The sequence below is a fragment of the Dermacentor variabilis genome, chromosome 2 (genome assembly GCF_050947875.1).
Source record: "Dermacentor variabilis isolate Ectoservices chromosome 2, ASM5094787v1, whole genome shotgun sequence".
In the NCBI taxonomy this organism is placed as follows: domain Eukaryota; kingdom Metazoa; phylum Arthropoda; class Arachnida; order Ixodida; family Ixodidae; genus Dermacentor; species Dermacentor variabilis.
This window is the reverse complement of record NC_134569.1, coordinates 32,720,198-32,792,286: the sequence shown is the minus strand read 5'-3', so window position 1 is coordinate 32,792,286 and position 72,089 is coordinate 32,720,198. Positions and strand designations below refer to the sequence as shown.

The 72,089-nt window shown below is 43.9% G+C and overlaps 3 protein-coding genes across 3 annotated transcripts in view; 2 read left to right on the top strand and 1 right to left on the bottom strand.

Moving 5' to 3' along the window:
• LOC142570287 (neprilysin-1-like) overlaps window positions 1-374 on the top strand; it is a 12,696-nt gene extending 12,322 nt beyond the window's left edge. Inside the window, exon 4 of the mRNA XM_075678681.1 lies at window positions 1-374. This exon is cut by the window's left edge and continues 1,615 nt beyond it. Coding sequence (XP_075534796.1) covers window positions 1-374 — 374 coding nt within the window.
• Window positions 375-17,633: 17,259 nt separating this feature from the next.
• temp (protein prenyltransferase alpha subunit repeat-containing protein tempura) lies at window positions 17,634-42,461 on the bottom strand. Its single transcript, XM_075680130.1, has 7 exons — window positions 42,149-42,461; window positions 41,739-41,822; window positions 41,414-41,574; window positions 37,334-37,409; window positions 37,143-37,247; window positions 27,899-28,070; window positions 17,634-22,596 (listed from the first exon to the last, which is right to left on the bottom strand). Exons 2-7 carry the CDS (start codon window positions 41,816-41,818, stop codon window positions 22,204-22,206), a joined length of 987 nt encoding a protein of 328 aa, XP_075536245.1. The 5' UTR covers window positions 41,819-41,822; window positions 42,149-42,461; the 3' UTR covers window positions 17,634-22,203.
• Window positions 42,462-42,857: 396 nt separating this feature from the next.
• On the top strand, window positions 42,858-66,388 carry LOC142571621 (uncharacterized). The gene is made up of 9 exons (XM_075680129.1): window positions 42,858-43,026; window positions 43,719-44,268; window positions 45,536-45,670; window positions 47,965-48,054; window positions 49,498-49,629; window positions 53,754-53,892; window positions 54,726-54,932; window positions 60,892-60,970; window positions 66,214-66,388. Exons 2-9 carry the CDS (start codon window positions 43,723-43,725, stop codon window positions 66,332-66,334), a joined length of 1,449 nt encoding a protein of 482 aa, XP_075536244.1. The 5' UTR covers window positions 42,858-43,026; window positions 43,719-43,722; the 3' UTR covers window positions 66,335-66,388.
• The last annotated feature ends 5,701 nt before the right edge of the window (window positions 66,389-72,089 follow it).

Below are 72,089 nucleotides of genomic sequence, written 5' to 3'. Positions count from 1 at the left end.
TCAACCATATTGAGCAACAGTCCTCCGCGCAGTTCGAACTGAGCCTGTCACGCCAGTGCGTCAAGCAGGCGTTCGAGAAGCACGCCAAATTGCCCAGCAACGCGATTGTGGAGCTGGCGTCCTTGTCAGAGATAATGGATGCGTTCGCCAAATCCGGCGATGATGACCTGCGCATTTCGGGTCTCGTCGACTACACGGCGCTGCAGACCTTCTTCATCGCCTGGTGCTTAATGCGCTGTAGTGCTACCGATCTCTACCGCGACGAGGATGACCCGTGCTCGCCTGTCCTCCGGCTGTTCGAGGCATTTGCAGACGCCTTTCAATGCTCGCCGGAAACGTATATGAACGCCCAGTCGAAATGCACTGTGCTTTGAGTTGCCCAATCTGGCAATTTAGCATACTAAACGAAACTGTTAGGTATACTAAGTTTGATGTTTCTGACTAGCAACGTCTCCGATGTCCTAAATCTAGAGGAGAGTTTCGTCATGTTTTTTTTCTTGCTTGGATTGTGCTCTGATGCTCTGAATTGGTTTGTTTCCTGAACATAATATATATTATATATACAGGGTGTTCAAAATTGGACTTTCCGAATTTTAAAAAAAGTGCGAAGAGGAGTAGACAGAGGAGCCATTTGTCTACCTATAGGTTATGCGACCAGGCGGTCGCAATTGTGAGGATAATTGTCGTCGTAATGTCAGTATTTAATTCGATAATTACACTTTATTTACTGCAATTAGCCTGTATTTTTATATTGAAAACTCAGAGACGGCGCGATTTGATGACTGTTCCACTTTGTACAATTTTACTAACGCGCCTGTGTGCTGAGATGTGCACGTCTCCAATTCCAGCCCACGCCGTCTAATTACGCACGTGAGGCCCCTCCCTAATGTGACGAAGCTGTTGCGTATGGCGCTCCGTCTGACAAGAATGTTGGGTGATAGGCGACGGTGATTACTTTTCGTTCTCGGCCCGCGTTTCCGTTCTTGGCCAGCGAAACGGAAGAATGACTGTGCGGGCGACGTGAGATGAGCCCTGTTTCTTTGAGCAATTGCTAGAGTGGGTGACAAGACGCCATGCCGCTTAAGACTTCTTATGCGCTCAGGTGCAGCGATACTGCTCTGCTTCTTTATATAAAATTATGGACGCTTTGCAGAATGATTTAAATTAATGCCATCTCACAACATAAAGCGACCAGCATCCACTGCCATACATCACATTATTAACCAGTTTCAAGGGCACCTTGCAGATGCGTAAAGAAAATTTGCGACCCTGCATTGTCAGTGCTTAGGAAACGCAGGTTAATGCCCCGTATTCTCCGTCACCTTTGTAAAGTTAGAACGCATCTACCAGCCCTCATAACAGAGCATGAAATTGTGTCAACGTAGTCAAATTCATATTTAGTTACACTCAGCTTCGATTCCGGCATTACTTCGAAAGAAGTGGGAATAAAAGAACAAAAAAACCAGTACAGTGTAAATCCATGGCCTACATACAAACAAAACATACAAACATTTTAGAAATTTGCCTGAAATATATCATTGCTTACACAATATTTTCGAGTGATATGAAATCTTGCTCAACTTAGAATTATGACAATCGCCAGGAAACCTACGGTTTAAAGATGTTCGAAATGCTTGCCTTCCGCTGTAACACACCGCATGAACCGCTTTCGCGTTGAGTTGACAACTCTGCGCAGCATTTCCGGGTCGATGCTTCTACAAGCAGTAACTATTGTCATCTTCATGTTGTTGACATCGGTGGGCTCAAGTGCGTAAACGCGATCTTTAACGTAGCCCCACAAAAAGAAGTCCAGTGGAGAGAGATCAGGGGACCCCACCGGCCAAAAGATGTCTCCTTCGCGTCCATTTCACTGCCGTGGAAAGTTAGTTTAACCAGTTCTTTGCAGTGGAGGAGAAATATGGTGGGACCCCGTCATGCTGGAACCAAACTTGCCGCAGTTCGTTGAGAGGGAGACTCCGGGCAAATTTATCGACGACACCAGCAAGAATTTCCTACGCATAATTCTTTCCATCGAGGTTCCCTTCGAATAAGTGAGGGCAAATGATTCTGTCCCCAAGTATGCCACACCATACATCTAAACCACAGCGAATTTGGTGGTTGTGCTGCCGCAGCCAGGGAGGATTTCCTTGCGACCACTAGCGAGCATTGTGAATGTTCACTGTGCCGTTCCTGCAAATCGAGCCTCATCAGTCTAGATCACTTTTTGTACGAAATCCTTATCCTGGTCAATTTTTATTAGGGCCCAATTACAAAAGTCTGCTCGTTTTTCAAAGTCTGCCTCACTTAGGTCTGATGAAGACTCCTATGGTATGGACGAAATTCGTGCTTTTTTAGAGCGTTGTGCCCTGTTCCCACGCTTTTCCCGCATTGTTTAGAAATCTCTCTGATGCTTACATTTGGCATTGCATGCACGCAGGCAAGGACGTCAATTTCTAAGTTCTCATCAATGATGCTCTTCTTGGGCTTCCTTTTTTTGTGAACTGAGCCTGTTGTACGAAAACGTCTGGAAACGCTAACAAATGATGCTTTGGTTGGAACTCGCCAATCCGGATGGTGAGACGCGTACAGACTCATTGCTAATGAGGCATTGCCGTTCATCTCCGCCATTGATAGCACTACATCAATTTTTTCTGCCGTAGAATAGTACCTCGACCCAGACGAAGCAGCCATTTTTCAACGCAAAAGGTCCCAACGCAGGGCGTGCTTCTTCCAACGGCCCAGCTTAGTGGAGGCAATAAATGGCAAAGAGAAAGGCACATAATGGAAGTTCAGGGGGTTCACTCGATGCCCTTGCAAGGCGATGCCTCATCTGTTTGGCACTTTCACGAAGCCGCGAAGAACAAAAAAAATCGCTAGGCATACAACAGTGAAGTGCACTACTCAGGCCAGCTCACAGTCGTCCTTCTATTTAACAGCAGTTTTTCAGGCGTAGGCAATGCAGGACCCACAAATAACACACTTCGGACAGGTTCGTCCCTGGAACACCACTGGCAACTAAGGCCCAGGGGTGAAGCTCCGCATGGCTGGCATTGGCTGTATTTAAGCAGACGCTCTTTCGACGCTAGCGCCAAGGTCCCCTTCAGTTACGGCCCTAGCAGGAGGGCGATAATTTGGCAAAATGGCGGCGCACAGGACTGTTTACGCTGTCATGGCAACAGGAACAGCAGCCGCGCGGCGCCTTCTCACCCTAGCGCTCTTTGTTTTTTTTTTGTTTTTTTTTATTATGACGACCTGCTCCATTCCCTCTACACCCTTCCCCATTCACCACGCACCTTCACTGCTTTCTTTTTGCCTGTCCGCGGCACAAAGGCGAGTTTTTTTGTATTTTTTTTTATCCCGCGCGCGCTGCCGCAGGCATGGTTTGCGAAGTGGCGCGTGGTGCGCCGTGGGTTCATTATGCGTTAGCACGCGCGCAGTCTTGTCCATACTTTGAGTATACCAGCATATGTCAGACCGTATATAAATTCCACTTCCAACACACCAGATCTTTGGCCTCGTTTTATTGACTTCCGTTTCCGCAAACAAATATTTTCTCATAACTTGGTATGATACACGCTCAGAAAAAAAAAAGTGAAATATGCATGACATGTGCATGACTACTAAACAACGCAAAAGTTCACATACAGTGGGAAAAAAAGCTCAGGAAAACGCGGAAGGCCGTTTCATGTACACACATAAGATATTGTTATATAATGCCCTAAAGAGCAAAGTGTAGAAGAGCTTCTGGTATGCGCACTGAGAGCTTCTGATATACTCACTGAGATATTGCACAAAACAGGACGACGTGTATGACATATTCATGACAACTAGTGAAAGGGAAAATTCACTAGTAATGGCAAAAACAATGACACGCAAAATACCTAAATATAGAATAAAATGCTAAGATTGTTTTATTGAAAGCCATACAAAAAAATCAAGAGCTTATTTTAAACCTGCACAAATGTATATGAAATGCATGACATGTTCATTACTACTGAACAAAATGAGAAAGACAGGGCAGAACAAAAGCAACACTGTGCTAAAAAATTGAAGGACGCTTAAGCTTCGCCTTCAAGAGTGGAACGCGATAGCGTTATCGCACCCCTTTCGCACCGCCCACTCATTCGCTCGGCATGCTCTTGACGAGACGAAGGGGAGAAGCGGGCGAGTGGCACGCCACCTGTCGGGGCAGCGCCGTACATTGCGAGGAGGGGGTCTTCTGTGTTTGCCGCAAGATGGCTCTGCATGTGCGCCAAGCGCCGAAGAAATGTAGCGGAAACGTACTTCGCTACTCGTTTAACTGCGACTTCTGTAGTTCACATGCTCATAATTACCGATATACACCGCAGTATAACTTTCTACGGCACGTTTCTAATGCAACACCGCATTCACTAGAGACACTTTTGTACTGCTTTGAACCATTGAACTCATGGCTGAGTTCGAAGGTTCAAAGCGCGACAAAGAACCATGGGAAAAATACCGTCCCATCAGTCTAACAAATGTCGACTATAAATATTCATGAAGATTTTAGCTCGACGTCTTCAAAGTGTTATTAAGTCAATTGTAGGGCCACATTAGACACGCGGCATAAAAGGCAGGACAATCGTTACCAATGTTCACACAGCTAGAACTGTCCTTGAATGCTGTGACGGAATGTATGGGCGCGTGGCCTTGTTGCAATAAGATCTGCACAAGGCGTTCGATAAAGTCGTACACGAAGTTTTGTTCTCGATGCTAGACCATATCAATGTTGGAACCGTTATTACAGAAGGTGTCAAAATGATGTACAATGATTGTATAGCGAAGCTGATAATTAATAGGCAATTAAGTGGTGGTATTCCTGTGCAGTCGTCTGTGAGACAAGGCTGCCCTTTATCTCCCCTGCTTTTCGCTCTCTATCTACCTCGAGCCCTTTTGTTTGCGGCTGCTGACGAGCCCAAACATCCGGGGTTACACTTTTTTTCAAGTTCGAGTTTTAGCATATGCTGATGATATAGCTGTGTTTTGTACGGACCATGACAGTGGTAAAGCAGTTGTACAACAGGCTGTAAAATTTTGTACAGCAAGTGGAAGTGCTATTAATTGGAACAAGTGTCTTGGTTTTTGGCATGGGAATTGGCAATACAAGCCTGAGACTTTTTGTAACATGCAATGGGCGGTAACACCAGACACCTACCTAGGTGTGCCCCTCGAACATTATCGTGATAGCAAAGAATATTGGGACAATGAAGTAGTGCGAGTGGAAACCCAGACCGGCAAATGGGGAGGGCATAAATTTTCAATGTTTGCAAGAGCCACCGTGTGTAATTTATTTTTAGTCGCTAAAATCTTTTACGTGATGCAAGCTTTGTGTCTGACGAGGATGTCTGCGCAAAAGCTGCATGTAGTATTTGCGACGTTTATTTGGGCTTCAACATGGGAACGTACAAGTCGTAGTAATCTTTTCCAGAGTGTTGAATGGTGGGCTGGGGTTGTCACATTTGTTCCTTAAACAGATTGTAAGCAGGTTTTTTTTTGCGTGATCAAAAGGATGCTTTTCTGAGAACAACGATTCAAGCTCGACTGCGCGATTCATTGCCTGATTATGTAGTGTCGTCCATGTATACGGTGCCAGTGCCTTTAAGTGCTTTCTTGCATGAAGTGGTCGCGTCTTTCCAAATACAAAAAGCAAGATTTTCTATTGAATATCTGGCAGCTGTTACTAGTAAGAAGTTGTATAAAGATCTTGATGTATTCTTGCCTGTACCGTTGTATAGTACAGTATTTGTTTTAGGTTCAGAACGAGATGCCCTTAAGAGAGTTAAACGAATGCCGGTAAGAGCTTCTGTTAAATCTTTCTTTTTTCAACTACATACAGGCACTCTCCCAGTGAAAACGTGGTTGCAAAGCAAAGGCATTCTTGTACTTTGGTCTGTGAATTTCTTTATATGCAAAAAACCGGAGACGATCTAGCATTTCTTTCTGGACTGCCATGACGCAGTGTTTTTGTGGGATATTCAAAAACGCAGCTTTAAAAAGGAATTTCCGTTAAGTGCTCTCGGGATACGCTTCCTGCCATGCGCGGAACCAGAGGGAGTGCCTGTCGATCTGTTAATGCTTCTGTGCATGCATAGCGTGTGGCGAACGTGTATGTATATTAGACATGAGCGCATTGTTCAGGCCCCAGCACATGAATACTTCATTGAAAGTGTGCGATATATACGCGAATTTTTCTGTGCACAGAGTGATCATCCTAGACTTTCAAGCTGCTGATGACGTCGGTGCACTTGACTTCTTAGAACAGTCCCTCGACAAGTTTTTAATGCATTATCGTTCCGGAGCCAGTACAGACCTGCTGTGGAACACTTTTTCAAACATTGTACGACAGTGCATCGAACGTTTTGTCCCCAAACGCCGCAAAATTGTCAGGAAGAAAACTCCTTGAATGACGACGGAAATTATACATATTAAAAGGAAACTGAAAACGAAACGACAAGCCCGTTTGCAAAACTCCACCTCACAATATAAGGAACGCATTCGACAACTAAGTAAACAGTTAAAACAACTTGTTCGGGAGAGCATAGACAGGTTTTATAGCATCACACTTTAAAAAATTCTTGCAGAAGACCCCGGAAAATTTTGGCTCTACATTAATCTTAAGGATAAGCGACCACACGTGGATGCGAGCCAAAATAACGATAAACAGGTTGACAGCTTTAGTGATTTTTTCTCGTCTGTTTTTGCGCGAGATAACGGTATGGTTCCGCACTTTGTAGACACCTCAGATAGGGTCCCAATAGAGGATATAGTAATTAGTGAAGAAGGAATTCTTAACTTGCTCCTCAACATTAATATAAAGAAATCGCCTGGACCAGATGAAATACCCAACGAATTTTTATACAGGTATGCAGCGTGGGTTTCAAAATATCTTGCCATTATATTTCGCTCATCTATTACTACCGGCTGTTTCCCCAGTCCTTGGAAGCGTGCCAAAATCGTACCTTTACACAAAGGCGGCGCAACAGCAGACGTCAACAACTACCGCCCAATTTCCCTTAGCAGCGCGTGTTCTAAATTACTGCAGCACACTGTATCAAAACATTTAATTAAATATCTGGATTACCATAAGGCACTATACGGCTGTCAACATGGGTTCAGAAGAAAACTCTCCACGACAACTCAACTTATATAATTTGTACATGACCTCTCCCAAACCATTAATTCACGTGGCCAAACCGACATAGTGTACCTAGACTTTGCAAAGGCGTTTGATAAAGTTTCTCATCCTAAGTTATTACATAATATAGACGCCATATTTAGGAATCCCGCAATCACGAAATGGTTCGCGTCTTACCTTCATTGCAGAGAACAGTATGTTCAGATTGGAAACTGCCAGTCTGTAGCCTCACTTGTACAGTCTGGTGTACCTCAGGGCACGGTACAAGGACCACTCTTATTTCTCATATTTATTAATGATATGCCTAATGACATCGCTGTACTGTTGCGCTTGTTTGCGGACGACTGCGTCATTTACAACAAAATTCAATCGAGACAAGACCAAGAAGAACTTAACTCAAATCTACAAAAAAATAAAAAATGGTGCGACGACTGGCAAATGGTCATAAACCCTCAAAAATCAGTGTCTATGTCTATTTGACGTGAAAAGTGTACCCTTAGTTACTCGTACTACATTGATGACAACAAACTCGAGAACGTTGAAAAACACAAATACTTGGATTTAATGTTTACATCAGATTTACGCTGGAATACACACACAGAAAATGTGTGCATCAAATCGCTTAGAGCCCTATGGTCTTTGAGGCGGAACCTCAATCGGGCAACCCCTGAAATTAAATGTCTTGCTTACAAAACTCTAGTTAGACCAATTATTGAAAATGCTAAAATAGTTTGGGACCCACACACCATAGCTAACTGTTCTAAACTTGACCGAATACAGAGGCTAGCCGCCAGGTTTATATTTAATAAATATCGTCGCATCCATTCTCCAACAGAGTTATGTCAATTAGCTGGTCTAGCACCACTTGAGCTCAGAACTAAATACGACAGATTGAAATTTCTCTTCGAAGTTATTTAAAATCAAGTAGACATTAAACCAGATGATTATTCTGAGCTTCCTATGAACGCGTCAATGAGGCATCGTCATAGTATGTACATTCCTCCTCCACTCGCCCGCAATGATTGTTTCAAGTTCAGTTTCTTTCCTAGGGCGATAAGAGACTTGAATTTGTTACCCGAGTCTCTTGTAACCTCGATGTCCTTAACTACCTTTTTGGAAAGTCTTAAAAGCACCATTTTTTGTAATAACACATAGTGAATTACCCAATATGTATGCATTTACTTTTACATGTGTGACTCCTATTGTGTCTATGACGATGCGGTGCCTAATTGTGAATGGTTCTTTATTACTTTCCCTTGTATGTTGTAGTTCATACTTTTCGATTTTAAGACAAGCTTTGTGAGCCAAAGCTTGTAGCTCGGTCGCATTCTATGTATCTTTTTGTTGTTTTTATTCTCCATTCCTGTAATAGCCCGATGAGGGCTGACAGTATCAATAAATGAATGAATGAATGAAAATCCTCCTGATTGGCTAAGTGCTTTGGACAAAGTGACTAGCCTACATTGTTCTTATCACAACACACTGGTCCAGCATTGACTAGTTGTTTTTTATGGCCATGTAATACTCACATTGTACTTTCTTTTGCCAAACCGATAACAAAAAAAATACTCATGGCTGAGTGGTAGCGTCTCCGTCTCACACTCCGGAGATCATGGTTCGATTCCCACCCAGCCCATCTTGCAAGTTGTTTTTATTTATGAATTGCCTTCCGGGATCTTTTCGCTCACGGCCAACGCCGACGACGACACCGGCTTTTCTGCAACACGAGCTCCTTAACGCTGTCGAGTTAACACGGAAATACACATTGTCACATTATCTTGCACTTGGCCGCAACTTGAGTAACAGTGGCAAGGGGCAGCCGAAGGTAGTCAGCTTTTGCAGCAGCACATAGAAAACATTCAGAGAAAGGCCTATTCTTCAAACAAAGACCGAGTGAAATAGGCCAACAACATGACTTTTCTTTCACTACGAAGGAAAATTACGTCACTTAAGGCACTAAGTCATACTTACCGGACACTGCTTTGTGTTATAAACACGAACTGCAAAAATCTGTATATAGGACACTTGCAATGTTCATGCTTTCCAGAAAAAAAGCCTATCATGCCTACACATGAAGGTCGTTCGCGCGGTTTTCCCATCGGCAATTACTGAGATAATACATAACACGAACATCCAAAATCAAGAAAGCGGCTGACAGATGGAATAGCACACTGTGTATAAAGGTTATAAACAGGGATGAGGTGCCTCAGAAAGGCTGGCCAACGTTTCGATAGGAACGTTGCCTCCCTCCCTTTACAACCAGCCGCCACCGACAACTGCACGTGACGTCACTATACTAAGCCTTTAAAACTAACATACCGAGGATGACGAGGCCGCTTTTGACGAAACTAGGTCCTCCTATCGAAACGCTGTGCAGCCTTTCTGAGGCACCTTATCCCTGTTTAAAACCTTTATGAACACGAGCAGTAATTTTTTAGCTGTTAGTACGTTTGTACTACGGTGACACACAGAAAAAGCACTGAAGGCGGAATGGAAAGCTGGGCACGGTCTCCTGGATCGGCGCGTAACCTCACGCGCCGATCTAGGAGGCCGTGCAAGGAAGAGAGAGAGAATAAACTATTTTATTAGGTAACTGAAGCTTTAGAGAGGTGTCCTCATTTCAGAATGCCTTGAGCTCGGGCCGCGTCCTGGGCCCTCGCAATCAGCCGTTGCTGATCCTCGAGCTCGGAGCTGGCCAAGGCTCTCTCTCAAAGCTCGTTGGTGTGGTAAGGGTTCGGAGGATTTAATGGTGCTGCTCTGTAACCCCCTGCTATGTACCTGGGGGACCCGGGCTCTGCGCAGGAGCGGCATTGCGGAGAGATAGAGAGAGAAAATGAAGAAAAAAGGCAGGGAGGTTAACCAGATATGAGTCTCCGGTTTTCTACCCTACACTGGGGATAGGGGATAGGGGTTAGAAAGATGACAGAGAGGAAAACGCTAAAAAAAGGGGGAAGAAAAGGAACTCGCATACATGGAGACACACACACAAAAGCGTTCCAGTTAAAGTCGTTCACACAGGCCGGTAGATCGCAAAAAGCGCAAAAGTGCTTGCACGGCCTTCTTCTGTGACGGTAGGTCCATTCGATGTTGTAGAATTCTTTTTTCGGATAGCGGTTGGTCGTCCAGTTGGTCAAGTTCGTGGCGAAGGCATGCCCTCTGTAGACTGTACTGCGGGCAGACGCACAAGGCTGCGAGCAAAATTGCTTTCCCGCGCTCCTGATGGATGGCTCCAATTACCTCTGCCACCAAAGCGGCATAGTGACGGAGTTTCCGAGGCAAGACTAAGGTGCTGCCCGGTAGCTGTCACCTTTGCTTCATGCTTAGCGCTTATGTGACTTTGAGCCTCCGAAATGCAAAAAAAAAGATAAATAAATAAAACCAAAGCAGGTATCGTAATCCTGCACTTGATTGCATCGACAGTACTTGTACGGTGGCACCGCGCCTTGTCGCCAACTCTGCAAGTCATTGCTTCAAAAAAGAGCTCGGCCAAGCCACCACGCAAGGTCATCTTTCGTTTCCACTGGCCACGAACGGAAACGGTGACCAAGAACGAAAAGTAATCACTGTCACCTGTCACCCCGCATTCTTGTCAGACGGAGCGTCACACGCAACAGCTGCGTCACACTAGTGAGGGGCCTCATAGCGGCTGCCGCCATCTTGCATGCGTAATTAGACGGCTTGGGGTGAAATTTCAGACGTGCATATCTCGGGACACAGGCGCGTTACTAAAATTGTACAACGTAGAATAGTCACCAAATGGCATGGTCTCTGAGTTTTCAATATAAACATACCTGCTAACTGTAGTAAATAAAAATTTAATTATCAAATTTAAATAAATACTGACATTACGACGACAATTATCCTCACAGTTTGCGACCGCGTGGCCGCATAACCTAGAAGAAAAATGGCTTCGGCGTACTCATACTCGCGTTCTATTAAAAAACCCGGAAAGTTAAACACACACTCACTCTATACATATATATATAACCTGAACAACTGAATAAAGGGAAAATCAGACATCCACCTGTTCGTAGCAATTGCTACAAAGGAAACCCATACGGGTTCCTCGAAAGAAAGGCCTCATAGTTGAAGAAAAATTCGTCCTGGTCCGGGACTCAAATCCGGGACCACCGCCTTTCCGGGGCAGCCGCTCTACCATCTGAGCTAACAAGGCGGCTAGCAGATGACAGGGCGAAGTCGAATTTGTCGACAACACGAAGCAAAGGCAAGAGTTTGACGTAGTAGTTCTGCGGAAACCCGCAAGGTGGAGAGAAAGAAACTCTTGCCTTTGCTTCGTGTTGTCGACAAATTCGACTTCGCCCTGCCATCTGCTAGCCGCCTGGTTAGCTCAGATGGTAAAGCGGCTGCCCCGGAAAGGCGGTGGTCCCGGGTTCGAGTCCCGGACCAGGACCATTTTTTCTTCAACTATGAGGCCTTTCATATTGAAAAGATTTTGCGCCAAAAAAACAACACACACCAGAAAGACGACAACACCACGGGCGTCTTTCGTCGTCTTTCTGGTGTGTGTGTTGTTTTTTTTTGGCGCAAAATCTTTTCAATATGCAAGATCACCAACTAGCCCAGCAGTTAACTCTTCTAAAGTATATGAGGCCTTTCTTTCGAGGAACCCGTATGGGTTTCCTTTGTAGCAATTGCTACGAACGGGTGGATATCTGATTTTGCCTTTATTCATTACTTCTCTCCACCTTGCGTGTTTCCGCAGAAGTACTACGTCAAACTCTTGCCTTTGCTTCATGTTGTCCACAAATTCACTTCGCCCTGCCATCTACTAGCGGCCTGGTTAGCTCAGATGGTAGAGCGGCTGCCCCGGAAAGGCGGTGGTCCCGGGTTCTAGTCCCGGACCAGGACGAATTTTTCTTCAATTATGAGGCCTTTCTTTCGAGGAACCCGTATGGGTTTCCTTTGTAGCAATTGCTACGAACGGGTGGATGTCTGATTTTCCCTTTATTCATTACTTCTCTCCACCTTGCGGGTTTCCGCAGAACTACTACGTCAAGCTGAACAACTGTAGCTCGCAGCCAGCAGCAGTGTGATGAAATTTGTGAATAATGTGTCCGTATTTGATTAACACATTAAAAGTGCGATATTTTGATATTGCAATTTCCTTTATTTCTGTTTTTATTACATGTGTTACGCTCCCAAGACATTCCCCAATTATGAACTGAATGGAAGAAGAAATTCGTAGTTTAGTGCCATTGCAAGCTTGCCGTATTCCATGAACGGTGACATACTCTGTGCAAATCATATAATTTTTCAAAGTACAATGCCGGAGGGTAAAGATTTTAAAGCAGTGCGACTCGGTTATATTTATGCAGTTTGATGCCTTTACGAAATGGTCCCAACTTAAGGTCATCACATGCATTTAAGATTGACGAACAGGGCGATAACTTGACCTAAGGAATTCATGCGTTTAAGGTAGCAAGAAAACAAAGCCATCGGGAAGTATGAAGAGAGGTGCTGTAGGTTCTCTCTTGCATACAGATTATTGGTGTATTTTCTAGCTCTTCACGAGGACATAACTGTCAGTTGGAAATACTTATGTAGATGCTTCGATGTACTACTACTAAGCCAAAAAGAATATTATAGCAACACTCCTTTCAAACCAAATGTCTTCACCACAGTGCTACAACCCAGGTAGCGGTGCACGCTTTACAGGAGTACACGCCTGCCAGACGTGCAGCAGGATAACTATAAATGAGTTCTAAGTAAATAAATTTGTTTGGTTGGTGAACCTTTCCATTGACCAGGTAATGTTCATGCTGGGAAAATTATGAAGATTTTTTCAAGTATCTAGAAGGGCCGTAGCATACACCCTCAAGGGCAGTGATGACTGCGGTGATGCTACACAATTTTCACACCACTCTTGCAAATATTTTGCTTCATCCAGAAAATGTAACATTGCTAATAGCGATGTAAATTTATTGGGAAAGACATCATTATCCAATAAATGTTATTTTACAGTTAACGTTATAATGCTAATACCAACAAAACAATAAGCAAAGTAACGTTTATTGAAGAAGGCAAAATACAATGTGTCCAAGCTAAGGCCGGTCAAGCTGTTTAAAAGTGGGGCTCCGATATGTGTCGAAGTGACCAACGGTGTTTTGTTAGTAGTCACCTTGCACACACTGTTGAATTTTATTGCGATAGCAATTGTATGGACACTCTAGGTGCATTTCTGACGTCGTCGTCGTCGTGAGGTTTCGTATAACGTCCAACGGCGACAAACTCGTCGCCGCGCGCCGTATGCTGTATGTGCGAGCGAAAGCGTACGAGCGCGAGCCAGCGATCGCGGCTCAGTCTTGCGCACGGAAGATAGGAAAGCCGGAAGGAAGCGTGCGTTTTCCGTCACGCGCAAGGATCCGGGGGGAGGGTGGTGAAAGGAGGCGCGTTCTACTCGGGGCCGCTGCATGTTGAAAGCTATCCGCGACGGGGACTCCACCGCGCCCTGTGTTTTCGCGACTTAGTTCGCGTTGATGTGAGGCGCAGCAGGAAGGTCAATTCGCTCGCTGCTGCTGCCGCGCTTCCTCACCCCAGCGTTTGAACAGAGAGTTTCCGCGGTCATCGAGTTAGATGTGTTCGTGTTTGCTTGTGCGCGCGTGACATCATGCTTGTTAACTTAGTTAGTATGCCTATATTTAACAGTTCATACGGCTGATAAAACTACTATCCTTCGTATAGCTAGCTGTCCACTAATTTGCTATCGCGATCGATGCTTCGCCTTTGGGGCGAAACAGCGATTTTTTTTTAGATGTAGCCTTGTCGGTCGGGCTCCCGGCGTATTCTTGCGTTACTTCTGCACTTCGACGCGGCACCACTGCACTATTGGACTACGGCAAGATGAGACATTTTGTTTGACAGTTTGCGGCTCATTTCAAGGACTTTCGGCCTACGGCACGTATCGAGTCTTGCGACGCAGTTGGCGAAAAACAGCTCGGCCTACCTGGCGCAGTTGAGTTAATGACTCGTACTGGGAAATGTTTGCGACGCTTTCCATGGGCCCCAATATTATTGTAACTTTGCATGGCAGTCCACTAATTTGCTATCGCAATCGTTGCTTCGCCTTTCGGGGGAAACTGGCACTTTTTTCTGCTATCATTCAATAGCGAATTAGTCAAAATTATTTGCTTAATTTATACTTGCTTGGATAATTGCGTAACCTCGTATGTCAAATTGTACATCGCATTCGAAAACATCATATTCAACTGTTTTAAACTCTTTATTTTTCTCACTTATTTCTTCCATATTTCAAAAGTTGTGTCGCAAAACGTCGGAATGAGTACAAAGTGAAGATGGGCCCACGCACTTGGCACGCCGATAGCAACGCTCTTAAAATGGGGTTTCAATGAACCAATACTGTTCTATGGCATTCTTAGTGACCGCGAAAAAGTGACAAGGCAAGGGAGTAGCTGTTCTGCCACTGCTAGAAAAATGCTGCGGTTTGCTCTCTCAATTTTTTTTTTCTTCGCTTCAGTCGTATATTTAATCGACGCCTTAAGCCGACGCGCAATGCTCAAGCAAGCAGCATGACCCGCCTGCTAGCTCGCAGTAGTAGCCGACAGCTAGATCGTCACCACGTCACTTTTTCGCGGCCACCAAGTCGGCAATTGAGCGATTCTTTGAAACCTCTTCGCATACGCATTCTCTTTCGCGTTTTGCGCTACAACCTTAAAGCGCGGATAACATAACTAGGGAAACCGTAGCGAGCTGCATTTTTTTAACGCGTCGCACAATTTGGCATCCGAGCTTACGCAATTATGCAGGTAATTATAAATTTAGGCAATTCCTTTTGACTAATTAGCTAATCAATAATAACAGAAAAAATTCACCAGTTCGCCCAAGGCGATTGCTAACGAAACACCGTTGGTCCCATCGTCCTGTAGCCGCTGGCTTTCTTTTTTTCACAGCTTGGCCCGCGTTAGCTAAGACACGTGGTATACGTAAAGCAGGTGCTCGTCGCAGCTCACGTAGCCTTTTGTGTCGCGATGACAGTTATTCGCACGCACGAGCCGCGCTGTCGCCGTCACGCTGTGCAGGGCGAGGTACCACATGCACGGAGAAAAGCGCGGCCCGTGCGCCGTGCTTGCTGGAGGTCACGTGATCTGCGTCGTTTGCCTGAGCAGACTTGCGAGGGCGAGCCGAGAAGGTTCGCGGCTTCCCGCGTGCTCTGTATTGCAGGTCACGTGATCTGCTGACTTTCGGAGACACGATGACGGCGCGAAACCACCTCTTTGGTACAAACACACGCGCTCATCGCCAGGCCAGCGTCGGGACGGTCGCGTCGCGGTCGCGGTGAACTCTGTCCTTGCGTGTCCTTGGGCGCGCGACACACCCGTTTGGATAAACTGTTTATATTGTCTATGAAATGACGAGGTATCGCTGGCAATGCTTCACCCTCCAAACGAAATCACGTATTTCTTCAATTAGGAATTACACTACAAAGGTAACACCCCATACACGCCCTGCGTTATGTATTTCGTATTTTCAGAGCGGAAAACAAGGCTTTCATGTTTACTTAACAGCCAACACCCTTGTCCTTTCTTGGTCTGATAACTTCTGCTCAGAACTAGACATTGTTGACGGTACAAATGATAGCAGATAAAAGTTACTTACCAATATCTCATGCGGTGCCGAAAACAGCACAAAGATGTGGTCGACAGATTTGATAGTTGCGTCTCGTGTTGTTTGGTAAGTGTGCATTACAAGAGCATTTTCTAAATGTTCCTTATTTAAAAAATAACGTTATGGGGTTTTAAGTGTCAAAACGACGTTCTGATCATGTGGCACGCCGTAGTGGGGCACTCCAGATTAGTTTTGATCACCTAGGATTCTTTAAAGGGACACTAAAGCGAAACAATAAATCAGTTTAGACTAATAAAGCATTGCTTGAGAACCCTGCAGGCAGTCATTTCAAAAAAATAGTTTGATTATTAAATGAGAAAATGAAGGTCCAAGTATCAGTATTTGAATTTCGAGCAAAAACCCCAGCGCCAGTACGTCATCGTGACGTCAGGGATTCCAAAGTATGTTTCCGCATTTGGGCCGCGTTGGCAGAATAAAGGTTCCCGAAACTTGCCACGTTGAATATTTTGTTCCTTTAGAACACAATGTAGTCAATCTGTACCGCTATATATAATTAGTAGGCCCTAGAATATGCCATCAAAATCCAAGACGTCACAGCCTCCAGGTGCAAGAACTTGGGTAGGCGTCGCCACCCGTATTTCGTTCTTGCGCTTGTTCTGGCTTACCAAACGTATCGTTGTAAGAGTGGTGTTTTTGGTGTTGTCGAACGGTAATTTACTGATGCAGAAGAAATCATTTTTTACTTTAGTGTCCCTTTAACGTGCACCTAAATCAAAGTACACGGGTGTTTTTGCATTTCGCCCCCATAGAAATGCGGCCGCCATGGCCGGGATTTCATCCCGCGACCTCGTGCTTTGCAGGTGCCTTATTTGAAATGGAAAAGCATTAGGCAGCTTAAACGCTTGACCACACAAAATGGCGACTTCGTTAGCTTAAATCAGAGGGTTTATAGGAGCAGTAAAAATTTTGAAACCTTGATTGTACTGGAAATGAATATGAATATATATATATATATTGCAAGCTTTCTTTGCTCCCAGAAATGTGCGGGCCAACCAGTCATACGCGACTTCTTATGTCCATCAGCTGGAAGCAATGGCAGATCCAGGTGAGGGGCCCTGCCACCCCACTTCACACATCAGCTACTACAAGAAAAGTGGCACAAAGAAAGTGGATTTCTCATGGTTATGCAAAATGTGAAACCTTGACATGCGAGACCTTTACATGTTAAACCTTTGGACTATAAATCAGAGAAGGGATGTCCACTCCTTGAATAAATTAGTGCAGCTTGCATAATCTTGTGAAACGACCTAGTCTACCCGATGAGTGAAATGTCATACAGTGAAAGCACTCAGTGGTGAGTCTTATTAAACCAGGTAAACCTACATAAAATGCTGTCAGCAATTTGAGACTTGTGTTATTGACCTCAACACATTGTAGTCTTCTCGAACCGAAAAGGACAATACTTTTACTCGAGCCAGACTGGATTCCAACCAGGTCTTGAACTTATGAAAGTTACTTGTTTGCTTTCCCAAAGACTCGCAAGTCCAAGGGATCTGGCAAGTGAAATCACATTACCATGTCAGTTTATTAGCTGCAAATCCTTACTGATATGAGCCTCATGATCCTTGTTATTGCTGATTGTGTGGGTTTACCATACTTGCCTGTGTATCATAACAACTATAACAATCTCTCTTGCCCACCTTAAACCTGCCTGCAGGCATCTTTGTGCTTGTGAAATGAGGTTGGTGTGCTTCTTGGCCTAAAAGTTCAGTGGTAGAGCAAGTGGCAATTGGCCACTTGCTCTACCACTGAACACTCACATCCTAACAAAATATAAGCATGCATGAAGGACGCAACACAGGTACAAGTAAAACACTGTTAAAAACACTCTCTTCTTTATTTTAACAAAACTGATAGGCTCTTCTGTCATGGTGTCAAGTAAAAATATACAACTAGGTCAACAACAGATAAGTACAACCAGTTTGTACTGTGCACACATGGTAAATAGAGCTTTCTGTCTGCAAGTTTACCTATCAATCTACCGTGTATTGCTTGAATGAAATTTTTGTATCAGATAGATAACAATGCATGCATTCAAACATGGTGTACACAGGCCACAGTTGCTAGAAGCAAGAGCAAAATGTATTCAATGCAGGTAATCAGAATGTTCCAATTGACATCTTTTTTCCCTCATATACAAATGTAATATCTACAGCTTTTTCACACTCCCCTTGCGCCTATGGCTCACAGTTTCATTGGCAATTAAAAAGTTGATTTTGTTACTGCAAACTAGTACGAGTCTGTACTACACACTACTATTACTCTCACTGCAGTCCAGGAGCTGCACTAAATGTTGGCATTAGTGAGTCGATATACATACTATCAAGAAATATATCTCTGGCGAAACTATTAATGCAAAAAAAGAAAGAAAGAAGGTTCAGGTAAGAAGCAATAAGCATGCACCAGGTCTCTCGCACACTGCTTAACTTGAAATAGAAAAATCACACAATCAATCACCAAATGGGTACACAAAAAGGAAACGATACACTTCTGAATAGGCAGTGCACACCCTTTTGCCACAGCATCTCTGCTAGGATGCCACTTGAAGGAACATTGTCTTTGACCAATCTCTAAAGAAACATTCGTGTGGAGGCTAAAACCCCCTTCGTTTATGCAAGTAAAATGACTAAAAAAATAAAGGCGACCCTTACAGGTGAGAAGGTCTCGTCACAAAAAAAAAAGCTGTGAGATTTGTGCACGACTCTGACAAACTAAACCTCAGAGCAACGAAAATGCCACAAACCATTGATCACTAAAATACACTAGGGCAACTACACCAAACAACACCTGTGGCTGACAGAGGTACTATGAGCCATCTGTTGTAAGAAGATGCGAAAAAAGTTAACACAATTTCTCACTACATTTGCAGGGCATCCAGAACACTAAATAACCACAAGTTCTAGACAACTATGAGCAGTATATAAGTGCTGTTTCAGAAATACTAAGGTAGTGAACAATTGCTGCCGCAATTACACAAAGGAAAGCACCAAAGGGCAACCGGAGACCTTGGTAAAGACAAATGGACGGTGAAGCTGTACAAATTACATTGGCAAGTACAGACCTTCCAGCTTGGTAAAAAATAATAAATCCATGCTACAGGTCCAGTGACTCGTCTGCAGCTTTTCAGCCTTTCATCATAGCTTTAATGCTTCCTTGAGGAACATTTTACACATCATCACCTCACTCCCACGTCAGCCACATTTAGTGCCAACTAGGCCGAAGCAGACACTGCGAGAGCTATGCTTATGTCAACTGATAAAAGGATATGCAAGTTTACTTCTGTCCCTCACCGACATGTCAGCCACATTTAAGGCAAGCTAGGACAAAGCAGACACTCTGAGGGCTATGCTTACATCAACAGATAAAAGGATATGCAAGCTTACATAACTGCAGAAAAGAATTAACATGGGCATTTTTAAAGTGTCCTGCAACACTTATTGAACAAGGCAAACTATTTAGACCAGCCCACTCACCATATAATGTCATCGACAGCCAGCTCAACTACTTAGCATCCACATGCTGCAGAAAACACACAATGATGCCGAAAAGGTAGCTTGTTCTCTCTCATGGCTGTTTGAAATTCCCTGCCATAATTCAGGTCAAACGGTGAGATAAACTGGTACAAAATAGTTATTAGTTAGATCCCTCCAGACAACAGAAGAAACAGTTGGGACAGATACTTCAAACACTTGAAAAAGGGTCAAAGCAGCAAATGAAAGAACAAAGTGCGCACCTATAGCTAATTGTAAGTGAATGAGGCATGCAAGATAGAAAAGGAACTAAGAGCACACCATGATGAATGACGTGTCACTGGGCAAAGCATTGCTCTCACTAGCAGAGATTTGCAGCATCTAACATTCTGGAAGGCTTAGAAGGAGAAGAAAAGCCCTGAAGCCATGGTGAGCAGAGACATTATGCAACTCATTCCTTTGCTGATACAAAACACAGGGGAAAAAATTATTTCCAGAGGAAGTCTGCAAGACGACCGCCCTTTCATACCAAAGACATTGCATAATGAAGTTAAAATGTATTGCAGAGCCCTTTTCTGACTAAAATTCCCATAAAGTGCATTCATGATATTGCAGAGCCTGAATTAAAGGTATAGTAAAAATCCAAAGTATTTGCAATCAATGAAACATGAAGGATTACATCCTAGATTACAGAGAACAGCAATGGCATCCTAGTTCGTAATTCCAAAAGCAGATCAACAGAAATAACAAGGAGCTTTGTGACAGACCTAAAAGAACATACTCCAAATAACTGAATAAGTGCAAGATGCTACACCGCAGGTAAGGATATTCTCTAAAATGAGTATTTGCTATGCTCTTAATGATAGGATAACACAGTGCTGTAGTGGTGAAATGAAATGCGAATGGGAAAGCACAAGTTGAAAAGCAGAACACCTCTTATGAGTCATCACTTGAAAAGTGCAATTTCACACCACTCCAGTCATAAAAAGTGGTGTAGGCCCCGAAGCAAGCAAATAATTAGTCCTCATTTGTCGATGACACCACTTTTCAACAAAACTAAGGCTCTAAAAGCAATTTCACCATCCAGTAATGTGCTCTGAATTATTCAATAAGGACTGCACCCACAAAAGCGTTTCTGCATCAATGGCAAAAGGGGCCATAGGAAGTTTTAGGCTTCGCACACCCAAAGGTGGGGGACACAAACCACTGGGCATACAAAAGAAAGCAGAAAGGTTTACAAAAGAACTTAATCAGAGCACAAAAGAATGCAAGCAGGGCACGGAGCTTTGGGTACGCAAAGACGCTTGGAACTGCAATGAACAGCTTTGCTCAACTTTGCACTTAAAGAGAGTTAGCTTGCTGTTCTCTGGTGGCTCTCTCTGTGTCTGCTGAGATACTAAAAGGTGTCCCCATGTAGGTGTCTTTCTTTTTTTTTTTTTGAAAGGGGCTATAGGGTCACACATGCTATAATATTTTGAAGACTATGGAAATGTCATATACAGTCATTACCTTAGGTGGTGAAGTTAAAAAAAATTAAATTAAATTATGGGGTTTTAAGTGCCAAAACCACTTTCTGATTATGAGGCACGCCGTAGTGGGGTACTCCGGAAATTTCGACCACCTGGGGTTCTTTAACGTGCACCTAAATCTAAGTACACGGGTGTTTTCGCATTTCGCCCCATCGAAATGCGGCCGCCGTGGCCGGGATTTAGGTGGTGAAGTGTCTAGGCTTTTGAACTAAGAGATAAAAAGCAACATGGCGTTTGCCTGCTGCTAAACTTGTTGGCTTCTGCTTTGGACTGAACTTGATGCACTTACCCCTTTCAGTCCTAAGGAGTCAATGGGTGCTAGGAACTATTGAAGGTGGTTGGTTTTTAATCTCACCCATGTCATTTACGCAATCGTTAGGTATAAATTATATATGCAAAAACTCAGTGTATTCCATAAAACCAGTAGCTGCTTCTCGTTCAGACTATATTTGGGCAACCCCAAGCTGAAAGGGACCTTCCTCTGCATCAGCTAAAATACCAAAAAGTGCCCTTAGCATGCGGGCATGCACAGTTCCACATATTTCTCAATCAGCTTCTTTGTAAACAGTAACATCAACTTCCATAGTTTTGATGTCTCATTTTTTAAGAAAGAACACTTGACTGAGTAACTACTGTTTTGGGAAAGCCCAACAAAATCACATGCAAGCTTTTACATCTTGCAAAGCTTCTCAACTAGACTTAACACAAGGAATGGTCTGCATGTATTACTCTACTTACTCACCTCGGTAAAATTCCACGTGTAAGAGCATGTGCAATAGCTGTGCCCATATTAACACCTGAACGTTAGCAACACTTAGCAAATAACATTGATGCAGCCATGCAAGCATTTTTGTTCTTTACAATGACTGGCACCATCTTAGTCGATGGAAGCCAACACACAAGCAGCACCACTGACAACTTCACAAGTCCAGTAGTCAAGCAGTACTGTGACTAAAGTGCATCCGATAAAACTGTTTATGCATGTAAGTCATAACATGCACTTCTTTGGCACGAGTGCACATGCTTCTGGCTCCTTCAAGCACGTTGACCAAATGCTCTCAGTCACACTCCTTGCCAGTGCAGAAGCCCGCTTTTTTTTTCTTTGCTCCTGAGATAATAAATCACAGCCATTCGTCTCTTCCAGCACATGTACACCAGGAGGGCTGCTGCTCAACTGCCATGGTGTCCTGTCGCTCACTGAAGCCCATCACTCACCGTGGAAGGCAAAATCACAACCGCACGAAGTTCTGGCCGCCCTTCGTATGCTTTATGTTTATGTTTCTGTTCTGACTACTCCAGGAGCCCAGATATTTTTCTCCTGAGACAAGAAATCACAGCCGTTTCTTTCCCAGCACATGCCACAAGAGCTGTTGCTTTGCTGCTGTCACGGTGCCGTCCCTGTCCAGCCCAAGACGCTGCGTAACCAGCGGACATGACGTACCACCAGCTCGTCCTGCCACTCGCCACAACCCGACACTCGATGCAGAAAGGCCTCCTCGGCTTCAGCCCAGTTACTGGCACCGCGAGCCTTTTTGGCCTGTGTCTCCCCGTTGGTAGCAGTCGGATGAAGATGCCAGAGGCAGAAGCGTCGATGCATCCAGATAGCTTCGTGGCCAGGGAACGAGACGCAGAGCTCCTCACACAGGGCCAGCTCCTTAGACAGCAGTGGAATGCTCCCCACACGGCGCAACAGGTACTGCCGGTAATGGAAGCCGCTGCAGTCGGACACGTGACCACGGACCCACTCGCGAGTCAGTTGAATCTCAGATTCCAGCATCTGTGTGGATTGTTGAGAAATGCTTATATCAATTGTATGTCCTAGAACAAAGCTCATGCAGAGAAGGACGCGGCACTAGTGTCTATGTATTACATTCTTTCAGGAGCATTTCAACAAGCATGAAAATGGCAGGAACTAAATGTACCAGTGCAGTTTGCTTGCAGCTTACTATATTTCCCCTTATAATCTTTTGAAACCAAGCCAGAGAGTTCTTCCTGCCAAACAGCAGGCAATTATGCTCAAATAAGTAAGGTGCAACAAATGTGGTATACTTCTTTGCGTCCTCAGTGAGTGGAATTTGCCGAAACCCCATACAAATTGATACGAGAAAAGCTGCTGTGGATCAGCCTGCAGCTTTGATTTCGCTTATGTGCAAAATTTATTTGTTTATTTATTTATTTATTTATTTATTTATTTAAAGATACCTTACATGCCCCTAGAGGCAATGTTTAAAGGGGGAGAGTACAATCAATGATTATAACATAGAATTAGAATACATATGTGAATACATGTACAAAAAGTACAGGGCAAGAGATGCGATAATATACAGTAATATAGCATTACAATATGTACAAGGAGCAAACCGAATGCTTTTGAACGTGACAGCTCATTCAACAATAAAATTTCACACAGTAAAGAATAATCAATAGAATTGCAGTGCAAGTGGGACATAATTAGGCTAAACAAAACAGTATTTAACACATAGGTGCACATTAATAACGGGAAAGGCAATGACAAAGATAATATGCTATGAAGAGTTTGAAAAATATGTTGTTAGAAGAAGCCAGAAATTTTCTTGGTCCCCCTCATAAGCTATTGTGTTAGGAAAGTCATTCCAAAGGCAACTGGCTCTTGGAAGAGCGGAGTAGTTGAATGAATTAGTCTTTTCGTAGATGTGCATAAAATTGAACCGATCGTAAAACCTTGTGACCTGTAATGAGGAGTTTCAAGAGACAGAACTGATGGCACTGTATTATTGGCACATTTATGAAATAATGATAGCAGGGCTATATCACGATGATTGTGCAAAGTCTGTAGTGAGAGGTTGAGTTTAATTTAGTTATGTTTTTGTTGTAGTCATAAGAACGTGAAATAAAACAAGCAGCCTTATTATGAATAGATTCAAGCTTTTTTATAAAATATTTCTGATGGGGAGACCAGACAGGTGCAGCATATTCAAGCTGAAGTTTAACAAATATTACATAAGCTAGTTTACAAACATCTTTAGTAGAATTATGTAACTTGCAGCGTATGTGCCCTAATGATATCGAAGAATTGGCGTATATGTATGCAATGCGCGTTGACTACGAAAGAGTCAAATTTAGGTTAACACGAAGATATTTATATTGAGCATGATGCAAAATAGTGATGTTATTTGATTTAAAAATGCAGATTTAGTATGGTTATGGCTAAAAGAGACAATTGAACATTTAGGAACGTTAAGCTTAATTAGCCAAATTTTACCCCAAAGAGAAATAAGTTCTAGGTTTTTTTTAGGATTGTATGATCATCGTCCCCCTTGATGCAATGATAAAGAATGTAATCATCCATAAAATTGAACAAATATGAGGACGAAAGTTGTCGCACTTTTGCTTCAGTCTTATGTTTGATCACGTATAGTTGACAAACTGAAGTATTCTAAAACTATGTGAAAGGAATTCGAATTCACAAACAGCACTTATTCGATTCAAGGACCAAACCAAGTGGGACTATATTTAATTCTTTATTCGAAAGCTTTGGATACTCACACACTATTTATGAATATACAGTCGAATCTCAATATATCGAACAGCACGATGCTTGCGAAATAGTTCGATATGGCCAGAATTCGATATACTATAAAATCGCGTAAAGAATGTGTAAAAAACTTATGCATATCAATCAATGAACCAAGGGCGCGATCGGGGATCGTTGTTGGAGCGCACGGTCGATTGCACCGCATGTAGGCTGCGCCTATTTCATCAGCCGCGCAAAGTCGGCACGGTCTAGGCCAGTCGCGCGTGGCGCAACTGAACCCACGCTCCAAACAACGATCCCCGATTGCGCCCCAATCGTGGCGCAGTAAATACTCGCTTAAAGCTTCATACAAAGTACCATAAAAACCCGCGTATAATACAAACCCGCATATAGTACGAGGTGAAATTTTTGGGACGTGAAATGGAAAAAAAAGTTTTATCCACATATAATACGAGTTAGGAAAACTTAAGGAAAACATTTATTTAAATTGCACTCCACACTTTAATCGCCGTCTTCCTCAGCTGCGCTCTCTCCAGACAGTTCACTGTCGTACATATCTTCCCAGAGGTACTCATATATCTTCCCAGAGGTGCCATCGAGCGCGTTCGAGATGCCGCACTTCGTGAATGTGCAACGCACAAAATCTTCTGGTATGCTGACCCATGTGTCCACAATCCACTTGTATAGCGCAGCTGGCAAAGCCCGCTTCAGCCGGGTGACCCGGTCGGCGTCACTGCAGGTCCACCTGAACGCATCCAATCTGCATAACACCGCCTGACCGCGTCCTTGAACGGCTTGTTCACACAAACATCTAAAGGCTGCAGCTGATACGTCATCCGGGATAACGACGAGTTCAGTGCCGGATTCTCGCAACAGCCTCTTCACCGAGTCGGCCAAATGGCAACGAAATGCGTCCAGCATGAGGATGGACAGGAACGACAACAGTGCGCCGGGCCGCCTACACTAGACGGACTTTATCAAGTCGAGCACAAGATTCTCATTCAACCAGCCTTTCTCATGGCATCTCACGACCACATTTTTTGGCAGCTCCTCGCCTTTAGGCACTGTCTTGCCCTTGAAGACGACATAGCGCGGGAGCTTGCGTCTGTCTGCCATGCACAACTTGACAGTAACTCGTGTTGTCTCGTTGCCAGTGGACCGGACATAAACTTGTTTAGAGCCCTTCTCGCGCATGGTGAGGGGCGATGGCATGTCCAGATAAACCGACGTTTGGTCAGCATTGCCAATTTGCCCTAGCTGGAAGTTCTTGGACTTCTGCATCGAAATAATGTGGCGCTGGAAAGCCACAAGTAGCTCTTTGAACAATTCAGGCAGCTTTTGCGAAATCGAAGTTCGGCAGCATAAGGAAAATCAAGCATGGCACATGTAGCGATAAATCCAGTGCTTGCTCGCCTTGAAGGCGGAGCTCGGTAGCCCTTTTTCTCTCGCAAGCTCCTTAGCTTTTGCCTGCATAAGCTCCACGCTCACAACTAGATGCCTGGCTTGCTGTTGGCATAAGAACTCCGTCAGGGTGAGTTTGATTTCTGGGAATGTCCCACTCTTCAAGCCGTGAAAGCTTCTTTGCATTCCGCTGCACGCGCAAAGGGCTTCCTTCTGTTGACGCCACCCGCGAATGCTTCCCTCGTTGACGCCAAACTGCCTCCCAGCCGCACTGTTGCCGATGTCTTGTGCAGCTAAAATAACCTTTCTCTTGAAAGCAGCCAAGTACTGTTTTTGTGGTCCGGACATCTTGGTCCTTCAATGCGGAATAAGAAAGATGAACTTCGCGAAGCATGTTTTGTACGTGTGCTGCCAAGGTGCGTACTCAATAATAAAGAAATGATGCTGTAGTCACGCAGCAATAACAAACCAAGCCATAGCCACGCAGCAATAAGGAAGGCAAGTCGTAGCCACGCAGCAATAACAAAGTCAAGCCACAGCCACCTGGCAATAACAGAACGAAAACTTGTAGCCCAAATTTCTGACTTCAATTTTCGTTTGGATTTGCATATAGTACAAGGCAAAAATTTGGGAAGCTAATAATAGGAAAAAAAAAACTCATATTATACGCAGGTTCTTACGGTATTTATTTGCCTGAAACTACTGCAGCAGTTTCTTATTGGCAGCCGCGTGCTTAAACACGGAGTCCTCAACATAGTCTAAGAGATGCACAAGCGATAAGCCGGTAGCGACGTAGAAGGGCGAAAGCAGCTACAGCCTCAGTTGAGTCGGGAGTGGGGAACATCAGCACTTGTGGGATCAACCTCGGCACCATCTTCGTTTGGCCGCTTCTGCTGCAGTCTCCCCGTCCGTCAATCGAAGCATTTTGAAACACTGTCAATGACAAAGTATGAAGTGGAATTTGCCAAGGCCTTTATAAGTGAGCCCGGTGAATGTGTGCTGTCGCACATCTTTGCAGATGCAAACCGCTATTCCTTGTGAGGCGCGGCAGGCGCAGAGCATGGCACCGAGGAAGAGTAAGTGCAGCAAGTGCAATGTGTCGTTGACATTGTCCAACTAGCCAGGCTGCCTCGTGTGTACACTGCTACGTTCAAATGGCACCCTCGGCACAATCAATATGTGCAGCTATATGCGCAGCAGTCAGGAACACCCATCTCGCCACCGCTATCTTCGAGGGTGTTGCGGGAAAGCTCACCACCTGTCAACAGAGCGCATGTGGTCTAGGGTGGCGGAGTTGGATATATGCATTTTACGTCCGACCCCATTGGAAATAAAAAAATTAAATATACATGATTTTCCAGGTGATATAGAACGCATTCAATATACACAATAATTCGATATATCCATGTTCGATTTATTGAGGTTTGACTATAGTATATTGTCGTTAGAAACATCACAAGGGATGTAAAGCACTGCAAAGTTGCAGGATTTTGAATTTTTCCTCACAATTGACAACTGTCTGTTCATTCTTAGCTAACACAGTAATGGCTGGCTGAGTTTAGTTTTAATGTCATTTAACCAAAGCCTTCATTGATAATAGAAGAGAATCATGATGCAAAGACAGAGACATGGCATGAGCAGGCACTGCACTAGGTATCTAATGGTATGTGAGAACTACAAAACATTGAACAGTGCACAATACTGCAAAAGTATAACACAGGAAAATGTGTTCATGCATCACATAGACTTACAAAAAAAAATGCAAGATAACAAACACGATACTGTATTTACTCGTATAATGCTCGCTCTCATATAATGAAAATTCTGTCACTATGGGTGACAATCAAAAATGGGACCTAAATTTAATTAATATACAGCAGCATAACACCACAACCATTAAGTCACTGCGACGCACTGATTATAACTGTTTTCACTGTATTTTCTTTATGGTACTGTATTTCAGAGCTACCACATAAATTTTACAGTTCACACAAAGCTTTACTGGAACAGGAACCACTGTATTGTTAACGTTAATGGGTAATGACCAGTAAAGCTGAGCACAGTCATTCCAAAGACACAACTGTGTCTTTATCCCAAGACTCATTAATTGCTGTCTTATGCTTGAATTTGTTAGCTCTCACTAATAGGAAAATCATCAACTCACAAGAGGGTTGCCATGGACAAAGGTATCCATAAGCCATATCCTGTATGTCCAGGCATAGTAGTTGCACCTGTACTTTTCGGCAGCCAGCAGGCACACCTTGAGCTCCTCTTGTAGAATGTTGTTGGCGCGGTCAGTGGTGTAACTTCGTAGGTTATGTTGCATAAGCCATCGCCTGGAATAGTCATGTCCAAAGGGCCGAAGAGTTAGGTCAGCCGTACTCATTCCACAACAGACTATGTGTGAAATTCAAGATGCAAGCTTCCCTACTGAAGAGGAGACATCATGCAAAAGCTTGAAAGCAAGCAACGAGCTGGAGTTCCAAGTGTCAAGAGCAAAAAAAGGGAGTACCACACAACAAGATTGCTGTTCCAGTTATACTGGTACATGCCATTTCGCTGCATCTTTTGGAGCAGCCAAAAATTCATTTTGGGGCAGTATAGTGGACTTTCGGAGCAGGTTTATCAAAGTGATTGCAAACTATATTATATGGAGCTCTTACAGTGGGCAAGCCATGTGAAGATAGTAAGGGGTCACTGGTTCATAAACTCAATCCAAACACAAACAATGACCCCCCCCCCTTCCTTCGCCCCACCCTTCATCAATGTTCTTGCTATGAACTGCGACGAAGCGGGGGCACCTAAGATGCACCTAAAAAGCCACTTCAGTGGCTTAGAAAAGCACAGAAGCAGTTGGAAGTGTTCCATGCAGACTTTGGAGGCGTTCTGATAACATTCACCGTGATCTCAGTGCTATAAATGTATCATTTAAGACAGAGCATTCTGTAAAGAGGGATGCTGATAATACAGCAGAGCTTAATGTGTAGGTGCACTCTCCTTCTTTAGCTTCCAAAATAAAATTGACTTTCTTTTTTGTTTGTTGTTGCAATGCCATTACCTACAGATTATAAAAGCCCTCTAAACATCGGTAATTTTGATAAAACCATTGTTATCAACGCAAATAGGTGTGTGCATAGGTGGTTTGTCTGCTTTGGCACGCGCAACTTTTGCAATTAAATATAGCCGGTGTGGGGTCTCTCACACCCGTACTCTTGGGACAAAGGAACGACAACACAGTAGTGCAAACAATCACAAGGCCATTTATTGCACCTTTCATAGATCAGTGCCTGCTAGCCGAGTTGCTATCCACAAAACATGCCGATGGGCGCGCGACAAATCTAGAAGTCTGACTCACCGCGACCGGAAGCGAGCGAATATGTTCGCCCGATGCTGGATCCCAAGGCCTGGTCGTTCGCGTGTATGGTCACGCGAATCGTGGCGCGTTCGAGGGCGGCCACGCGAGGCGGTCTCGCAGAAGCATGGGTCGGCGCGCATGCGGGATACGTCCCCGCCGCGCGCCGACCGGGCAAGAGGGTCGCTGCACGTGCGGCACGACCGTCCCGCTTCCTGTCTCGAACCCAACAGCCCGAGCGCCTTGTCTCCCGACGCCCGAGTAACCCCGCAGCGGCGCGACGCTCGCGCCATCTCTCGCACCGCGCTTGTACCACCCGACCGCCGCGGGCGCCAGGCCACGCGGCGGGCGAAGCCGCCCTGCAGGAGACGAGCCATGCGGGAAAACTAGATCTCAGGGGAGGCGTGAGAGTCACGCATCCCCACATCCCCCCAACCTTAAATCACTACATATTCCGGCGAGACATGTGACACGGTCTAACATCAAACTGTGCTTCGCAAACAAGGTAGAACATTGAACAGTGGTCGCGCCGAAGAAATGTCCGCACGCTGTCCATAACATGCGAGCCGACATTGTCCTTGGGTGCACCGCTGGCGTCCGCCGGTCACAGCGGCAGCTTTGCAGACTCGACGGCACGATGCCAGGCCAGGACTCCGGAGACGACGACGCAGTAGTCGGTACGAACAAGCGTCGCTCGCGCCGACGCGCCCTGCTGGGAAGAGCCGCCGTAGCTGTCGGTGACCGCCGGCTCTTTTGTCCGCCACCGAGGGTTGTGAGCTGGATGCAGGAGGCCGCCGAAGCCGCCGCGCCGAACTGGCCACAGCATCACCATCGCCCGGGGTGGCTCGATCGTAGTCCGGGGCAGCAGCAGACGATGTCCAGGTGACGGCAAACCAGGGGTGACTCCAATCACGCTGCGTAAGCTCAACACACTCGGCAAACACTAAAGTAGTGCAAGGGAGAGGAATTATGCATGCGCATCGCCCACGTGGTACGATGTTCAACTCGGCTAGCAAAAGATCGGGCAGCTACTCAGATGCTAAGTTCACGTGAACGAAGCTCGCTTTCTTGAGTCGAACGAGTAATTTCAGTTCGTGCGAGGCTAAATAGAATGAGGGAAGCGAATTGCAACACCTCAACGCCACGGTCCACCAGGTTGTGTCCCTCCACGTGCGACAGGCAGCTTCGTAAAGCCTTAGGCCTAAAGCGTCGCTACCCTGACAACAACCGGCATCCAAAAACAACACCCAAAATGAGCGCAAAACAGGCAGCCGCGAGGAGAAGTCAGCTCTGTGAGGTGGTCCTACTCCGCTCGGTGCACAAAGCATCCGAGTTGACGGCGCCCACCGTCCCAGACGGTGTCGGAGCGCCCGGTGCCAGGCCGCAATACCAGTCAGCCCGTAGTGGCACCCGTGGCCCGCGGCCACCCGGCTCCCAGAGCCGCGACTTCATCCGAGTCAAAGAGATAGGAGAAGCTATTTACATAAGAAATTCGGATCACCCACGAGGCTTCCGTACTCACTCGCTTCAGGCTTGCCACTGCTCTGCGGGCGCTCAGCCTCGCTCTCCCAGGATGCAGACCACGTGGCTCTCGTACCGACGAATGCCATTAAGAAAAAACACTTGCGAAAAGGCTTAGCATGTTGACATGTTCAAACACACTACCGCCACCATCACCTCGCTCAAGAAAGCACGCCGCCGACGCTAGCGATCAAAATTCACGCTAGGCCTACGCTTCGGTTCAAACAAAGGTCTCGAACGAAGCAAACTGTTAAAACTATCGTCCGATGCCCCAAGAGCCCCACGTTGGGCGCCAGATGTGGGGTCTCTCACACCCGTACTCTTGGGACAAAGGAACGACAACACAGTAGTGCAAACAATCACAAGGCCATTTATTGCACCTTTCATAGATCAGTGCCTGCTAGCCGAGTTGCTATCCACAAAACATGCCGATGGGCGCGCGACAAATCTAGAAGTCTGACTCACCGCGACCGGAAGCGAGCGAATATGTTCGCCCGATGCTGGATCCCAAGGCCTGGTCGTTCGCGTGTATGGTCACGCGAATCGTGGCGCGTTCGAGGGCGGCCACGCGAGGCGGTCTCGCAGAAGCATGGGTCGGCGCGCATGCGGGATACGTCCCCGCCGCGCGCCGACCGGGCAAGAGGGTCGCTGCACGTGCGGCACGACCGTCCCGCTTCCTGTCTCGAACCCAACAGCCCGAGCGCCTTGTCTCCCGACGCCCGAGTAACCCCGCAGCGGCGCGACGCTCGCGCCATCTCTCGCACCGCGCTTGTACCACCCGACCGCCGCGGGCGCCAGGCCACGCGGGGGGCGAAGCCGCCCTGCAGGAGACGAGCCATGCGGGAAAACTAGATCTCAGGGGAGGCGTGAGAGTCACGCATCCCCACACCGGCTAATAAAATTTTTTTATTATTATTTCATGGTTCGGTATAAATGTTTACATTAAACATTTGAGTGATCAATTCCAGGTCAACTTCATCATGTTTGATTCTTCAAGAAAGCTTCCATTCCGAGATATTCATCATCATATTTCACACTCAGTAGGTTATTTTTGCATTCATATACAGGTCCGAGCCTAGACAGACCTCTCCCCCCCCTCAAATGCCCAATTGATGCAGCTTTGTGGGGAAATATCAGTTTAAAGAGGGCAGTAGCGCAGCTGCTATCAACTCTGCAAGGCTTCTAGGCTGGCATGCTACATAATGACCTACGTCACAAGATGGGTTCGTCTTTGCGTCTAGCTTTTGAATGTCAAAATTAACATACTGTGTGTCATACTTGATGAAAACAGTCAATTGACAGATTTTTCAAATCTCTCACAAAAACATTAGTATGACTGCGCAGGCAGTCCAAAAATGATTTTAATTCTTTCTACAATGCCAGCATTATGAAATATTTATGTAATTTTGCCCTGTGCTGTGCTTCACTGATATACCCCCTACTTCAAACACTGTGACAGCCGGTGCACCTCAGGGGCAGTGCTCTCACTCGTTCTATAACCTTTGACTCTTCAACGCCGTCAGATTAGGCTGTGATGCGCGACTTCAGTTTGGAGCTTTCACCATTCCATCCAGTAAGTGCAAAAACAAACTTTGCAAAAGCTTTCGCAGTTGTTGCCGGCACATTGCCCGTGGACCCGATATCAGCTTCCGGCAACCATCTAGCCCGTGATCTCACACTCCCAGTCATCGAAGAGGTTTACTGGTCCGAACACATTGGAGGCAACATTGTTGCAATGACCTGCCACGCACTGCCACATCAGCTGGCAGTGAATTTTTGTCACAGCCGTGCAATGAAGCTAGTCCTAAACAGCGGCATTTCGTCAGTATCCAGCGGCGAAAGTTGCTGGTTTGATGCAGAGTCGACCACAATCTTAGTAACGGCCATATGGCATTCTTAAAGCCGCGTAATCAACTCGCCAACAAAAATGGAGGATAGCCACAAATTGAATAACGTAAAAATTGTTCACGGCCGCCATGTCTGAGAGATCGTGCATGTCATGTTCGAAAAATCGAGTGAGACAGCATACAGCGTCCGAAACTTCGGTCATTGTTTTAGACTGATTATAGAAGATGAGCGTGGGGTCTGGCACTGTGCCAGTATAATCCCTCGTAGTACAATCCATGCTTAATTGGGAAAGTCTTGACTCAGTCCACCGCAAAGCAAAAACTGCCGCAGGTCTAAGCACGTAATGCCAGTTTCAATGGTGCGGAGAAACAGCACTCGAGGACTATAGTTCCATTTTTGAAAGCCTTTTTATATATTGCTGAAATATAGCAAGACATAGCAGGGTTCGCCTCTCAGCACAGTTCGGCGCAATTGGTGCATCACTGTGTTCACAGTGAACCTATTTTGTGCGTGGATTGCACCATACTGTTGACCGCATCCTGGCCAAGGTGGAAGAATATGAGAGGTGTATGAAGTGGCCTCCAAGCGAGAAAGAAGACGTGCTAATGGTGGGCGCTCTTTGGCACGGGTGGCGAGGGAGAGCAGGGGCCATCTGTCAGGTCCTGTTGGCTTTGCGTATGTGCATTAGGAAAGCACGCCAGAGTACAATAACTAATAAAACATGCCCCAAAGGTTTCTTTTCTTCAATTTTTCTCTTTCTTTTATGGGCTGAGAAAAACATCGAAGTGAACGTAGGTGTGCATAAATTGGCATCAAAAAGCATATAGGTATCTGGGTGGCTGCTGCACTCAGCAGTTTGTAATGTGTTGAATTACCTCCTTAAATAATAACGACAATCGTGAAATGAAGCTGCAAACACAAATTCAAAGCACTAAAATGAGCACCAAAAAGCAGCAAGCTGCTGCAAGATGAAGCAAAGGATGCTTTGTGCAATAATTTATGCGAAAATGTCTTTATTTTTGGGAGGACTGTAGCAGTATCCATGGCACTTTCACTTTTCTGCATTCTATAGTGGCTCCCGCAGCTTAAACACCTCGAAGGAGTCTGGTTGACAGTTATAGATTTTTAGTTTTAATCCCATAGGCTATGCTGCGTTGTTGTGTAGATTTGAACACCTGCACGCTGGGAATCCCGCATTCACTGCTGTGGATGCGTTGGCTCAAATGTCTTCTTTACTTATGAATAATTAAGTGCCCACAATCAACTCAGCTGCAAATGCTTATTTTGGCTAGCCACCTTCGCACCATGCATGGTTACTCAAGCAGCTTTTGGGAAAGTGAGCCTGTCATTGTGAAGTTGTGCACATGTAGCAATTGGTCTCGCAGCTCACTGCATACTGTTATAGACAAAACAGAATGACAGCCTGGCATTGTCGGGCCATGACATCGAAACATGTATGCATGCATGTATGATGACAATGGATACTGGCAGTAGGTGTGGCCTGTGCGAAATCTGTCTTTCTTTCCTTCTTTTTTTTCCAATCACTACTGCAGCCCTAGTTTTTCTGATCCCTTAAAGGGCTGCTGAAGCACCCAGAGGTCGAAATTTAGTTGTGGTGTTCCAGCTGTGCATGAGTCTGCAACATAGCCGTGATAATTTTTCAAAACGGTACCGTAATGTTAGAGTTACATGTATTTGATGATCAAAACGCGGCCCTCGCTCATTTCGCTCTTTCCTTCACTAAGCTCCGTTCGTCAGCTGCTCTCTGCTCCTAGGCGAGTGCTCCTCCAACTGTCATGTGGCCTATGTCATCGCCAACACACTTTTCAAAACGCTGTCCGCTTCCAGTTACCGTGAGTCCGCAATTCATGGCTACCCATCGTTGCCGCCATGCCGGCCCATGCTCCTGCGAAGCGTGCCGCTATAGACCCTGTGTTGCGCGCACATCTAGAAAGGCTCTGCAGTCGGTGCTTTTGCAGCCAAGCACCACAGCCGGATTCCTTTTAGCCATCCCAATATACTGTCGGACTCTGTTCGTGCAACTAGTCAGACCACCAAGCACGACTGCGTTGGAATGCGAGCGATTTGGCACTTGTGTTACAGGCCGCAGTTACCGATTTGCAAGTGCACGCAAGCGAGCAACCTTACGAGGAAGAGCAGGGAGCACATGTGCCTGCTAGTAGACTAACCGGAAGTCGTAGGTTCTTGTTCGACCAATTAACAGAGCCTGCTCCTAGTGACGTCACCACCACCCGGGTGACATAGCGACGAGCACTGGGGATACTGGGAAGGCCCGGAGAGGAGCATGGGATTGTTTTGTAATATTGTGGCGTGCCCACGGCGTGCAGCACTGCCGCATTGACCATCGTTGATCGTGATGGCATTCTGAACTCGATGCACGTGTTTGCTAGCATTGCTTAAAAAATATCGGAGGTGGTTTGGGGCCCTTTAATTACTGACAGAGTTCTTGCAGGCTTTTGTTCCCTAACGCTTACTGGCAAGCTGCTACCCCCCAGGACTGTGCTAGGAATCTATACAGTAATTGTTTTCCACCAAAACAGAGAAATCCTAATTTAGAAAATTTTGAAATTTAGCAAAGTTTATCCCTTCAGGCGTGGTTTTTGTTGATGAACGTTTGGATGTACATAATTTTAAAGCAAATATTCTAAATCTCGCGGTTTCTATCGGTATGTTGGCAACCTGTATGTCTCAATCCAATCTGTAAACAAGCCGATCGAAGTCAAAACATGGTTTTTGTTAGAATCAATGCCATTTTCGCTGTGCCTGTGATTGGTGTTACAGTTACAGTGCTGCAGCGCCCTGTGCCGTCTTGCGCTTCAACTTCCATTTATTCGTGACATTAAGATAATGTAGCACATTCGGTATGATGCCCACTTCAAGAGGCGAGCAATTTTGACGGCCGAGAGTGCAGGAAACTTTGCTATGACTCAGCGGCTCGACGTCCAGTTCGACAAGACCAACAGAAGGCCCGCGATAATCTGAAGCCGGCCAGAAGGGCTCTGTGGACCTTGTAGTGGCCTGGTAGTGTCCCCAACTGAAATGGTTTTGCGGCCTCTTAAGAAGTACTTAATCTCAAACAAGCTCGGAGATGATGTGATTCTTGGATGATCACTTTCGGACATAGTTTCACTTTCGCGAGGCTTGGCTCGTCCTGCTACCGATCCCCTCAAAGTATACGGCTGACAGCACTCTTGGCACTGATAGCAAGCTTGCACAGCGCCAGAAACACTTGTCGGGGACACTTTCAGTGAAGAGTCACGCGAAATTTCGCAAAAGGGAACCTATCTCTGAAAAGGATTGCCCAAGAGAACTTGTTTGCTAATTGTGATTTCTTGAATAGAGGTCCCATTTCTTTTTCCTTTCATCTCGTGTTACATTCACGGTCTTATTTTATTTTTTATTTCGCTTGACTGTAAAGTCGACTCTCGCGTTACAATCGTGGTTGCGTTACATTAGAGTAAATACGGTATTTAAGCATAAGAGACCTGCATTGTTACCAGTGGTTTATATAGCAGTATGCTTCTTCAACATGTTTCGTGTTATCAATATCTTAGTGTCACTCCTGATCTAACACGAAAAGCACACATCAACAAAGTAATAATTAATAGTGCTAATCGAATGTTAGGACACCTACCTGCATCAAAATTTTAGTAAATCCCCCGCTACACAAGAATTGCTTCTATATGAAATATTTGTCCTCTCTAAATCGAAGTATGCCCCTACTACTTGGCATCTAATCACCTTAACTTAAATAATGCCCTTGAACTGGTTCAGAATAATATCACTCATTTTATTGCAGCTAACTATTGTCACACAGCTAGTGTAACATCGATGAAAGTCAGTTTATCATTGTCCCATTTATCACTAATTTTAAAAGCTTTTCATTTACGCATGTTTCATAGGGTCTACTATCAGCATTTTTTACAGGTGGAACTCTTCACTGTGCCTACATACCATTCATGGCAAGGTGACCATAACTAAGTTGGGTGTGGGACCTGTTGTACAAACACCTTTTTGGATTCTTTGAATTAGCACACATCACAATACAGGAACTGCCTGCCCACTAACATGCTTCTATCACGGACTATAGCTTGTTGAGATGTTTGTTCGCATTTTTACATTGCAATGGATGTACCCTACGACCATTTTTTTCTGTTAGTATGCTTTCTTTTCTCTCTCTTTGCATATTTATTGTTTTATGGTTGTTTTCACTTTCTTCTTGTTCTATTTGACTTCATGATCAATTTTTGTCGGGATCATCTCGCCATCATTCTTACTTATATTGTATACAACTTGCCATATTTTCGCCATTGTTTCATAATCTGTAGGCCACAACACCTTGCAATGCTTTTGTGCTTGAGGGCAAATGAAATAAATAAATTATTTATCAATCGCTGTATACCCCAGAAGAAACAAATTGTTAGGCAACAGAAAACCCTGACTGTGAGAGGTCCACTAGCACAGTACAACTAAATGTCAATGATGCTGAAACCATTTGATTACATCTGTGTAAACAAACAAGTAGTCAGGCCAATGCTTGCTGCTTTCATCTGCAATGAACAGCAGTGAACCTCTCGATGCGTTTCATGACTGCCCAAAGTTTCTTCTGCAGTCACGTTTTAAGTTGAAAACATAGAAACTGAAGCAACCTGGTGACTAGGCTTACCTGTGCGAGAACACTTCTGAACACTTAGGCTTTCGCGTCAGGACAAGCTGAGAAAACTTCAGCTCCTCTTGAAATGTCGTCTGCTTGCACAAGAAGAGCTCCTTCCTAAAGGACAGAAAGCACTTAATAACATCACCAAGTACATTGCTCCGGCACAAGATCAATGCATATAATGAAACTGTGTGTCCCACCTGATATTCCAGGCCAACTGTACATCTGGGTTTATGAGAATAATTATTCTTGACCATCCAAGAACGATATCTTTTTCTGTAAAAATGCAAATTGTATTCATTAGAAGTCAAACGTACATGACAGAGATAACCACATAATCCACTCATTTTGTCTGGTTATCAATACTCGCTTACCTTTGAACATAAGGTACATTTGACAGCGATGCAGCCCTACATTATACCTTGTACATAAAATAATAAAACTGTTACTGCAAGTGCTATGCATGTTGAAACAGACATCATAACGATTAAGGACAAACCCATGCCCTATTAAAGGAAGCCTAGCTCAGACGGTCATACAAAGATCAGAAACAGGATGCCAAACTGGAACTGAACTGAAAACAACAACAAAATTATATAATGTGCAAAGCTGAACTGAACCAGAATGTTAGAATTTCTTTTTGTTCCAACACAACCAAAAAAAAAAAAAAAAGGGAAGCAGAAGAATTTTCATTTCATGTTGGCCACCTTCTCTGTTCCTGTTCATCTATGCCTTGCTTGCAGTTGTGGTTAAACCATGCCACTTTATTTGTAATTATACAAGGGCTTGCTGATATCTTAAAAGCGGTTGCACTGTTATTGAAGTTTTTAATGTGACTTGTGAGGATGCAGGCATTTCAGTCACACACTCACGGGCTTTACCTGAAATAATATTCCAGTAGTGAGGGGCCTACATACTCATTGAAATTAATCACTTTCTAGCAAGGCAGTGACTTTTGGAGCTGTTTGACATTGGCCAGCCTCCATCACTAGTTATATTTCTAACTTCACAATTGGCTGGCATCTGCTCTTACAAACAATTCTTGTGTGATAACTTTTTTGTGAATGTGGCCATTGAGTTTTTGTACAAGATAACTTTATGCTGTTTTTCTGTAATTATCCTCACGTTATTTCGAGACAGCTTGGAGGGAGGGAGCCTAACCGACTCTGCAGGCATATTTACTAAAGTTGTTCTCTCTCTCTCTCCTCACGTTATGCAAACAAACATAAATCAGTTCAAATCAGCTTCAACTGCCATTAGTTTCCGCTGAAGTTTCACAGGAACTGAACTGTTTTTACAGAAATTGGGAAAGTTTCAGCTGGACACTAAACAGAAGACAGGGATATAGCAAGTCACAACTCATAAAAACTGGAGAGTGTGAAACAAATAATGTGGAATAACAATAGTGCGGCATTTTACGAAAATATATACACTCTTAAACTGTCTATTCTGCTTAACTCAAATCAGCCTTGGACTTTTTGTTATCTCTCGAAGTTCTTAAATTGGTTTGACACAAACCAATTTAAAGCTTTCATTTAGTTTGGTTGTTCTTTACTTTCCAGTAGGAGTGTGCAAATATGAAAATTTTCAAATATGAATACATAGCTTCAAATATTGAATTGAATATCATATAATGATATGCACATGCATTTATTAACAAGTTGGGTTAATTTCTTATGTTGGAACATTGCAATTGCATTACCAATGTTAAAATGCTACACTCGTACACTAAAACATTGTGTATATTGCTCATGTTAGCTTGGAAAATTTAGTAATTCCCACTAGCTCTATATGCCAGCCTGTGCCTTATTATACCGCATCAAATGCCCACAAACTCGGAGGCATTTGAACCTGTGCCAACTGTCACTCATCGCACTTGCTGTCAAGCAATAAGCTCAGAATTTGGGGGTGATGCTGCAATATAAAAATTCACCAATGATTACGATGTTCCCTAATGCAAAACTTGCTGCATGCATGTTTTCATTTAGCAATATACTGGCTGGCGCAGACCATCTCTCTCGTGCGGCACGTTGCAAATGGAGCGAAGTGTGCCGTGACTGTGTCGCTAATCAGGAGATCGCGAGAGGAAGAGCGTGGGTAATGTGTGGGCGCGATTCACAGCAGCCGCCACAGACAACCTCCGCTCATGCAGCGCTTTGTTACAAACAAACGACGCGCGCTACTTTTACGCCATATCGTAGTATAGTCGCCGCAAAGCACCTCGTTTGTGGCGCTACGCTTTTATTCTCACACTTTCGTTGTACCCCCTCCTCCGCTTTCCTCCTCGTGTTCTCTTCGCTGTCGCCGCTTTTTTCATCCCCTGCTGCGCTCTGCGTTCGCTCTAACCTTTCGCTGTGCTCATTCGCTCGGTTACGAGGTAGGACGCCGACGCTCGCCGCAGGAACGGTTGCCTAAAAGCTGCACTCCAAAAAGTGCACCTTCGCCGTCAGCAAACCCGTGCCCGTTGCTACTGAGAGGCTGGCTCTGCCACAAGATTGAGACGTTTAGTGGCCAAGTGTGCTTTACAGCGAAATTTCACTAACAGCACGAAATCGTCACAAAATTCAGCACAAAATCTCCCCAATATTTTTAGATTATATAGAAACGAATGTTAAGAACCGCGTTTGCTCCCGCACGGCCAGGAATATATTCTATTTGATTCGAGTATTTGTATCTAAACAAACATTAGGACATTTTTGAAAATGTTGCCCTAAAATCTCATATGTTATAAATGCATCTAATCTTTGGCAAATATAATATCATGAAAGAAAAATTGTCATCCACCAGAACGTAGCACACAGCAACAAAGGAAACTCATACAGGTTTCTCAGAAAGAAGGGTTCATAGTTGAGGAAAAATTCATGCTGGATTGGGACAAAATTTACGTTTGAGGGATTCCATGGAACTGATTTGCCAAATATAATATGATATGTAATTGATGCTTGATGCAAACTGACCTTGTATTTTCAGGTAGCCGATTTTATTTAAGGTTCTAAAGAAGAAAGCATCACAATGTGGCTAATGTAAGTGTATATCTCTTCCACAGACCCACAATACCACTTTTAGCCCCCACCAGTACAGTTTCCTGAATTATTATTTGTATAAGTCACCCGCTATTTGATTACCTCGTACTAATTTTGTGCTGGTTGACTGCCAGTGCAAGATGCTACAGTGGTGCACAGCTATACCATGCATGTAGAAGATACACTGACTGCACTACCTGCATGCAGTGTGTGCGACATCTGTTGTGTAAGCGAAGCAGCATCCAGTGGGCACAATAGGCATGAGGCAAGAACCAAATGCAGCAGTATGTCTGCAGTTACCATTGTCATTGGCTGAACAATGGGAACATAAATAAAGCATGCATGAAAAAAAAAACTTGTGGTCCATAAGGATGCTACAGTTACATATTTCATTATAACTGCAGTTGAAAGAAATTATCTGTCACTTATAGTGGATGGCCTAAATATTCACATCAATTGACTGTAGAGTAAGTTTGATGCAGGACTCTGTATGGTAAATGTATAGGGTGTCCCAGCTAACATTAGCCAAGCTGTTCATTGAAAAAAAGGATGAAAAATAAACATGGTGCAGATATAGACTTATGGGGCTCGGTTTCAGACCTCTGACGACTGAACACTGTAGGTTTTATAATTGTATCTTGCAGTGTACTTTTCAAATCTTTTTTTTTTCATTGAACAGCTTAGCAACATTAGCTGGGATACATGGTAGATGCAATCTGTAGAAACAGTGCCAGTGATTAACGTTCTGTGGGAAAGTGCACCATTCAAAAGAATGGTACTTTTCGTACCTACATTTATCAAAGGTTCCTGCAATTCAACAAGAAAGACTGAACACTCTCATGCTTTTACACGAATTTTACACTTAACTAATCTTCAGTGCTGACAATAATTTGAAATGTCCCTGTTGAGTACAAGTAGACCTGACAGTGGAACACTTTTTATTGTGAGAAAACATGGCTGTCTAATTATTTTAACTGCAGATTTCTGCATTGATCGTACTCAAAAGACCAAACATTAGTCAGCAGCTAGGTAGAAAACAACAGTACATTTGCAGCTGACATTTCTTGAATGTAACTGAAACTTGGCAGTGCTTCTAGCTGCATGAGAAAGGTGGTCACACAAATGTACACAGCACATCTCTCAATATCTCATGGCATACCTTGTATAAAAAAAAAGCTTTCTTTTTTTTTCTGGGCTCCAATAAATTGTCGCAGACTTCTGTGCTATGTGTCATCATGTAAGTGCAAAAATACTCACCGTGCCTTGCAATGTTGTTGCGTGCTTCAATCAGCTTTGTGTATGCATAACTATACACATGAGGAACGCACCAACTTCCAAGAGCCAAATGACCATCCACGCACACCACTGGACTACGATTGCACGACGAGTTGCTTACTGGCACCACATCGAACTCCTTCCTGTCGACATAATAAGCATTTGTTGGTTTACGGTCACTTAGTGTGGAACCACAGAGCACGACGACCAATTTTGTTAAAACAACCAAGACAGGTTTCACACGGTTATACGTATGAACATGAAACGTGGGAATATGTTCCAACGTTGAGATTCATGCAGCACATACACAAATGGTTCCTTCTTGAAGACATTTCCGAGATCTTGCAAAATGCGCTCGGCAAGTGATTCACTTTCCATGGTTGCCATGAGCCTGTGGTGAAAGAAAGTGATAAGAGGCACATTAAGGAAACCAACAAGATGTTTCTGAGCTGCAGCGCAAACAGCAGGGGCTATTGTCGACATTCCATCAGAGCGTTTTGCGAATGCAACATAACACAATTTTACTGAACGCTTTTTTACGGCGAGGAACAAAAATTACTGCGAACAACAAGGCGCAAACGAAGCGTTATATTTGCTAGAGCAGACTGCACAAGTGCCCAAACCAAAAGCCGCACCTGGCAACACCTTACGCGATTGCTCGCGATCAACACAGAGCACTGTAACATTAATGACGCAGTCTATAAACGTTAGTTTTACCTGTGCGATGCTTTCGTATTTGGAGCTCCTCTGAAGACGTAGCCTCGATTATTCACCACCTTAGGCACCGAGCCATGCCAAGAGGGACCTTGCAGTCTTGTAAGCGACAAGCCCTTGAAAGTGTGCGATATATGAGGGCAAAAACGAAATAACTGTCATTACAAGACTTGGTTTCCCATCAGCTGCGTCCCAGGATGCCGCTACGGGAATCCAGTGCGGCAAATTAGAGCTCGTTCAAGTCAATCTGGTGTATTAGCGAGGGCTCAAGTCCCGTTGCTACCCATTTCTTGTTTATTTTTTCGTGTTCAAGTCAAGCTCCCGGTGTCGAAGCCGTTGGCGAAGCCGGCGAGCAATCCAGCGAAGCGCACCCGTTAGGAAAGACGTAGTTACGTATGACATTTGTGCATGTGTGTTTACGTAGTAGCTTATCCTAATGAAAACATGTTGAAATTTTAGCTACGCATCGGTACATCAGTCAAAAATGCAAAGTTGAATTTTTGTTGGCTGTGTTTTTCTAATAAAAACTAGCTGTGATTTGATAATGCACGTTGGAAAAGGTCTGTTTAACCAAGTTCTCTTTTATCGTGCGTTTAAAATAAATTTTGATATACTCATTACGACTTATTGCATTGACTACAAAATATTTAACGGGTAATTATTGAAAAATGTATTCTACAAATGTCAGTTGGACCCATGGTGCAGCCATGAAGTTTCGTACAAAAATTATTTTTGTAGGAAACTCTATGATTGCACCTGCGCTTGCACTCTGTTCACTTCAAAGGTGTTCCGTGCTGTGTCGCTGGTTCTGTGTAGACACTAAGGTGCTAAGAAACTGCAAAAGAGAGCCGTTGCGAAACAAAATCTCTACATCCTTCTGAGTAAGATATTTTAGAGAACCTGACGCTACTTTCTGTAGCAATTGTGAAGCCACTTCAGACTGGGCGCTATGCTTGGGCTCTTAGTACTCTGTCCTAGCCAGTGGAAAGGCGAAAGGGATGTTCAAAATACGCGCTTGGTGAAAAAGAGGCCAAACAACGCTTGAGCTTCTATACGTGTGAATGTTTTGTGCGAATCTTAATGCGTTGGCTGTAGCGTGATAGTCAAGCGGAACATAAATAAGCCGGCGTAACTGTGCCAAGTTGACCTAAGTGGCGCCGGGGAACTGGACAGACACAGTGCTTTAACTGAAAAGAATAGGAAAAAAAAATGAAGGTGAATTAGGTGAAACGCGAAGAGGCTGCAGTAAATATCCGGACCTGGCGCAAGCCGCAAGTTTATAACTGCTGGCATATGTACTACAATATCAAGGCTCGGTTATCTTGTGCAACTACTAATAAAAATTGAAGATCAGTTGCATTGTGCACTGATTGGTGGTGGTGTACAAGGTCATTTCTCTGACAGATCCGTACCTTATGAACTCCCGCATCTTCGTAGTACAAATAATTGAAATTGAATTTAAATATTTTGTGAATGTTTAATGCGATAACTTGAATTTGGCTTGTTGTGTCTAAGATAACTGATCAAGAGCATCACTGAAACTATTTCAAGCATTTCATTCAAATATATGCAGGACAATGACTTTTTGGCATCAGCATCGGCCACCACCTCCACTGCCTCCGAATAACCAAGGCTTTGGAGGTATTGCACACCCAACTTTGCCAAACCAGGGATACCAAGCATGGCCGACAGCACCTCAAGGCCAACCATTGCCACCTCAAGGCCAACCATTGCCGCCTCAAGGCCAACCATTGCCGTCTCAAGGCCAACCATTGCCGCCTCCAGGCTATATGGCACCCTGCAACATGCCTGCACCACCTGCACCACCACAATTTTACCTGCCTACCAGTGTACACAGGCCACCCCCATTGCAGCCTGCTCTTCAGTTTCCTGAAAACAATAACGCCAGCATTGGGCCACCACTATGGATGAACAGTGTGCCATCAACGCAACCTGTGAACACACACACAATTGAGAAACAACTGGAGGAAGAGTCCAAAGATGACATACAGCTGAAAAGTCTACCACAGTGGCTGCAGAACAAAGTTAAGCTATATGAATCAAGCCTACAAACCAGTTCCATCAAGAAGGAAAATGCACCAATTGCTAAAGCGAGCACACCTGTAAGAGCATTTGCATTTTGTGTTTTGTTTTCAAGCACATCACCATTCCTTGAAACAATCTATACCAATCACAGGCGCCAATTTGCGCCACAGACATGTCGGGTTTTAAATTCTTGCCGCACATATTTTTCAGTAAGCAAAAAAAATTCTGAGGGCGCACTGAGCATTCCTCTTATACTATAACTTGGTCACATCATAAATGCTTCCCTTGATTTTCACTCCTCGAACTCTCGGAGTTTCTCAGGCCTTAATTGACAATCTTCTAAAAAAAAAAATTGCACTTTATGGCATGTGAGTAACCATGCATATTGTATGTAGTACTGCACCTCATTTCAGTGCGAAGCCAATGGCTTACCAAACAGAGAATCTTTATGGTGAAAGTGGCCTGAGGTTGAAACAGTTCTTGTGTCATTTTGTACGGAGCTGATGTTATATTACAGAATGATTGCTTTCAACAGTGTTGTCACTTTTTTGTTGAAGTAAAAGGTAGTGCAGTCCCTCAAGGTAACAAAGAATGCTGTGAATGTCTGAAGTATTTTCACTGCACATCCAGGCTGTCAATATACTCTACAGTGACACAGTATGAAGGACGGAGGGAAAGAAAGGCAGGGATGTTAACCAGATTTTGTCCAGTTTGCTACACTACAAGTGGGGAGGAGCAGTAAAGAAGAGAAAGGGTGAGCTAAATTTATGCACAGGCATTGGACATTGCCCAGCATTTCCACAGTTGGGCACTCAGGCCTCTCACCTTCAACTACTGTAAAAGAGCTTGAGTGACTTTCTGGGCTGGAGAGCTGCGAGGCCAGGCTACCGGGACCTTTGCTTTGGTAAAAGGTTGATGGTCCTGTCTAGACATAGTGTGAACAGACTGCTGAAGTTGGTTGCAACCCTGGCTTAATCACTTTGCGCAATGTGAATGGAATATGCTAAAAAGCAGCTTCCACTCCTAAGTATTGCACTTGTTGTTAAGTGTGGCTTTTACCCATGTTGTCACTGTGTTACTACAAGAAGCATTGTTCACACCTGTAGAAGGATCGACATTTGGGCGAGTTGGTACTGGTTGAACATCTTGAAACGGGACAGCACAAAAAGACGACAGAAGGCAGGAACACACGGGACAGCGCTGTCCTGTGTGTTCCTGCCTTCTGTCATCGTCTTTTTGCGCTGCCCCTTCAAGATGTTCACACACATTTTAGCACTCTCCTGATGTTCCACTTGAGTATCTTGTGGGAATGACAATTTTTCTGACCTTTGTGACTTGTTACAGCCTCTGGTTGTGCTGAGGGAGGCATTGGAGGCTCTGGAAACGTTGAAGCAACTGGAAACCTTGGCTGATAGCCTTGTTCTTTGTGGAAATGATGAGCAGTGGTCTGCACTTATGCAGCATGTCGAAGTCCACCAGGTTCGGACTTCGTTGTTTTTATTCTTTAGCATGAAAGTCTATGAAAAAATGTTCTGAACCCAGTGACTCTCCGATCCCCTCAACTCAATTACTGTGAACAGCAGTTATGAGCTAGTACCTGCGGCACTTGCTCAGTGCCCGTGGCATTCTGCTGTGGAGCATTGGTTGCAGGTTCAACGTTAACAGCCTCATTTTGGTGGTGATTAAACAACAAAAAAACTCTCATGTACTTCGATCAAAACTAACCCTTAGTTTTGGCATCTCTAACAGCCCTAGTGTTGCTTTGGGATGTTAATCACCACAGATAAACCAATCAGCAGCTATGAGTTCTCGACTTTTGAATATGCTTATAGAATCCTGCATGATCTTGATAAGAACTCACCGGTACTCCTGGAAATCAAATTATTGAGGGAACTCCAGTGCCACTGGAAGAATTCTTGGACAATGCTGAGAGGCTTCTCAATAATCTAAAGAGGCATGCAGCTTGCATGCAACAATGGATAAATGCTGTCCACAGTGCCATCCATTTGCAAGCAGAGCATGCAAGACAGACCCTGTTACCAAGCCCTCTACTATGTGGCTTTTGCTGAGTACCACCAGGTTCCTGGCTAATCCCCCACAGTGTGTATGCACCATTTCTAGATAAAGACCAAATCAAATCACTGCATCAGGATTAATGCAGCACATGTACGTTCCATGCGTTGAAGGCGAGAACAACAACAACAAATGTAAAACACCTGGCTTTGCTCTGCTGGGAGGTGAGGTATTTTTGCTCAATATGAACCTGGCAGAAAACCGTTGGCGTTTGCCAACTCCCAGGTCAAATATAATCAGTTCACTTATACAAAGTGGCCATGGCACAGGGGTTCGACAGCTTTGTTTGAAAATGTATGATTGATGATCATGAGCTGGATGTCTTTATGTAAGGTAATTCCAAGCTTGAGCCAAAGTGCAATAAATGAACATAACTCATTTTGTCACTCGTAAATGCTTTTTCCTGCAAAAGTCATACTTGTTTGGTAAAACAGGCACCTCAATCGTTTGAAACTCCTGAGCATAGAAGACACGCTCTTTTAGGTGTTGGTGCTGTGCAGTATATTGCAACATATGCCCTTTCCGAAGGTGGTGGCTTTCTTTTTACTGTTTGCACCATTGAAGAGCAACAAGCAGTTACCGTGTGGTTCTGGTGGTATGTACATGAAACCTAGTGACGTTAACTTGATGAATATAAAATTTATGGCATATAACTTACATGCCCCAGTCTTGCTCCAGTCATGTGCTTGGACTGCTCTAAAGAGTTTTAAGACAGCCAATATTTTAAAGGGATGAAGACGTAGAAAAAAGAGAGAGAGAAAATACTATGCACACCCAGCTGAGTATGTAGTAATTATCATTATATTTGAGTTAAATGCAGAAATTTGTGCCTAGTGCAAAAAGTATACATTAAAGAGAAAAAAAATTATTATGCATGTTAATAATTTGGAATATAAATTCTCTACTTGAAGTTAGGCACACATCCCAATGCAGCACACTTGCTGCTATTGTTTGCAGCACTCCAGGAAATGAGACTAAAGGAAGATTTCACAGATCTTCAAATGTTTCCTGAAGAAAATCTTAAAGGGGCCCTGAAAACCCTTTTAAGAAATCTTAGCAACATGCTGGAACATCATGTGATGTACTTTAAAAAATATATTGCCGGGAAAAATTTTTGAGGGGACTTAAGTTGTACAGAGATATACAGAGTACAGTGTTGGCTTTCCACATTCTACTTTAACTGATCAGTTCCTCTCATCTCCACGGTGTGCTAATGGTAACCCTTTTAGCATGGTGTCTAACACTAGTGCATGACTGCCTCTAAGGGGTGGGGAAATAATCGGTAGGACGCATTAGCAAGCATCACTTCTTCATTTCCTCTAAGATCTGGAGGAGTGTGCATGCATAGGGGGGGGGGGGGGGGAGGGGGAGTAGTTAATGGTCATTAACAGCTAACCATTGCACAGTAACCACTGCTATTGCATTCAGTATTAAAAGCAGTGCTCGTAGAATTATGGTCTGCACTAACAGGGCTGCACTGAAAGGACTACTAATTTACACCTTCCTATATGCTACGGTAAGGTTGTATTTCAGCCTTTTCAGAAAGGATACATTACTCTACAGGTCGCAGCTGCAGCATGAAAAATCGAAAGGTTGTACTTTGTGTGTATCGTATGTGCACAATCAGATGTGATTATTGTTATTTCATCATGTTGAACTAAAGGGTACAATTGACAATTTGTGTCATAACTTGCGCTCAGGCAAAGCTCAAGTCTCGATGTCAGGAGCTTTCCAAGGAGGACATTTTATCTCGACTGCTGGCTTCAGTTGAGCGGAGACGAAAGAAAAGGGTGCGTTCACACAACTTTCTCCTTTGCTAATAAACAGCCCACATTGCTCTTCTTTATCAATTCCTAATTGGTCTTCCTGGTAGCTGCATTTTGGGCACCAGCTCACCCATAAGCTCTGAACTGCCAGGCAATTCTTCGCCATGAATGGATTCTCTACAGGCCTCCTACCAGTGGGCATAGGATGTCTGTTCCCATGACTTCTGATGCTTGGTGCTCCTCTGTAGTTAAGTGATCTTGTAAGAGCCTTGGCCTCTAAACTGTGGTGTATATTTTAGCTAACCCGCTTTTGTTGATGATTTAGCTTGGAGCTTTCTATTCACCATGTTCAGCCTTCTGCAGCATCCCTTGTCTCTTGTGGATGGTGAAGGAGCATTGTGTCCTCTATTGGTTATTGCTAGCTTTGCATACTACTTGCAAGCACATGCCCATGTATTCCTCCACCAAACATGACCATTTTTATTTTTAATACGATAGCATCATACAGATCAAAACTTACCTTGTGGAGACGTATGCAGGTTTGGCATAGTGAGCAGGCTGTTGTTGGAGGCAATGTATTCAAAGGTGTGAGCAGGCTGATCCTGACACACGTGCACGATATGTGCCCTCGTACAAGTTTTAATAATAGCATTTGCAGATGTAGCATAGGGAATCATTTCCTTGGCAGAGCAACCGGCAGGGTGAGAGCAACAGAACAAAGATAGATGACCTAAAGAGAAGAGACATTACAGAAGTAGCGGAAGTAGTTGCATGGGTGCGCAATAGGTGCACCGGATTGCACAATTTTCAACACCACACACACTGTATGGGGGAGATTGTTGTAAAGCGAGCAAAGCGATTGCTCTAGTTTATGTAGGAATATGTATGTGTATCTGGTTATATAGCAACAAGTATGGTCAATGTATTGCGAGTTCCATCGTGATGGCTGCATGTTTTGTTATATAGCGATAGCTCTGGTGTGTATATATGTGCTCAAGAACAACCAGAAAGTAGTTGCGCTCTTGAGTTTTGGTTGACCATAGGTAATTTTGTAGGTTCATAGACAGATAGGTTAATTATCAGATGATAGTATCTCATTGTGCTTTCACATTGCAGTCACTTGATTGAGGCATAAAGCTTTCCTTAGTCAAGTTGTCCCATAATTTTACTGTTTGCGGTACCCTAGCCAAATTTGAATTAACACTGTCTGCAAAAGTTGAAAGCGTAGTAGAAGTTCCAGTAATTTTCACAGAGAGTAGGAACTGTTTGGATTTTCCCATTAATGGCTCACTACCATCACCACTCAAGAAGTTATGTCTTAATGCTGCCATTTACTGAAAAATTTTGCTGCTTGTGGCATAACAGATTGGTCATTTGGTTCACTATAAGCATTTATGTGAACACATCATTCGTACACTACTGCACTCCTTGCATGTGTCTAAAGCTGTTGTTTGGTTTTTCATCTAGGAGCGGTTGAAGAGACGGCGTGTACGACGAGAACAAGAGGCTCAAGAGCATGACAAACATGTGGCCATGATAGAAGCCAAGATCAATGCACGCCGTCAACAAATACTAGAGAAAGCAAATCAGGAAAGACAGGTTAGACTGTGTGAGAATTGCATGCAGTGGTTCACAGCAGGTACTTATAGCAGCCTTTCCTTTGTTTGGGGAAAGTCATGCTCTTATGAATCACAATGTGTGAGGTGGGTGATGGTCACAAATAAAGGTCTTACTTAAGATGAACCTATAGAGGTCCCGGCGAAATGCCCAACGGATTTCAATATATGGTAACAGTGATCTTGCCATGAACTGAGACGATAGGTTGTTGCTGTTGGTCAGCAATCTTTCTAATTATTTTGAATCAAGTAAATAGTTAAAATCATTTTTTAACTCATACTTAAAGAAACGACTGACCGACCAACCGGAATGTGTCTTGACTCAGACTCGAGATCATCATGCCAATGAAAAGATTGGGACTCGCAATGATAAGAACAAGCATAATTTTACCCCTTAAGTAAAGAATTATATTTTTAAATCGGCACTGAAACTCGCAAAAATGACAGGTGGTGACACTTTATAGCAAAATGTGTCGTAAGCCCTTGAAAACTGTGCCCCTTTCTAAACAATAGTACTGGAGTCAGTTTGTTTCAAATGCTATATATATCTACGAAGTCACAAAACAATTTATTTCCTAATATTGCAAATTATCACTATTTATCTCTGTATTTGTAATTGGCAAATAGTTTTATAGGAAAATAGCACTGCCTGCACACATAGATGCAGTGTGATTAATTGAAGCAGCGCCGGCACCGTCCAAGCTTCCTGCATGTGCAAAACCAGCCAATGTACTGCACCAATAGTACCACTACAGCATGCAAGCCGTTTATGCACCATCTGCCAGCGAGTTTTACAGATGACCACACTAGTGGTACATCGTGCACCACCACCCACCTCAGTCGGCTCAATGCCAACAGCGCTTGTGTATTCCGTTCTCATGGACGGTGCATCAAAAACAATGCTGATGATCACAAAAACACATTAGTTCGAAACTGCTCAACTTTTTTCTCTTTATAATTTTACAGAAAAAGAAAAGTAAGATACACTGATGTCCGTGGCGTTATAGGTGGCAAGCCTTATTGCAGTGTGTGGCCAGACAGTCGTTCTGTACTAAACTTGTCTTGTATTGGCAGCTTACATTTATGTTAAAAACCATTGTGGGGTCATTGCTCGTTACAAAATATCTGCTTTACACCTTGCTTAATTCCAACTGCAATTACATTTTATGAAAAAGAAGTTATAACTGATGTTTGTCTCGCCGTGGGTGGCAATGCACACTGGGTGGCCTGGCCTGTAAGTGGCTGGCTACGCCTCTGCGATGACATTCCACAATTTTGTGGTCATCCATTGTTTCGACAATGTCTGTAGGTTGGTTGCCTCTGAGTAACAGAAACAGATCTCAACGGCTATGCTCTTGCTATTTGCATGCATCAGAAGTGATTGTGGACTGAGGAAGGCGTCAAGGCTGCCATGTTTTACTCTGTCGCCGGCACGAAATTTCATAACATTGAAAAGCGTCTGTGATGGTAATAAAAAGTTGTTGCAGCTGTTTTTAGTCCGTAATCTCAACATTCTGCCGCTTAATTCTCATGTTTTAAATTGCTCATTTTCTGTCGCCATCGATATCAGTTATCACTGTTGCCAGTGTCTGTACACAGTTAAGTAGAAGAGACTTCACAAATTGAAAAATTCTGTTTTAAAAATTTCGGGACGGTAATCGGATGAACTTTTGCAAATATAGACACTTCAGATAGTAGGCTTTCCATCGTTCCAAGAAAAGGGGAATGCTTGAAAATCAATTGGCAGTCTCTTTAATGGTGAAGGTGTAAATTTGACACATTTAGGACTTGTGAAGGAACAATGTAATGAAATATTTCCAATTCATTTTTGTTGTTTGCTTCTCCTCTTTATGCTGCAGAAACAAGCTGCCTGTGCTGTGTGGAAGCATTAGGTGGAAGCAAACGTCACAAAATTTAGTCAGAAACATGTAATTCAGATGCCTCTCAATGTATACTAGGAAATGTTGCATCAATAGGCACTTTATGAATGTCTTATGGCTGAACTGCTTGTTCATTTGCACTCAAATGTTGTGCAATACTTGATCTTGTGTCGCGTTTTGTTTAATGTTTTGCTTAAATAGGGGCAATACTTATCTGTTTTATTCAATATAATTCAAAAGCAAAAGCCATCTGAAGTTTGGATGCTGCACTACATACAAGTGATCCTTAATTGTGGTCTCTGCTTTATGTGTAATTTCTGCAATTTCAGTGAAGTTTCAATGAAAACGTAATATGTACTCTATTAAACCATGCGTTAGCCATATTCACATAGCAACCTCCACATCACTTTTAACGCAAGTAAATCTAAAAACTGTATTTCGAAGTTCTACTCTTGCATAAATAAAGAACACCTGTGGCTTTAGTATGTGAAAAGCACTATCTTCATGTGAAGTGAGTGATAAACTCAGCACAGCCGAGCTGTATCCTCGCTGTACAGCACTGCATTTTGTAAATATACAGATCTGTGTTTTGCGTACCTAGCCTAGCCTAACCTAGCATACTGAGTGTTGCACAAATAGTGGCACCAGGTGTACACAACTCTTAAAGCTGAGCTGATCACTAATGTTTGTTCATATTTCGCAGTGTACTCAGTTTAATGCAGTCGAACCTGGATATATTGATAATTCGAAATATATACACTATGCCTATCTGAAGCTAATGCAAATACAATGCACTTCTCAGACACTCTCTTGAGGACACGAAAAGTGAGATTTTACCGATCTCATGCCTGGAACCACTCAGTGAAAACCTTGAGTGTTATCCATTTTTTATAAAGGGCATGTATCGGACCAAAAGGCCTTTGGCATATTGAAGCTGCAAAGCAATCCTTGTTCCAATAACGAATGGCTGCAGGTAGTATGCTTCAGTCACAGCGGTTAGTTCTATCGGCTATTAGCATACTTCACCGCATTAGATAGCTGTAATGTAGTGAAGCTTACTAAAGCAAATAACATGATCTAGCACAAAAAGGCCCTTGTTGCACGAACCCTCTGTATTTTGAAACACACACCTTGCCCATTTTTCCCTCGTGGTATGTACTGCCTCTCATATTCAATGCCTTAGCAACATATGTCGAAACAGCACCATTTCTAATATTACAATTAATAATTTCTAATATTATTCTAACAGCACCATGACTAATATTGCAATTGTTTTTTTCCCTGATTCATGTGAAACAAAAAAGTGTCTTGTGTTGAATACCAGGGCTGTTGTATGACAGTTTCTTTTTGCTTTATATATTTTGTTTTTTTTTTCTTCCTGTTTTTCCCATGCTCATGTGTCTATATTACAATCCACTTCCTGTTTGGGCCTGTGCAAAGGCCTACAGTATTTTTAAATAAATAAAATAAATAAATTTCCTGAATGTCAATATTTTCGATGACGAGAAAAGTGATTGCAGTCTCGTTAGGAGAAGTGCACCTGCAGAGGCACAGTGCAGCATTCAAAATGTTGAATGTAGCAGGGAACGGTATAGTTCACTATATGTAAAGTATCGTGATGATCTTTTGCATGGGGTTTCCAGGGGGATGTTATGATTGTTCAATATAGACAAAATTCGGTATATCTGGGCTAGACTGTATTACATTTGTTAGCAATACTCACCTGCTACGTTCATGACAAAACCAAAATGCACGTCGTTTACAGTGCAGTCACTCGGGAATGTTGATTGTGGTACGCCACTAGTGTGGAATGCACCTTTCGCCCTAGTGTTGACGGGTCAAGTGCACGTCAGCTTTATTGTAAACAAAATTGTCAAGTAATGCCCACAAATGTGGTACCAAACTGAAGCTACTGCAAAATGCTATCTCTGTGCAAAATTTGAGCAGAATTTAGCCAGTGGCGCAGCTGAAAAAGTTGCGCACCTGGTGCGCTTAATTATGCGACACTTGGTATATGCTTATCCCATCAATTTGTTTTGTGCATACAAATGCACAACTTTCTTTAAAAAATTCTGTGTTAAATAGACATACTTTAATCCATGTAACAACCGGGTCCTAAATCTTGTGCAAAATTGAACAAGGGAAAGGTCGGCTGCTACATGCGTCTATTCTGGTACGTGCTCAAACTGTTTGGCGCATTGTTTTTATCCCTGCTGTGTGCTCACAGGAAGAAGAGATGAAAGAGGAAGTGGACTCTATCCTGGGAGAAATTCGGTTTAAGATCAGCCGCACAAGAGAGTACCTTGAGAAACTAGAAGCCATGAAACAGCTTCGGGCTGCTCGCAAGGAATCATATCAGCAAAAAGGTTTGCTTGCTATTAACCATGTTCCATGGTACAAGAAGGGCACTAGCTATTTCGTGCTTTGCTGTATTAAATGTGCTAGTGAGCTTTAAGAATAAGAAGGACAAGGCTTAGGTTTACAATTAGATTTTTGGTAACAACACATTTGGTCCCCTGCATCGTGCAAGTGACACATGGGACACCTGTGTTGACCTTACGCGGCAGGATTGTGGAACACAGTGGAGCTGTTTTATGAAAGAATCTCACAAAGCTGAATTGTTATGTGCTTTCAAAACTTGTTGGTCACATAGGCCTTACTGTGACTGCAGTTTTGTTCATTTCCTCACACTGGGCACGATGGCTGCAGTGCCAATTCTTTTGCATTATACCATCATTGCAGAACCAAGTCTTTGCGGTTTGGTTTGTTTTACGAAATTGAAAAGTGCCGAGTTTTGCCTTTGCACCTACCTGCAGAATCTGCTGCCCTAATTGTGGCCCCATAGTTTGCCTTCTTGAACTCCTCAGTGTCTTTTCTGATGTGTGACATTTACCATACAATAGCACTGACACCTGCCACTTAGGAAATTTTATTTTGTGAGCATTCACGAGTATTCGTGAAACAGGAAAAAATAGAAAGAATTCTTGTTAGTAACATGTTGTATATTTGATAATGAAGTTGCAGGTGTTTACTATTAGATTTCTCTGTAGCTCATGACTAGTAGCATCATTCAGGTGTCCTTAAAATAAATTAATAAGATTTTGCAAACCACAGTGAATTAGAAGTGGCTAGAAATCCTGTTGAATGCTGTTCAGTGCATAGCATCGTAGCTTTCACTAATTCATGTCCTTCTTGACAGGTCTCTATGTCGCTCCAGAAGCAGATAGCAGCTTCGAAGAAGGCATCTCATCTGTGCAGCAACTCCTTGAAGGCCAGCTTTCAGATTATCTGAAAGAGGAAACTGCGCTCAAAGTCATGCTTGAAACAGAACAGAAGGAACAATACGAGAGCAACAAGCTTGCAAACAAGCAGGCGGCTGTGCTCAAGGGTTTGTTTGGAAGCACAGGTATGCTCACAGTCTGGTTCTCACTAATGACGAAGGCTGTTGTGTTACCACTTCACAATGTTTTGATGGTAGAACCCATGAGGCTCCTGTATGAATAACTAACTTTCTCAGCACTTTTGCAGATGGGCATAGCAAATCAATGTTGATATTCTGCTAAAACAAAAGATTCGGTTAAAGTGAGCTTGATAGTGTGGTGCAATTCATTCAATACTGAAGTACACCACTCTATGTCCAGACACTGTGACTATATTTGTCCTTCAAAACCACTTTGTCTTCCTCATCCTCTGCATATTTGTGCACCCAGCTTAATTTTGATGATTTAAGTCTCAGTTCAATCACATGCAGTCGACTTCCATAACTCAACACTGACAGGACGAAAAAAATTGACTGAATTATCTGGCAGGCCAAGTTAAATATAATGAAAAAAAAAAAAAATGTCAGAATGCATCGCTGGTTCATTTGGCAGTATTTTCCCCGATTCTAACACGCCCCCGAATTAAATGTATGCCCACTTTCTACGCATCCAGATTAGAAAACTAACATAGAGATAACGTTAAAGTTCCTAAACAATGTAGAAATCTAATGCGCACCTGATTAGTGAGTGGCCAGCTTCCTAAAGTCAGCTTCGCCGCGGGACAGTCGTGTTATGCGGCAAAGCATACAACCGCCACAAACTCTTTGTGGCTCAATTTTTTATCGAAAAAAATGCACATTTTAGAATTGTTTGAAAATCTTCCTAGGGCAGGTCGAAAAGAGTCGTTCTGGATGGGAGATTTGACATGTTCAACATATTCATTGTTCCCTAAGCTCTTGAGCAGGCAGGCATAAATTTATTTATTTATACATACTGCAGCCTCAATGAGGTTATTGGAGGAGTTAAAGGAACAACAAACACACAAACATTTATAAACAAGCTTGCGTGAATTATTTCAGTGGTAGTGAACGGATGTTGCCTGGTAATGAATTCTAGACTTCAATTGTTCATAGAAAAAAAACTTGTTTAAAGGAATTGGTGCGGATAAAAAAGGTTGAGATATTTAGAGCATGGGGATTCCTCATACATGAGGGTTTGGAAAAAGTCGAATAGTTATCTAGAGAGGAGAGGGAAGGAAAATTGATTATTGTAAAATTTACGTGATTAACGTAAAGAACATAAGTCATTTACATGCTTTTTCAAGACAGGACTATAGCATATGTCCCATAAGCTCTGCCGAGACAGACACTGCTGATAACGAGGTTGCTCCCTTTGTTCATGCTGACTGGTCACGTTCGAATCATCTGACAAAGGCCAATTTTAGGATTGAATTAATGAAAATTTAGGCCCGTAGAAATGCATGGATGCTGCCTGGAACCTTCAATCAGGATCAAATTAACCAAAAAATCAAATTAAGAGAAGTTCACTGTAGTATGGGTCAACTAAGAGTGCGCTAAAAATAATTATGTGGAAAATATTCTATCTGCAAAAAGTCTGCTGTTATCCCAAAATAAAGACTTTTTTTATCTTGCCGGGAACCTGCTAAAGAAGGCAACACTACGAATTGGAATGATATGAACAGAGCGAACTTATCGATGAGGTTAATGAGGTTAACAGAAATTATAGAATGTTGCTCTATTAATTACAGTGAAGAGTGTGTCTGAACTCATTCCATGAAATGGCAGGACGGGAAGACAGTCGGGGGCATGTCAGCTCTTATACATCGTTGGACAGCACTGTTTTTCTAAACCAGTGCTAGCACTGCTCGATGCTGTCCGATACAGTGATGACTCGATAGGCACATGCCAGCAGACCACCGATAGGCTAGATTCACTCGCACCTTTAACACCAACACAACAGCTTACAGGTATTCATTCCACAAGCACTCATTATTTCAACTTTTATAATTTTCTGGCCATGGCTGCCTTATGGGGTGTCAGGTAATACAGTCGACTCCCGATAATTCGAAGCCGCTTAATTGGAATTTTCGGTTAATTAGAAGTGAAGTGCTGGTCCCGTCAGTTTTGCATGTAATCCTATGGAAGAAATCGCTCGATAGTTCGAAGTCCTCATCCAGTAATATTGTTTAATTGGAAGTTAATTTTCAGCCGGGATCCTCGAGGTGACCGACATTCTTTGGTAGAATGTGCAATTTTTCAAGTGTTGCAACAGTTCCGTGCTCCGCGTTGGTGTCATTGCCACCGCAACCGCCCGCAACGCCATCCTTCTTGGAGCGGCGCGATGATTCATTGCTACGGCTGCCATGGCCTCCGCGATCAACTCCGGCGGGAGGCGAAGCGGCTCCCACCGGAGGCCACGCGCGGCTGCCGCGCGTGGCCGGAGCTGATCACGGAGGCTTCGCGGGTGCCATAGGTGGACGTAGCGCTGCATACTGGCAGTGGCGAGATTGTGCGAGATTAGTCTTGCAGCGTGCGCAGCCTCGAGGCGTGTGTTGGTCGAGCGCCTTTGTGCGGGAAGCTCTTAGGCTAGGTTGTTCCACGAGTGATTCGGAATTGACTGTACCTAGTCGCGCAGTTTATAGCCATGGCAAACCGTGGCTCTTATCGCACGCTCGACCTGGCAACGAAAGTCGAGGTTTTGAAGGAAGTTGAGAAGGGAGGTGCCGCCAAACAAGACATCGCGTGGAAGTACGGGATCAAGCCGAACACGCTCTCAAACTACATCAAGAACAAGCACACAATAATGGATGCATTTGAGAACGACAAGTTCAAGACTTCTCGGAAGCGAATGCGCACCGGCTCTTACCCAGAGTTGGAGAAGGCTCTGCTGGTTTGGATTAGGGAGGCCCAGGAGCAACAAACTTCCTCTCAGCGGAGACATCGTTGCGATGAAAGCCCGAACGCTTGCAGCAATGTTGGGGATCGATGACTTCGTTTCGTCAGATGGATGGCTGAGGCGCTTTAAAGATCGCCATGACCTGGTTTTCAAGAGCGTGTGTGGTGAAAAGGCGTCCGTTAACCAGGAAACATGCGCCACGTGGAAGGACGGAAAGCCGCGTGAATATCTCGCCGAATACAGACCGGAAGACATCTTCAATGCAGATGAGACTGCACTCTTCTATATCGGCTTCTACAAGAGAAGACCCTGACATTCAAGGACGACGACTGTGCTGGGGGCACACGCAGCAAGGAGAGAGTGTCTGTGCTGATCGCGGCAAACATGACCGGCACGGAACGATGTCGGTTACTTGTGATCGGGAAAGCCGCGAAGCCGAGATGTTTTAAAGGCGTGAAGACGCTGCCTGTGGACTATGAGGCCAACAAAAAAGCGTGGATGACGGCCGAAATCTTCAAGAGCTGGATAAGCAGATTGGACCACAAGTTTGCTGCTTCGAACCGCAAGGTGTTGTTCCTTGTCGATCACTGCAGTGCTCACGTGAATGTGCCAGCCTTGAGTGCAATACGCCTCGCATTTTTGCCTGCAAACACAACGGCTGTTTTGCAGCCAATGGACCAAGGCATCATCAAGAATGTTAAAGTCCTGTACAGGCGGCACCTCCTCGAGCGCATGATTTTGTGTATGGATAGCTCCACAAAGTACGAGGTGAGCCTGCTTAGTGCCATCCACATGTTGGCGCGAGCATGGGATCGCGTGAAGCAAGAAACAATCGCAAACTGCTTCAGGGCTTGTGGTTTTGTGGCAGCTTCTTCGGTGGATGCCCCTGAAATTTCAGCGGAGGAAGCGTCAACAAGCCAGCTTGACGGCACTGATTTTGGTGATGCTCTCGGGGACGTCAATTTTGAAGATTACGTCGCCGTAGACAAGGCGGTCGAAACGTGCGGTGCGCTGATAGATAGCGAAATCATAGAGATTATTCGGCCCCAGGAAGCGACCGAGGAAAGCGACGATGACGTTGAAGGCGAGCCGCAACCTAAGGCTGCCGATGTAGCTGCGGGCCTTGCTCTCGCGGAGCGCTTCTTTGCCGCTGAAGGTAACGTGGAAGAAGCGTTCCGCCACATCTACAGCCTGCAGAACTTGCTTTTAGCAGCGCGATTCGGCAAGAAGAAGCAAAGCAAGATGACCGACTATTTTTCTTAGAGAAAATACTCGATTTCGCCACAAGTAAAGTGCTGTTTTTTGTGTTTTGTGCTTAATTGGAAGTTCGTTTAATTCGAAGTTTTTTGCGATCCCCGTGAACTTCGTATTAACGGGAGTCGACTGTATTGCACTCATGATAACATTTGTTCTTGTACTTTTTACACATTGTGAGTTCTGCCTTTCTATTATCCATTTAATTGCATTATATGTGTGTGTAAAGTTTAGCCACACAGCATTTCTTCAATTGATGCAAGTCTGAATTCTATAGATACATACTTCGAGGGAAATTTTCTTCTTGTGTCATGCCATTTGCGGACACGCCATCCAGCTTATATTAGATTCTTTTTATACATTGCTCCCTTTGTAAGCTTGGAGCCCTGTATTATAAAGACTTAACAAATATCTTTCTTCTCTGAGTGGCTGATAGCAGTAAAAAAGAATGCAGCATCGTGAACATGTCAATGGCAATCACACTGAGTGGCTGATGCTGGAAAAAATAGTGCAAGCCAGTGGCAAAGGACAAAAAGAACAGACCAGGAAAAGAATCTCTGCAAAATTTAATTCCTGGCTTCATGTGGTGGCATTGCCTCTGAGGGCCATGAAGTCAGTTTTGTAAGACTATCTACTGCTTACCATCCGTGTGGTCTTGGCAAGATGGCATTTTTGCTGAAAACACTGACAGTGCCTTTGCTGCAAGCTCTGTGTGGCCCTGTGGCCCTCACTTTTGTCTCTAGCGGTTCTGGGCCGGGTGGTCGAAATTGAATCTGGAGCGCCTCTCACTAGTTCATTGCCTTTCATAGCTATACTCATGCATTGCTTTGGGTCATTAAAGGGACACTAAAGGCAAATACTGAGTCAAGCTAAAGTGATAGATTAGTGATCGAGAATCTCTAATGTGTCAATATTATCGCAAACAGAGCCTTAATGATCGAGAAATTGACGTAAATGCAGGACATGATTAGAGACCCCCCCCCTGGACATTCAAGTACTTGCCCAATGACAAAAGCACTCCTCAGTTAAATTCTGTCGCTGGTACTCTACTACTCATTGCAAAAAACATCCTCGTATTGTATTATAAGATGAAATAAAATGCCACTTGTCCAGTTCCATCTCATGTTTAGAAAAAAGAACTCATCGAAATTATCATTGACAATGACGCGGGCAGTCAAAAGGTTTCATTTTCACTCAACTCTGCGCCACCCATGCTTTCGCGTTTTACTAGTTTCCTCATTGCATAATGCTACGCTGGTTTTGCTGGCTAGTGAAACTCGCACAAACTGCAAGTAGCAGAGAATTCAACTTCCATGTGATGTTGCGGGATGCCTGAACAGTCGACGCCACTTGACCAAAAAGCAGCTGCAGCAGCGAATCCACCGCACTGTCTTGGCTTGATGCTGCCATCTGTTGGGCGCAGTTTTACTCACCAACGGCAGCAAAGGGCGGTGATAACATATGCAATGTCACCACTCCCCCGGTTGGGTGGTGGGAGATTTGAATTTCGAAAAAGGTATTCGGACCCTTCAGATAGAATTTTCTTGTAAACTAAGTCTTTTCTTGGCACAAATTAAGTGTTGCGAGGTTTCTGGAAAGGTATTTAAACAGTCCACGTCGACTTAGTATTTGCCTTTAGTGTCCTTTCAAGCCCCACAGTTAAGTTGGCCTGGAAGAGATGGAGTGTGATGTTGAGAAACAGTTGTTTGAATGTCCCATTCAACATTTCTTGCTATTCCTTATAAGCTGGGAAATGAATTCCTCAGTTTATTCAGGCGTACATAATCTTATAATGAATGGTTTTTCTTAAGATGACTTTCTCATGCGGACTGCATATCCCTGTCTGGATCCTGTCTCCCTATTTAACCTTGTCCCTTGTCCAAAGCGTTTTTCACCAATGAGCTTTTTTGTGTGTGTGTGTGTGTGTGTGTGCAGAAGTGGACCCTGAAGTGCTCCCATTCAATAAACTATACACATCTTCAAGTGAAAACCTCGATTCATTGGCGTGGGTCAGGTTAGTATCCTTCTCTTTCTTAGGCGAGAGCAGGACATCATAATAACTGCTGTGTACTGTGTTCTTGTCCATTGTAAATTGCTTTGAAAAAAGTAGCAATCTTGCAGTTTGTGAATGCATATACATTTCAGTTTTCATGCTTGTATTACCATGTGATGCTGCGTGTTCGTACACAAAGCTGGCAATCAGAAAAACTAACCGCACATTAACCTTGAGGGTCACACCTTCTTCAAGAAATGTGTCCTCCCAGGGTCACACTTTCTTGTTGCAAATTTAAATTCTTCAGAGCGACTTAATTCAAGAAAAAACAAGCAAATAATTTTTAAGTGACAATAAAGCAACAGAATTGTTTTTAATTTTAGCAGTTTTATACGTGGTTTATTTTGGAATACACAAGTAAACTACCATAAATAATTTTTTACAAAATTGATAATATTCAAACAACCTGTTATGTTTTAAATGGGTTTCACATAATGACCTGTATTGAGACATAACATTGAATTATCCATATTTATCATGTGTCTCACTGGGAGTGTTATCTCAGCAAAGACAGTGGTACGGTGGCCTTCAAGACACACCTTGACCAATGACGTAGGGGCAGAAGAATGGAAAATGAAGTGGGATTGTTGAGAGAATGGGCCCCAAGGCCACAGCGAAAGCGAGGCATGCCATGTGACTGCCCGCAAGCAAGCTCAGTGGTATACACCTGGGAGAAAAACGAAGTGAGGAATAAACTTGCACTAAGCAAATGCTAGATCGCCAGACTAGATTCTATCAGTCCTCATGCACCTCACACAAAGAGTGCATGTGCAGCAGTATCACCAGTTTACAAGTGCCTGCCTATAAACAAAGTAATTGCACGCCTGCAGGAAAGCCATGCAGATGAGCATCTTGCAGTAGCTCTTTGAGTTATAAGAAAGCAGATAGAAATCAATTATTCCATTGCCCTTGAATGGAAACGGCACACACGAGAATGCTAATTATAAAGTGCACAAGCATGGGTGTGAGCACACGACAGTGATCTAGACAAAGCAGTTATACTCCCAAACTACCGCAATGGAAGACACCTTAGAGTGAAGTGAAAAATCAGTTTTGATGGAAGTTGAGTGGTGGCAGCACAATAATAATTTTTTCAAGAAGTCGCGGTAGGTTGCAGCACCCCCGAAGCAATGTCGGGTAGTGCTTTGTTGCCAAAAGGCATGCTACGTGTTTGTCGCCACCATGCATGTACAGCCATGAGCATTTGGGACTTGTTTCCGCCACCATAAAACAGTGAACCCCCAAAAGATTAAAGAGAAGGACAAGAACAGCCTTATATGGTAGATTACTCTTTGAAACCTGTTTGCCCATTTCTTCTGAAAAAAAAAAGGTTTGTTAATAATGAATAAAAACAAAAGATAAACTTCTGCTTTTTAAGTTCACCATGCAAACCACTGCACCACTGTAATTGTGACAATGCAAGTTTTACAGTACTATAGTAAATAATAATTTGTACACAGTTCACCAATATGAAAGGGAAAACCAAATTTTAGTCTTGTGCAAAAATAAATTTCTTAGTTCGAAACGAAGCCAAAGCAAATAGTAATTCTAGTCAAATTTCGAAGTTGATGGTTCGATAGTTGTGGAACTTACATAAAACTATGACATAAGAACCAGATGTTGACAAAACCAAGAAATGTTGGTTCTTTAGGTGTAAAAAATAAAATGGTTTAACCTCTGGAATAAGTTTATTTCCAAAATGTTGCTATTAATATATTTTCATGCAAAAATGCAACTTCAACATTTCTTACAATTCAAGCAGCACAGAACATTTTTTTTTACACGCACTGTTGCTTACCGTTATGTTTTAGTCTACTTAAATTCCGCGGTGGTTGAGGCCGTGGGCGTGTTTTATATTCACGCTGCTGTGAAGTGCAACCTTTACTGCGAGACACCGGCAATTCATGCTGTATTGCGCAAATGCAGCTTAAAGGGGCTCGAACCACTTTTTATTGAAGTGGAGAAATGCGTTTGAAGTAAAAATAGGCTACTTCAGAAATAATCTGCAGCAAAAAATACTTCAGTGTGTTCAGCAAAAGCAGACTTATTGGTAATCAAACACAGCCTCCGCGGTGCTCCCATTCCTTCTTCAATTCCTTGCACTACGAAGGCTATGGCGCAGTGGGCCATATGGCCCCCAACGCTCTGCCTTCCAAATGTCACTGTGACGTGCAGTTCAAATTTAATTTTGGATATTGACATAGATACCATGACTTCCGCCTTTGGTGCCTATGACGCGCTAAGCATAAGCCAAACGTGGTTGTCCTCAGGGGGTTAGCCACAGTACGCTTAGCCAGTGGACTCATGGCGGCACCCCGCACGAGTTCATGCCATGTAACCGACCGCAGCTTTATGTCGGCTAGCAGCCGTCTAAGGGACTGACGAAATGAAGCGTTCAGAAAAGAATGAGGACAGGACCTTCTGTTGAAAAGAGCATTTGAGATAAAGATGACTTCGTGATCCACTTGCGAGCTCCACACACTGCGTACGACAGTGAAACTTGGCCGAGATGTTCACAGCAGTGCATGCTACCCACGGACTACGTTTCACGAAGCCTTAGGGGTGGTTCAGGGCCCCTTTAGTGCTTTTCATCCGCACACGAGCTTGATCAGTTCCATTCTGCAAGTGCACAGAAGAATGTGGTAGGCATGCTTGCTGTTTTTGTGCTCCTCTGTCTAGACCGCGCGCATGATCTGGAACCTGATCAGCGGCAAACTTTCGGCGACGGTTTGGCATCCACTGCCTTAGATGCTAGGCCCAACAAGCGCTGTTTCGCTGGTTGTTGGCCACCAAAGTTACTGTTTGGTGCCGCATCAGTGCAGATCCATTCACAGTGGCCATACGGCCGCTGCTAATAATGTTTCAATAATTGAGCAGCTTCAGAAATTATAGGCGGCTGTAAACGAATTCTGTCATCTTTTCCTTGTCTTGCATATGAGCTATGCGATACAACTTGCTCACCGAAACAGAAGCTGTCGATTGTACATATTTTAACTTCGCAATATTTTTGCACATACAACATTCATCGAAATTTTTGTTTTAATTTAGCAGTAAAGTTATATGTGCAATTTCCAACTTGAGTTGTACGTGGCTTTGCAGCAATGTGAACTTTGCGTCATAGTGCGGGTTGATGGCAGTACGGCCGGCGTTACCATGACAGCACTTTTAGGACACAGTTCTCTGCCATCAATGTTGCCGAATGCGGCCCGCGCTGCTGTGAAAACACCTTTAGGGCACAATTCTCCGCCATCCAGGTCACCGAAGAAGTGGGGAACAGCGCCACTGGACAAAAATATGATGTAGGCAATCTATGCATCCACGAATGTAGACTATCTTTACCTCAATTTGGGCAATGTATGCAGTTATTTCCACAAGTTGCAAGTGCAGTTCTTTCTTCCTTCTTTTTTTCCAGGGTCTTGTAATTGGGGTGCACCAGCATATACTAAAGGAAAATGCATATTTGTTCATTTCAAATACTTCAAAAACTTGAAATTCTGAAATTTCAGCCAATACGGATATCAAATAGCATATTACTTGATTGAATATTTGCACGAGCCTTCCAAATTTACATTTAAAAGTAGCAATTTCGGTAACCGAAGACGTGGGGAACCTCACCAAAAATACCTAATTTACATGATCGAAGCGATACAAAACCGTGCTGCTCGTTCCATCTCTCAAAAATACAGCCGTCATCTCAACATAACTCAAATAAAAGCTGATAATACTCTCGAATCCTTAGACGCCCGTCATTCTGTTGCTATCGCTTGTTTGCTACACAACTATATAAACTGCAATTATCGTTCACCACTACCCCTCGAATCCCCCATGCGCATGACCAATCGATTTAACAATCATCGCTCTTTCAAACGCATCTACGGCCATGTGCAAGCATTCAACTCATCGACATTGCCCAGAGCAATAACATGGAATGATCTTCCCAACGAAATCATTTCAGTAACCAATCACGCATCGTTCTGCAACCAAGTGTATCAGCTTTATACATCTTGAATACTGTAACAATGTTTCGTTGTAAATACGTGGGGGTGTATTGTCACCATTTTGTTCTTTTCTTTACCGTACCAGTTGTTGCCATGCGCCTATTGCCTGCGCATTGAACATGCTGTCTCCACTCTTTTTACATTTTACATTCTCGCATTATTGTGCCTTTGCAAACCAAAACCTTTTTGTAACTGTAGTGCACTTCTTTGATGTTAACCTTTTGTTTATTTGTACTATGTAACCACATTGTATTGCTTGATACTGCGTTGCTTCTGTTAAACTTGTGTTTGATTCAATCGCCCCCCCTTACTCAGTGTTCCTGAAAAAACCTGTAAGGAAACCTGAATAAATAAATAAATAAAATAAATTTGGTAAAGTTGTAAATGCTAATTGAGCCAAAAACTTCAGTGCTGGAGCTATATTGCAAACAGGATGTGAGAGAGGTTCTGGCTTACAAGTTTCCAACAATTTGTGTTAGAACACAGAAATTCTAAGTGCTTCCTTTTATATTGGTGCAGATTGTACAAGAAGATTCCATGATTTTTTAAGGTTGAGTTCTTATTTAGTATTCCTTGACACACTGACTTTTCTCTTATCAATCAATAATTGGCTAGCCTCTAGCAAACTCTTTCAAAGTTTGTGACCTCACAAGGAGCTGACACAGAAATCACATGGTGGCATTACAAAACTTTTGTTTTTGTATCAGTTCTAAATTACGAAATGTGTGGTCAGGGTAAGGTTGACACATTTTCAATTGCAGAAAAGAAGTGCACTGAACTCGCTAAACTTAAATCTCTCTTCAGTGTCCCTTTAATCATGAACATGTCTTCCGTCTGCCTGCAAATCTCCCGGCAGATGCTCAATGTAAATGTGTCGCTTCTTTGTTGCCTCTAGCTGCTTGTCTTGTTCATTGCGGTGAAATAAGGGCATAAAGGAGGTACATGGACATGTGTTCAGATGTTGGTGAACTAGATTCCTTCCTTACGGGAAAAAGTGATCCCAATGTCCCTCCCTTTTTATGCCTTCATTTCTCCCTGATGGGTGAAACATGCAAGCCACAGTCAGCATCTGAAGTGCACCATGACTTTGACTGATGGAAAAAGAAATTGCATGCCCTTGTGCTTAGTTGACTTGTGGCTTTGATGTGTGCAGTATCCTAGTTGTCTGACTCTGATATATTCCTTTTTTTCCCACCCCTTTTCTAGAAATGGCTGGGACAGGTTTCTTGTGCCTCCAGATCATCCAGCGGGTTCCTCGGTGCCTGTACAGTGGGTCGTGCCTCAGGAGCCCTCGTCCCACTCATGGGCCATGTACTGTGCATCCTAGCTAAGCCACTCTAGATTCAAATGTCTGTTAAATAAATGAACTTGTGCTATTTGGCATACTGCTAGTTGAAGTGTGACTGCTTCGTTTCAAACGAATAAGCCCATGCGGGCACCTATAACCCTTTCCTTACCAAGGATAAGCCTCGGACATCCAAGGGTCTGCTCGCAATATATTTCAGGGGTGAGTCTCGCTCATCCAACCATTTCCTTTCGTCTACTAAAAGCCACAGGTGAGTGGCAGTCATTTATCATTCTGATGTGAACGCTACATAACTAGTTGTGCCAACTTCACAGAAAACTGATTTTTTGTGGGCATAGCTGGTGCAAATGCATCTGAAGTTTGGCACCCCTGGATATTTAAATTGATGGTCTGGAATCAGGTGGCTGCAGCAACAACGTCTTCCATTTTCAACGTCTGAATCGTGGTTCTTTCAGACGTTTCTGCACCTAAAGTAAACAATTTGACCTGAAATGCTTCAGTGAGACTTTTTTGAATTTTCAGCTTGGTACTGACATTTACGAGGAAGAGTTTGAATCTCTGGCGGCCTCCAACACATAAACACAGCTTGACAAAAATGCTTTGCCATCAACATCTCTGGCACTTTCTTTTCTCACAGTGCCAGGGAAGACATGTTGCATTGAAAACAACAAAATCACACAACTTTTCTTTGAAGAAATGGCAAGCTGCGTGTGCCATCCCTATCTGCAACTCAAACATGACAAAATTGTAACCCAACAGAAACTAACTTAGTACAGCTGATATTTCAATAACAAAAGCTGTTGGCAGTGAAAAAATTTTAAAAAGTTATGAAAATTTCGTGGTTTTCTGAGAAAAAATTGGCGACCAGTACTTCAAGGCAAATGCCATAAAGCACAATTAAGTATACAGTTAAGCATCGATATAATCGAGTCCGTAAAAGCGGTGATTTGCTTCGTTGTATTGAAATTCGACTTTTTATGCAAATAAGTGCAGTCGCCGATCGATATTTCTTGCACAGAAAGGGGCCACAGAATTTTTCCAATGATCGGGCAATCGAAAAAATCAAGTTTGAGTAAACAATAATTTTGATAAATTTAGGAGCCGACGACGAACGACACGGTATCATGCCGCGTACGCCGACGACCTCTTCACATCGGCGGTACGAATTAAGCGAAGCCAGCCACGCTTTCGCGTGCACTCCGCCCCCGCGGCTTGTAGCGTCGCCCGCACTGGGACGACGCTATCAGCGGGCGTGCCCGCTCTTTGCACACGCCGCAGATTACCTCAGCAGCAGCGTGCACGGCTGCGTATGCGCTCAGCCGCGCGCGCTTACAGCCATGATCAGCCACAGCCGAGATGCGCCAGAAATCGAGACGCGCACGCTTGATCGCGTTACCGCGAGCTCGCCCCCCTCCCCCTGTTTGCGTTTGCTGGTGCGGGAAGGCGGCACTCGTGAAGCCACCATATTTTTTGCCTCACCCTTGCACACTTTCACTTGCACCATAAAGAGCACAGTGTGTGGGGCCCGATAGGATCTTATCGCACTTGGACTTTACACGAAGCCAACAAACGCGGACACCAAGGAAAACATAGGGGAAAGGAGGAGGATAAACATTTATTTAAAAAATAAAGGACAAACAGGTGTCTTTCTGCTTGTGCGGGAGGCGCCCTTAGTCCAAGGCTCCTGCGCCTCTTGCTGTCTCCCGGGCCCGCCGCACCAGTTGCTGCTGGTTACGAGGGTCCGAACTAGTCAGCACGGCGTCCCACTGCTCGGGTGTGGGGTCGGGTATTTGCGGGGCCACCTTCACGTTGGCGCACGCCCATGTGGTGTGATATAGGGAGGCGTAATCATTACAAAGGGGACATTTGTATGAATATAGTGTAGGGTGTATTGCGTGTAGTCTGCTTAAATGGGGGTATGCATTGGTTTGTAGTTGTCGCCATGTTACGGCGTCTTCACTTGAGAGGGTCTTGTGTGGAGGTGGGTATTGTCGTCTGTTCAATCTGTGGTGTTGTAGTATGGCGTTGTATTGTAAAGGTACGGGCTCCATGGATGCGGCCGTATCCCTCTCTTGTGGCGCCCGGAGGCATGAGCTCAACTACTTGTGCTTAATAAATGAAAATAAAGAAACGATAAATTAATGGAAATGAAAGTGGATGAAACAACAACTTGCCGCAGGGGGGGAACGATCCCACAACCTTCGCATTACGCGTGTGATGCTCAACCGACAGAGCTACCGCGACGCCGTTTCCCAATCCACTTTCTTGGGTATTTATGTTTCCTAGTAGAACCCTGGGAGTGTTAGCCAGCGCCACCACTCACAAACCTTGGCGGCGGATGTGCGACATCCTTTCTGCCGCAGGCGTCACAAGAACGGGATCCTTTTTTGGTGAGGGCAACCGGTCATTAAACCCAGTGATGCTACCTGAAGGCATCAATGTTGCCGAATTCGAGACCCCCGTTATGTAATAAACGTGAAGAAAGTGGGTTAACCAGGGACCCGATCTTTATTAGTCATATCATAAGAAGCCAACAAACACTGACACCAAGAACAACATAGGGGAATTACTTGTCTATATTAAATGAAATGAAGAAACGATAAATTATTAGAAATGAAAGTGGGTGAAAAAACAACTTGCCACATGTGGGGAACAATCTCACAACCTTCGCGTGTGAAGGCTGGGCAGGCTGGGTGAAGGAAACCATCTTGAAGCACCACCAGGTGATGCCCACGTCCGCACATTCGCGGGAGCGGCGGCTGTCCGGGGGAAAGAAAGAAAAAGAACCAGAAAGCTCGCCTTTGCGCACAGCGTTCGCAGCAAACATTTGTCGGTATTACGGTTGCATACGCTGCAGTTTCCAGGAAGCGGCAACTGTATGGCCGGTTTATGTATAGCGCCTCCCATCGCGGCTCTGCCAATCGGTGCGGTGATCGGTGCGATGCCTCAATATGTCGCGAAGTGAAAACACGTATAGAGATGCGCTAAAATTTCGCCTTAGGGAGCATCGTAATCGTCGGTGAATGTTTTGGTACCATCAATCAGTCACGCCGACTACACCGACGTATTTTCGCTCATAATGGGACACGTAATGCTTTCGCATTAAAAACAATTGCATGCATGCTTAAAGAGTGGCGGTCTTGTGCTCTGCTTAAGAATATCACGTTTCATCTATAAACCTCACATGGAAGTAAACGCCAGTCCTGCGCACTCATCTGGCCCTTGTTTCTCTCGCACTTCTGTTTTCCTTTTCACTAAGGAACGAATTGGGCAAGTTAACTCGCCCAAAAAAATGTTTTACTAAGGTGTGAAAGAGTGTGTCCAGGGTGACAAATAAATGCTACCGCAAACTCGTGGCGAAAAAAATTCATATTTATACTTTTTGTGCGCAAACAACCAGGGACGAAGAATAGGGGCAACACAAGGACGAGCGCTTTCTAACAACTGGTTTCATTTTTGAAGAACTACTTACTTAAATACCCACAGAACTGCGCGATCTAGAGAACAGAGCACGCCTACAGCGCATATGATACCCGCTGATCTGCGCGATCAAGTCAAAAGAGCAACGTCAATATTACATATAACACTTGTGATAAAAAAAAAAAAGAAAGCGTGGACAAAAGCCACCCAGTCATACTAAAAACAGCAAAGTGCATAAAAACAACCACTTACAATAACATGCGTTAAAGATGTGATGATAGACGCATGTTATTGTAAGTGGTTGTTTTTATGCACTTTGCTGTTTTTAGTATGACTGGGTGGCTTTTGTCCACGCTTTCTTTTTTTTTTTTATCACAAGTGTTATATGTAATATTGACGTTGCTCTTTTGACTTGATCGCGCAGATCAGCGGGTATCATATGCGCTGTAGGCGTGCTCTGTTCTCTAGATCGCGCAGTTCTGTGGGTATTTAAGTAAGTAGTTCTTCAAAAATGAAACCAGTTGTTAGAAAGCGCTCGTCCTTGTGTTGCCCCTATTCTTCGTCCCTGTTTGTTTGCGCACAAAAAGTATAAATATGAATATGTTCCAACTAGGCCGACTCGCAGTTATGCTTCAGTTGAAAAAAATTCACCGACCATTACTCCGTAATGCGAAATTTGAGCACAGCACTATATATGTTTTCATTTCGCGATATATTAGCTGGCTCGGACAATCTGTCTCGTGCGGCACGTCACAAACGGAGCGGAGTGTGGCGCGCCTGCCTCGCTAATTGGGAGATGGCGAGAGGCAGCGCGTGGCTGACGCGTGGACATGATTCACAGCCACCGCCACAGTATCGGTGGCGCCATCGGTGAACAGACGACGTGCGCTACTCTGGCGCCATCTCGTAGCCATCGTCTCCACAGAGCCCGTCTTGCGCGGCACTACGCTTTCCTTCTCGCGCTTTCGCCATACCCTCCTCCTCCGCTTTCCGCCTTTTGCTGTACTCGTTCGCTCGGTAACGAGACATGCCGACGCTCGCCTCAGGAACGGGCGCCTACAAGCAGTGTTCTAAGAGAAGCACAAACTGGAAGCCATTGCCATAGAAAAGTGTTGGCTACAAAAAGGTCGCTTTTATGCTCAATGAAGTTTTTTTCGGTGCCACATATGAAACGCGCATATTGAATGGTTCAATTCTGAATATTTCTGAAGTAAAAAAATTACATTTTTTTATTTCTTGATTGATGTCTAAGATTACAATATCTGTTGTTTCTACAATACATTATGTACAAAGGCGTACTGGGGAGTGTTTTCTTGAATTATGTTTTACATAGAATACAATAGTGAACTGGCACTTCAAAATGCTCCTCAGCTTTGCTCTTCCTTTAGCAACGTTTGTAAGAATTATAACCGGGCATCACTTGCACACTAAATGTAAATGATCTGAAAGTTAAGCTAGATAATTTGTATTTGGCACGGAGCCTTAAATTGTTACCACAGGCAACTTGCCCAACCTTCTTTAACTTGGGCAAGCGGTTTAAAAAGTAAACGAGTTTCTTGGGTATAGTACGTGTCTCCCTGCCAACGGCAACGAAATTTTACGTCGTGCAATATTATTTGTAGCAACAGTGGGGGTGTAGCTGCAGGAAAGGCAGTGTAAAATTTTGATTGAGAGATGCAGAATGGGTGCACTGGAAAAACTTTCTGATTTATGTTTTACGTGCGGTTCATACGTACCAACTCTCCCAATATTTTGTTAAGTTTATTAGCTTGGGCTAGTTCAAAGATCTTATGAGGGATATGACAATATTCGCGGAAAAAATAAATTGCGCTACCGAAAAATTATCTTTGTCGGTCACCGAACGTTCCGCATTACAAGTGTGCTATTGGTGAAATGACGCATGAGGGGTACTTGCTTCGAGCAAAGTTTATACACGCAAGCTCCCGAAGAAGGCGAAATCGGAAACAGGAATTTTGTCGAAAAAGTCATGAGCTAAAGACAACGTTCTTGTCAATCTTTGCTGATCTAAATTTGCTGTAGCTTACGTGCGACGTCTAAGGTAAATACTTGATAATGCCACATGCCTCTCAAAAGGCGCGTGATGGGGGCATGCTTTTAAAGTTGCGTGCTGTTCTTCCCTGACATCGCCCGGTGTCATGTCGACAGGATTCGCTCACAGACTGGCTGCAGGTATGAATGTCGAAAGTAAAAAAGGAATGCAGCCAGCACAACTCGCCGAAAGTGACGCAAAACCTAGACCCGAACTACGCTCGGTGCTTGGCACGCGCATATAGAGCGTGGTGCTTGCAGCGGCTCTTCAAAGTTGCTTTAGTCTATATTGAAAACAAAAGAAGTC

Excerpts from the sequence above, each read along its gene's own strand:
- temp (XM_075680130.1), bottom strand. The coding sequence starts at position 41,818 with ATGGCAACCATGGAAAGTGAATCACTTGCCGAGCGCATTTTGCAAGAT. Across the intron at positions 37,248-37,333 it reads CAGTTGGCCTGGAATATCAG|GAAGGAGCTCTTCTTGTGCA; the intron begins GTGGGACACACA and ends TCTGTCCTTTAG. Across the intron at positions 28,071-37,142 it reads TCAGAAGTGTTCTCGCACAG|GCGATGGCTTATGCAACATA; the intron begins GTAAGCCTAGTC and ends TGACTATTCCAG.
- LOC142571621 (XM_075680129.1), top strand. The coding sequence starts at position 43,723 with ATGACTTTTTGGCATCAGCATCGGCCACCACCTCCACTGCCTCCGAAT. Across the intron at positions 44,269-45,535 it reads TTGCTAAAGCGAGCACACCT|CCTCTGGTTGTGCTGAGGGA; the intron begins GTAAGAGCATTT and ends GACTTGTTACAG. Across the intron at positions 54,933-60,891 it reads GGGTTTGTTTGGAAGCACAG|AAGTGGACCCTGAAGTGCTC; the intron begins GTATGCTCACAG and ends GTGTGTGTGCAG.